Raw genomic sequence first — 72,089 nt, 5'->3', positions numbered from 1 at the left:
TTCACCGGCATAAGTGCTCACGTGCACAGCACTACGTTGGCGGGAGAGCTTCTCCCGCCAACATAGCTTCTGCTGCTCGCGGAGGTGGTTTTAGGATGCCGATGGGAGAGCTGCATTGGTATAGCTGCACCACTGCAGCACTGTATGTGTAGTCATGGCCTAATTCACTCAGTGCTGAAAAAAATACATCTTCCTTTCACCCCAACCCTTGAGTAATCTCTAAAGAAGAGATCAAATGGTATATAATTTACCTACAACTCTGCCTTGAAATATCCATGCAATGCTCCTTCTTTATAAGGCTATCCTAGGTATAAAACCACTGTATCCTGGTTAGTAATGCTACTGAAATGAATTAGACACTCCCTCTGCATAACATGAACCTGGCTTTAATGTGCAAACTATTTGGTTCCCCAAAACCCGATAGGATGGCTAGAGTAACCGTTCACCAGATGTGCTGGAATGCCTGAAAGAGTCCAAGATTAGTCGTCTGGCATGGATCCTGGGGAAAATGTAAGTTTTACACATCCAACTTCTGGACAAAAATGTTTACAGCTTTGGGGCTACTGGCAAGCCCCTCTCCTCTCACAAAGCACAGTATGAACTATAGCAATAGTGACTACTCCAGCTAAGGTTGGAAGGCAGTTTCCATTTTAACCTCACTTATTCAATTACTCGTATTTGTCTCAATCATATTCTTTTTGGACTGAAATTTTCCATGCTTGGTCTCTGCCCAGAGGTGAATTTTTCTGGACAAGTTTCAGCAATATCCATTCAGCCACGTTTGAGCTCTTGCATGTATCAAATTATAATAATGTGCATCTCCTGTATACACTGATCAAAAATGTGATCGGTGTGTGAATCTTGTATAAGGGATCAAAGGCTGAATATATTTGGTTCCAACTAAAGATGTACAAAACAAGATTATGTAGCAGAAGTGTGTATGCGATGAAGATATACAAATCAAGGCAACTGTAATGTCAAAATACAATCCTGCAAAGCTGACAGGAATAAAAAGCAGTAAAATTCTATTTGGCCTTGGTGAGGCCACACCTGGAGTATTGTGTCCAGTTTTGGTCCCCACCCCACTACAGAAGGGATGTGGACAAATTGGAGAGAGTCCAGCGGAGGGCAACGAAAATGATTAGGGGGCTGGGGCACATGACTTACGAGGAGAGGCTGAGGGAACTGGGGTGATTTAGTCTGCAGAAGAGAAGAGTGAGGGGGGATTTGATAGCTGCTTTCAACTACCTGAAGGGGGGTTCCAAAGAGGATGGAGCTAGGCTGTTCTCAGTGGTGGCAGATGACAGAACAAGAAGCAGTGGTCTCAAGTTGCAGTGGGGGAGGTCTAGGTTGGATATTAGGAAAAACAATTTAACTAGAAGGGTGGTGAAGCACTGGAATGGGTTACCTAGGGAGGTGGTGGAATCTCCATCCATAGAGGTTTTTAAGGCCTGGCTTGACAAAGCCCTGGCTGGGATGATTTAGTTGGTGTTGGTCCTGCTTGGAGCAGGGGATTGGACTAGATGACCTCCTGAGGTCTCTTCCAACCCTAATCTTTTATGAATCTATGATTCTATGAAAACTTATTTTTGTCACTAAAATGCTAGGACTCCGAATAGACACTAGGAGCAGATCCGGTGAGGAAGGTACCATTTTAACATAGTCACCCTGCACTTTAAATGAGTTAATTTGGCAACCTAAGCTTACGTTAATTTAAACAAAACAAAACAAAAATCTTAGTGTTTAGTAGTAGCAGCTATAGACAAACATATTGAAAGGATGTGGAGATTGGCAGTTACCATCCAGTTTTCCTATACTAAATTGCCTTGTGCTGGTTTGGTACAACACACTTCACAACACAGGAGACTGCAGATGACAGAGTTCCTTCAATATATGACATTCATAAAGCAATCTGTCAGGGAAATAAAGACATCAGGGGTAGGAGAAAATGGATGAATGGAAGAATAAATTGCTTCAAGTGGAGGTAAAGAAGATAAACAGTCACACACGGGAAGGAGAAGAGAGAGCAGGTGACAAAAAACAGAACAAAGCAGTTGGAAACCATTGCTGTTTTAATTAAAGAGAGATTAATTTTATGAGGTGAGAATATTTGAAAACTTCGAGAACTAGTGGCGGCACAATAATGTGAGAATGTTGGATCTCCCAAACAGTCCCAAAACACAATGTGCTCAGATATATTCTTAGGATCAGGTTTGCAAAGAGCTCTACTCCATTTCTGCACCTCAATGAAGTGGCTGGAGCACTTATGAATGAGAGGGCCAGATTTTCAGGTGCCTAGTTAGCGGCTGAGCTCTCTGGAAGATCTGGCCCCGAGTTAGGCCCTATTTGTATCAATTATAAGAAAAAAAGAAAAACTTTGATGGAGAATCTCCAAAATAAAGTGGGATGGGTTTTGTTTTTGTTTTTTAAGAAACATTGTTTTTATGCTCTTCCAACAAGGCCAAAGCAAACAAGGAGTCAGCTGCGCTGTGGAGCATGAGCAGATTTTGATTTTTACGTCAGTGCACTCAAAGTGGCTAGAAGTAAAACCATTGCTCAAGCCAGTCTGTAGGGCCTCAGAGTCATAAACTTATCAAAACCAATTTTACTGCCCATGTCATATTTAGTAATACAAAGAGTTGATGTGCAAATAATGCCAGTTACCATAAAAAATAAGTATGTTTGGTAACTAGCAGCACGGACATTAAAACCGCCTTCTAGTGAGAGTGTATTGCAGTACAAACCACATACTGCACAATGACGAGCTTGTCTGGGTCACCACTGAGTCTACTTTCCCAATGCAGCCTTTTTAATTAAAACATCCATGGCATAAACCTCTAGGCACATCCAAGCCTGAAACCAGAGAGATCCCAGTAATTAATGTTTGTTGGTCGCCAGCTGCTCTACATCTCACATCAGAATTTTTTACTCAGCCAAAAAAGTTAGTATGTAAATGACAGATTCACTATCTCATCCCTTTAGCAAATTATTGGCAGACATAAGACAACTATCCTGTTATTTAGGAAAGCAAGTTGGAAGCCAAGCAGACAGCATATTCCCAGTTTCCATAACAAACATTGCGTTATTACCTCCATGAGTGTCTAAAATTTTTCAGGTCATGGGCAAGAAATCTACAGTAACATGCAGATATAGGGCCAGAAATTTTCCTCTTGGGAGGGGCATGACTATAAAAAGGGGAAGGCAAGGTACTGGAAATTTGAGGTATCTACAATGGGGGAGCTGAGACAGTAGTGATGAAGCCACCCTAGCAGGGAGAGGATGAGGGACTCCCAACCTGTGGATGTTCTTCGCTCCACAAGGGAAACATTGCACAGACTTTGAACTGCCTATGGTGCTGGCCCATCCCATCCCATCCCCATGCCAACACGGCTCCTTTGGGAGGTTTGAAGGGCCAGAGGTTGAGTCCATGCAAATAAAACTTATAGGATCAACACTGGTGTGACAAGAAAATCCTTTCACTAGGGAATGACACCCCAGAGAGCAACTCCCCCTCAGCCACATCCTCCTCCCCATCCAAATCTGCCTAAGACTCAAAACACATGGAGTCGATTCTCAGAAGTTGGGAAAAGGTGCTCAATAGCTCAGATATGCCCTCTCGAACAGATTTGGTGCCAAAAAAGTGGGTTTTCTGCTCCTTCTTTTCCCTCCATTTCACTGTGTCTTTGTGGCCAGTTCTCAGCTACTTATTCATAATCCTGTATGATCGTTGCTATGATCCCAGTACAAAGTCGACGTAACATGGCATACATCATGCCCGATTCATCAGCAGCCAGGACCCGGGACGAAGTTAATGGCTCAGTGCTGCTGTTGAGCAAAGGCGGCTCTCATACACTTGTAAAGAGACCTTGAATTAATGGCCCATTCCCTCGGTGGATACTGGCCCAGTGTTCTATTGTACATGTCACTGGCAGAGCACACATCCCAGGGAATAACTAGAATCCATTTAAAATAGGTAAGAAACTCCAGTCTGAAATGCACTTGCGACCACCACTGGCAAAAATGATTCCTTAATCAATCCTGCGAGAGGTATAAGCAGATACCGGGGATACTCCAATTCTTTTTCAAACTGTTCCCAAAAACTTTCACCTGCAACCATCATAGGCAAATAACAGATCTGATTTACTCACCACCTGCATGAATGGAAGGGAAGTTAGCTGAGTAGTTAATCATCAGTGCCTGGGCTTTATAACACTGGCCTATTGCTAGTTTGCTACATGAAGCCTGTAAGTCAAACCCTTCCCTCTGTTCTTGTGGCATTGCCAGTGGTAAGATCAAAGGCTGGAAGTTCAGAGAGAAATAATGCTCTTCTGCCTGGAGTAGTGGTTAGGAGAAGAACATGAACACACACAGGTTCTGCGCAACTAGATTTGTGTTGCCAAACTTCTATGCACTTAGACAACATGGGTCCATCCAGGCCATTGTGTTCTGAGGTCCTCTCCAGGTTAACACCTGTAGTATCTGGAAATAGTATGATGTATCCACTGCAATAAAGAGTGTGGGGACGGGCAGATAAATCTGTCATATTACACACACACATACATTTGGGATCATGGAAATGCAAGTTCCAGTGTTGCCCAAAGATTCACTTCTTTAAAACTTCTTAAATAAGGATGATTCCAGGAGCCCTGAGAAAGACTCTGAAATGGTCTCTCACTGATCGCCATATTTGGGGTCAGGAAGGAATTTTCCTCCAGGGAAGATTGGCAGAGGCCCTGGAGGTTTTTCACCTTCTTCTGCAGCATGGGGCACAGGTCACTTGCTGGAGGATTCTCTGCACCTTGAGGTCTTTAAACCACGATTTAAGGACTTCAATAACTCAGACATAGGTTAGGGGTTTGTTCCAGGAGTGGGTGGGTGAGATTCTGTGGCCTGCATTGTGCAGGAGGTCAGACTAGATGACCATAATGGTCCCCTCTGACCTTAAGTCTATGAATCTATGAATCTGTGAATCAATCAGCACAAACTTCTCTCAAGGTAAAGCTCCACCTCCATGCCAGATTTCTCTCAAAGGTAAGCAGATGTGGAATGCAGGTTTGCAAGTTCAGGTATTTAAAGCCCTAGGATACAGTGCCTCTGGAGTTGCTAGCTTGGGTCCTCAGCCTGCCCTTGCCATCAGGGGTGCTAGAACAATTTTTATGGGGGGGGGAGGGGGACAGTGCTAAGAGCCATTGAACCAAACTGTAAACCATGTATATAATGGAAACCACTTCAAGCCAGGGGGTGTGGCAGCACCCCCAGTACCCCTAGTTCAAGCACCTATGCTTGCCATTTCAATCACTTGCAACTAGAACTGGTCAAAATATTTTCATCCAGCCATTTGGTCGATTAAAAAAAAAGAGTTTTTTTCCCCAATCAAAATGGACATTTTTGCAAGAAATTTTCCATTTTGTCAAAAAAATCATGTTCAAAGAAAATTTCAAACTCAAAAATTCTCATTTTGTTTTGGTGAGAAAAATCCCACTCACTTAAGAAACAAAAACAAAAACAAAAAAAACCCCACTCCCTTCCTTTCCCAGGGGGGAAATAAATGGAGGGAAGAGGTTAAAAAGTGAAGGTGTTTTATCTCCCCCTCCAAAATTATTTTATTTGAGAAATTCTGAAAAAAAGAATAAAAAATAATTTCACATTTTTGGCAAAATATACTGCACGCGCCTCTCGAAGACATGGGCGCCTTTTTAGTTCAACTGCATGGCACTCCATAGATGGACATCAATTAGGCATGTGTTATCTGTAACACAATCAAAGTGACTTTAATGGGGGGCATAGAGGAGTTATTCTCCCAGTTAAAATCTAAAACTGCTGAATTAGTTAATAGGTGCCCAGCTGTTCCACATGGACATTCTGACAAGCAGGTAACAGAGGGGTCCTTCTGGTGAAACAGAGTTTAGCAAAATGTTTCCTCAGTATCCAAACTACATACCTTTCCTAAGGTACAGATTGCTACATACCTTTCCTGGAACAGATTGCTGCGACATTGGAGGGCATGATGTTTGGTCTGCGTGTTGCCCCAAGAGCAATGAAACCAGTTCAATGCCTAAAGCTTCTGGAAATAAGAATACTAGATGACTTATGGCCTGTGTATGCTACAAAGAGAACCAAGCTGGTACATGGCAATCTGCTGCCAGTAGAGGCAATGGGAAAACATTTCTGCTTGCCTGTGTGATCAACCCAAATTGAGATGCCCCAATCCTTATTGACCATCTTAACCAGAATATGACTAATGTCCAGTCCCAGTTTCCAGGGCTGATTTCCATCAGGATTCTCAGGATATAACCTGTAAATTCTTCAGCAAAAAGGTCCTCCAATCCTTCAGCTTGTTCAATTACCTGCTGGCATTAAAACGTGTTTGATGTATACTTGCATGATACTACTACCACCACCACCACCACCAATTGACTGCTACAGCTTCTATCTAATGATCTCAAAAAACTTAAACTTCACAATAACCCTGTGAGGTAGGTCAGCAATCTCATCATCCAATGGGGAAAACAGGATAGAGAGAAAGCGTCCTGCCCAAAGTAATAATACACAGCAACTCTGTGGCAGAGCAGAGAATAGAACTGGGGTTCCGCTATTAATCCTTGTTTACTCCCAGATCAAAATTCAAGGAAAAGAGACTAAACTTCCACTCTAATCAGACTTTTTTGGACTGTACTACTGTATATTAATTCCTATTGCCTGACACAAGGCACTGTACATTTTCATCATCTCAGTTAATCAAGTAGTCTTGCAGCAATATGTGACGCAGTTTCAGTAAGCCTGGTTAAGTACTTACGTACACAAGGAAGCTATTGTAAGTAAGAGGATGATGAAATTATATTTTGCAAGAACTAATCAAAGATTTGAGTGTCAGGTGTGTTTTGGAAAATTTTACTGCATTTGTAACATTGATCATTGCTGTTTGTGCAGTAGGACATGTTATTGTCTAGCTAGCATGGACCTGTTTAGCTTGAAAGTCAAGATTACCCATGCGGTACTGAAGAATCAAAGACTCTGGAAAAAATATCTTCTTGCTTCTAAGCTCAGACTGTTCTCAGATCTACAGTTTCATGGGAGCATTTTTAACTGGTTTTATTGGTTATTCGTTGGTTTTTAGTGCTGGATCAAGTTTAAAGACCAGTCTTTGTATACATCGTTTGAGGTCATTATTTAGATCCACAACTCTTGCAACAAGAGAGTCAGCTGACTGAAGCTTGCAGGGCTTGGGCTGCAGAACTAAATACAGCACTGTAGACGTTCAGGCTTGGGCTGGAGCCTGGACTCTGAGACCCACTCCCCTCATAGGGTCTCAGAGCTTAGACTCCAGCCTGAGCCCAAACATCTACGCAGCAATTTTATACCCCTGCAGCCTGAGCCCCACGAGCCTGAGTCAGCTGACCTGGGCCAGCCGTGGCCATGCCATGGGTCTTTTATTGCAGTGCAGATGTATCCTTAGGATTACATTATGGCGGCTCCTCGAGGCGCTCAAGAGAAAGGAGAGTGCAGCGAGATCTTTCCTTCCCAGAACACAAAGGTAGGAGGCCACTAGAACACTGGTGACTGCACTCAGGAGCACAGGAGCAAGGTGGTTAGCTGCCAACATTGTTATCTGGCCCCAAAGAGCGTGGGGCAAGTATCGGTTACACCATTTCTATGGTACAGCAAGTCTCCCTGCACAGCTGAGCTTCTGACAGCCTTTTGCCTTACAAAGGCACCATCGCTCTGATTTCAGAAGAGCTGAACGAGCCCAGCTCCTATTGACTTCGACGGGCGCTGTGTGAGCACTTAGTAACTTTGGGGGGGAAAATCATCAGGGCAATAACGCTTCCAGCCACTGCTGCCTTGGCATTGTATTTGCTTCCCTCTTACTGGTGTGGCTCAGGCAATGTCTACACAGCTATTTCTAGCACGCAAGTGCAAGCTCTGCTACACAAGTCCGTCCACCTGGGCTGGAAGGCTGGCGCCCAGCTGTGTGTAGTACCCTTAGGGGCCATAACCAAGTCTTTATTGAGCCTTTTAGATTAGTTTTACTCCAACACACAAAGCTATGAGTTAACATACACATTACACCATGACAATAGCCTAAACTTAACAATGGCTTCCGGTAATTGTCTGAGGCCGCTTGTCATGCAGAAAGTCATCTCATGATAAAATCTTGTTGACCATTTACCATCATTAATCTATGCTCTCACAATGAATTAGGTGCAGAGGCGCATTAATTACAACATTGATGACACTCTAGCTTTAATTATCATGACCTCAAAGTAAACAGTGTCAGATAATCAACTTTAATCACCACACATGGCTATTGGAGGAAAGTGCTATTGAACTGACAGCATGAACTGACATGCAGCTAGCAGGCTCTGCAGTTACAAGCATGACATTATATCATTACGTCCCCAAATTACTCTCGGTTTCCATCCACATCAGTCAGATCTATGGGCCGCTTATTCCTTTGCCTAGGACATGGCTTAAATTACGGGTGACCAGTTTTGTCAATATCTAGCAACCTAATTTTATTTATAGAACACTTTAGACTAAAAGCAAAAGTCTTCCACTGTCCTTTTATACCTTTTCACTTTGCATTTAACAGCTACTTATTCATTTTACTTCCCAGCCAGGGGTATGTTTTTGTAGCTTGTGGTTCCCATTTCAATATTATTTTATGTTATTTTCTTGAAGACTGGGGTTTTGGAATAAACTCAAACACCTGGGCCACATGGTTTGTTAAGACCTGGGGAAAATGGCTATCAGCATAGTACAGACCTTGAAATGCCCATACAACCTTTTCTATGGGTCTTACTATAGAAGTGCTGAGTGCTAGTAGCTCCAAAACCCACCAGATTCTTTTTGAGATTTTCAAAATGAGTCTCTAGTAGACAGTTTGACTGTCTGCCTTTACCATTATTATTCATGCTGTGGTAGTGCACAGGGACTCTGATCAGGGTCCCATTCTGCTGGGCACTCTATGAATTCAATAAAAAGGCAGTCGCTACTTTGAGGTGCTTACAATCTAGATAGTATAAATCTATAACCTTTGCCAGTGGACACCACCATTGCCCTGGAGGTGGAAAAGGCTCCTGAGACCCCCAGCTACAAAAATCAGACAATGATGGTAGCCTAATGGATCGATTGTCCTATCAAGGGACAGTCTTCTCCCACAGCCCTAGGATCCTGTTCTCCTCCCCTTCTAAGGTCACAGATTCCTGCAGTGTCAAAATGGCAGTTGGGGCTATTAGTGTAGCTTACTGTAGGATTGGGTCTGGGGGTTTTGTTTTGAGTAAGGACAGATTCACCCTTCAGAGATGGGGCTGCTCCTGGAGGATTAAGTTCTGGCCCCATGAACAAAGCCCAAGTAAAATAAAAAGGAGCATTGACCATGGGAACTATGCAGTGGGGACTCAGTTCCAAGAATCCCATTGTAAGCTCAAGTGGCTCACATGGCTCTCGGGCATGTCATCTCTCAGACTCATGTGCTGTTCAGCACACCATTTTTTAAAAAAAAGTGAATCTTTTTGAGGATTGACTATTCAAAATGCCGATGCATTGAACTACACATGCAAGCTAGTGAAATACATGGCTTTACTCTTTACTCATTCTATAAAAACAAGGAAATAAGAAAAAAGATGAATGCAAAATTAAGGTCGGCGTTTTAATCATGCAAGAGTTAGAAAATTCAGAGTTATGAGTTCCACAGCAACCATTACTTAGCCATACTGCAGGTGAGCATTAAACTTAAATCCATCTGCAAACACAGAAGTTATTTTATAAAATATATTTTACATCTATATACAATATAGGTGCATAAACAGACACACATATGGTGCCAAGTTAAGACCACTGTGGAAACCATAACTCAGAATGTACTGACTTTTCAGCAGTTAAGATTCCAGCCATAAACATAGTTTTGCCTAGACATTAGTTAATGTCACAAGACAGAGATCTAGGCTGACATTCAGATTATGAATCCCACACATCCCAGAGCTCAGAGTGTTCAATTCAAGGTTCCACTTTGGCCTGTTAGCATCTAGGACCTAATCACAAAATTTTGATCCGACTTCCAGTCTCGATTCTGAAAAGCCTTTACCCCATAATCCAGGGATTTTCAGATTTGGATTTCAATTTTGCTCATTGTAGAGCCATCCCTTAATTGTCAAATTCAGATGCAGACTTGAGAATGTTCAGATTTGGAGTTCCAGTTCAGGGCTATTGCTAGGTTTTGCATGGAACGTTACTAGGAATCAAGTAGAACTCTTTGTCTAACTACAGCAATCAAGACTGGTGCAATAGCAAGTGATAATTGGGACATCCTGTGGCTGTCTTTGACTGTGAAACCACCACTGAGTGCTGAAGTCGTCAGACTGCCTTATGCTCCATTTTCTGTTAAATGTGCTGCTTGTGCTACTTTACACATCTTCAGCAATACACAGCCATACCATTCACAGATGCTGCACAGTCGGATTCCCCACAAAACAGAAGAGCTGTGATATCCTGGTGCCCATATTCTCACAGAAAGACTTGTGTGCTACTGTAGAGTGGAATGGAATGGGCAGGCTAATAGCTGGATGTTTAGAAGTTCCCCATATCTTGCAAGGCCAGTTCAGAATACGTCAGTTTATTGGTTTGGGTCAACAGGAATCTTGCATTTTTGAAATGTTTTTCCCTTAAGTGATGACAGCAACATCCCACAGCTCAAACACGGCAGCAGTCCAGCTCCCTCTGGGTGATCAGTTTATCTTAAACATGAGAACCGGATTATTGCAGAGTTACACAGAGCAACAAGTTTCATGAAGCACAATTTCCAACCTCAAAAGGCTATTGGATGGGATTTGGGGGTGGGGTTTTCAGAAGTGCTCGGACGAGTTAGGTGCTCAATTTGAGCTGAATTTCAGTACGGGATGGGTGCCTTGAATAGGCACAGTTTTACTACAGAGGATAACTTTAAAATAAATTATATTAACCCCCCTAAATTATGATCAAACATTTGAAAGATCTGAATATACATAAACAATTACAGGTAATCCAGAGCATCTGGGAAACCACAGGCACAGATCTAACCAGTCATGGATATAAACATTCCTCCTTGCAGGTGGATGGGTAACGGTCTGTATATGTAACTAGGGCCTAGGCTGAATGATCCTAATTCCTTTTTCTAGCAGTTATGACTGTGAGCCGTCGTCTCTACCCCAAATTACATAAACACCCACGTGCTAGTACTATCCCCACCACCTCCGTGAGCCAGGTAACCCTTTCCCAGAACTATGGCTCAGAACCACAAACAAGATTTAGCTGCCTCTGGCATTCTGGCTGCTATCTAAGCCCATAAGTGCCCCATCATCCAAATGCACCAGGTCAGCTGATTAGGCACCTGAGCACCCCCTCCTTCCCCTCAGCATTTCGTTCCTGGCTAGTTTAGGTGGCTCCCTGCTCAGCTTGCTGGCTTCTGAAAAATCCCTGCCTTAGGTTCTGAACTGTCCCCATGTACTGTAGGGGAACCTGGCCGCCTCCCTCTCTCCGGGCTGAGGCTTCCACTGGGCATCAGCCTATTTGGGTTAGGTGTTGCAGCACTGAGCAGGGCAACACTGATGTATCTTTGAGGCTCTGGGCCTAACTATGATCAGAAAGAAGGATTTACTCCCTGGAGACTTTGATTTTTAATTTAAAAAAAAAAAATTATGACAGGCCTGGCAGCAATTCAACCACTTCATACACTGAATGCAGACAGAGAGAGAGAAAGAGAGAGAGAGAGAGAGAGAATCTGAACAGAACTTTTCAGCTGGATTCTCACTGTATTTCTTCCTCCCCCTCCCCATGCCGTACCCCTCACTTCTTCCCTAGCTCTTCTGTTGATCTGTTACTTAGCTCTAGTCTTTTCCCACTTCTGTTAGGCTCTATTGGCACTACAGAAATATCCTGATCCTCCAAAACCATATCAGGTAATGTGCCAGTCTGCACCCACAGAGGATGAAGGCACTATTTAAGTAAGAAAGAAAAGAAAAGAAAAGAAAAGAAAAGAAAAGAAAAGAAAAGAAAAGAAAAGAAAAGAAAAGAAAAGAAAAGAAAAGAAAAGAAAAGAAAAGAAAAGAGACTGGTATGATGGACTGCCAGCATGGTCAGATCTTAAATTACATTGCTGGCCTGTTCAACAGGTGTCTGTGGAGAGATTACTGACCAAGTCAGCCAAGACTGGAAGTCAGCAAGATAGATAGTGACTCCATGGAGCTTTAGTCTTTTTAAAAGTTCAGTTTAACATGTTCTTGGCTCATTTCTCAATGGTTATATCTATTTTTACTAAAATTTGGCAGATACAAATTTGTGAACACAGTAGCCAATGGCAGAAATATGACCGTGCAGGAGATTAATTGCAGTCTGGGTTTTATCTGAAGCTATTAAGTGCATTTTGTTTAGTAATGACTATTTCTGTCTCAAGTCACATCTCTGGGATATTGAAGCAGTGGAAGAAATACTGCTCAGATACAGACCACCTTGTTATAAATGAAGCTTCTATTCCTTTCTATGCCTTTGCATAAACACCCGGCATAAAGTGATGAACGTTTTATCTGTCAAATCTGGTAAGAGATGCATTAAAAGTATACAGCTGTGAAACCCTGCCTGGCTTTATGAAACAAGAGTAATTGTAAAAGGGTTCCTTGCTTATTTTCAAGGAGAAAACCAGTGGCTGCTATCAAAAAAGGGAATGAAACCAGCTACTTTTGGACCCTCCTAGCCTAGTTGCTGATTAGGGAAGACTTTCATGTGAGTCAGTCTCCCAGCCGGATGTCGACAGTCAGCAGTGCAGAAGCCCCTCCTGTAGTGAATGTGGTGGAATTACAAGGGATAAGACAAATGCAGATACTGTAAGAAAGACCTTGACAAGCAGGAAGAGTTATTTACACTAGGTTCTATCATTCATTTAGACAGCCCTGTCTTGCCTGTGAGATTAATAGCTCTCCACGGTTGTGCGTAATATGGTCTGACTTTAAGTGCACAGTTTCTGCTGTAATATTTTTAATTGGATGAGGTCACGTAGTTGCATATTTTGAATTTATAAGAATGCTCTTTTTAAGTCTTTCTTATTTTACTGCTAAGCCCTTTTCCCCAAAGGCTGCTGGAGAGAGAGAGAGATTTCAATGGGTGGGAAAAGAAGATCTCATGACACCGAAGGGCTAACGCAGCTGAAGTTCACATTAAAATCTAAATATTAAGAATCCCCAACTCTAATATAGCACTTTTCATCTGTAGATCTCAAAGAGCTTTACAAAGCAGGCAAGCCTCATTATGCCTATTGTACAGACAAGGAAACTGAGGCACGGGGCAATGAAGTGACAAGTGGCCACAGATTTTGGGTGCTCGATCGGAGACAACTTGTGCCTGGTTTTCAGAGTGCTGCATACCAGCTCCTATTGACTTCAGAGATGAAATACAGGGGAGAAGAGAGAGAGCATTTTCTCCGCCTACTCAGAAGATGCATTACTCAGGTAAAGAAACATCTCATTCTGTGGTACTGCTTTCTTGATAGGGGGCCCAATCCTGCATTTCTTGCTCAGGCAAAAATCCCTTGGCTGTCTCTGAGAACTTTACCAGAATATAGACCTCTGGATAGGGCCTGGGCTTATGTGTTTGTCAAATACTAGTGTGTTGGGAAGATTTTATGGCATACACAACAGTGCAGATAAATGCATCGAGGGATGCACAGCCTGGAGAGATGGGCCCAACCCAGAGCTCAGGATCCAGACTCACCAAAGCTTCGGGAAAGTTCAAATCCAAATTTTATAGCTCAGGCCCATCTCTGCTAGTAAGGGAATTTAAAGTGGCCTCAGCGCTGATGAGATTACATCAGGGCTGTCACTATTGCTTATGGGTGGATAGAACCAGACCCCAGTCCAGAAAAGAATGTAAGCACATGAGTCGGCCCATTGACTTCAACGGAAGTACTCACATGCATCAATCTAGGCACACATGGAAGAGCTTTGCTAGGGCCCAGCACAGAGGCAGGCATGTTCTGGGTAATATATATTTTGCTCCCTTCTCTCACAGTCTAAAGAACTAGCTTCCGTATACCTGGAGCTGTATTCTACCGTTAGAGTCGACTGGGGTGGGCAAACTACGGCCCGTGAGCCGGATCCAGCCCGTGAGCCATTTTAAGCTGGCCCACGAGCTCCCACTGGGGAGCGGGATCTGGGGCTTGCCCTACTCCGGCGCTCCAGCCAGGGCACCAGGTCAGGGGCTGCTCCGGCGCCGCACCATGCAGCTCGGCCCCGCTCCGGTGCTCCAACCGGGGCACCGGGTTGGGGGCCGCTCTGGCGCTCCAGCTGAGGCATCAGGTCAGGGGCCACATCATGTGGCTCCTGGAAGCAGCTGCAAGGCCCCGCTCTGGCGTTAGCAGGGTCGGGGGCCGCTCCACCCATAGGAGCTGGAGAAGGGACATACCACTGCTTCTGGGAGCCACTTGAGGTAAGCGCTGCTCGGAGCCTGCACCCCTGAGCCTCTCCCCATACCCCAACCCCCTGCCCCAGCCCTGATCCCCCTCCCACTCTCCAAACCCCTCGATCCCAGCATGGAGCACCCTCCTGCACCCCAAACCTCTCATCCCCAGAGCCCTCACCCCCAACCAGAGCCCTCACTCCATCCTGTACCCTAACCCCAATTTTGTGAGCATTCATGGCCCACCATACAATTTCTATTCCCCGATGTAGCCCTCGGGCCAAAAGGTTTGCCCACCCCTGGAGTAGACACTTGGCCAGACTCCACCAACTTCTCTGCATATGGCTATGTATGTTTAATGCACATGTGTACATTGGAAGTTGCCTGTCCTTCCACGGAGGATTCAGGGCAAGAGCCTGAGCTGTAAAGTTAGACTCTTGTGCAGGGCTTCAGTGTTTCTGCCGGTAGTTTTGGATAAACCTAAATGTGTCATGCCACGCTTATCTACCAACTGTTTGAAGGGAGGAGCTGTCTCTCTTCAGAAGGGATGCGGTTTCACTTGCTCTCATTTTAAAATTAAAGCTATTACATGAACAACTGAAAGGACCATAAGGAACATCTGTGCTGTGGCCGCTGACGAGTGAGGAAAGGCAAGTGGCTATGCTGCAGATGATACTGTAACTTCCAGGTTAAACTTCTTTTATATAGTGGCAAAAATTGGGATGCGGGGAGAGAAGTATGGCACTTTTCCAAACTCCACCTACAAAATAAGCCCCACCCATGAGACCATCCTCAGCAGATTGTGGAGATTTCAAAATATAATCACACCTGCTGTCTGGGCTCAGCTCAGAGGCATGGGAACTAGGGATGCAGGGGGTGCTGCAGCACCCCCTGGTTTTACTGTGAAAAAAGTTTGCTGGTGCTGTCAGAACAAAACTAGCATTATTTTGCGACTCTTGAGAATCTGGGAGCTGTGCTGCACTCGTGTGGGGTGAGTGGGAATTGCGCTTTTTCACACTGCTTTTGAACACAGCTGGTTTACAGCTTCATTAGCTGGCTTTCAGAACCCCCTCCCCCCAACTATAAAAAGTGTTCCAGGGCCATTGGCTCAGCTCCTCCTCCAGCTTCAAATGCACCCAGGGGCTCTGCTGAGCTCCTGGAGTTTGGCTTTTCGAACTTGGCTCCCCTTTGGGAGGGGAGGGGCCTCAGGTGACCTGATGGACTCTGATAGGCTCATTGGGTTTGGCTCCTTCCTGATTGGGCATGTGGTGTGTGTGTGTGTGTGTGTGTGTGTGTGTGTGAGCGAGCGCAGTACTGTCCTAAGCGTCCTCACCCCGGGGCTGAAATGAGCTGTCACTCACAGCATAGCATGTAGATCTTCACAATATGATCCTCCTGAGATATGAAATAATTAACTACCCCATGTTGAGATGTAATGTATTGAGTTCACAGCCACTAGATGAATGGGGCAGTTCAGACCTCAGGTTCTACAAATACAGGCAGATGTCGCTGCACCAGTTCCATTCAGTGCATGCTTTCAAGGCTCTCTCAACAACGCAAACAGCTAGAGGCTTTCATTGAAAAGAGTGAGCTTTTTGATTCTGGAGAACAAGCCAGCTCCTCTCTCAGGTGGCTTCTTGATGGCACAACCTGTATGAGCTCAATGCACGCCCTAGTTGCAAGACCAGAGTCCTGTATATGACCGACCATCCCCATCTCCAATGGAGTTGGCAATTCTCAACAGTTGACAAGAAGGGAGGAAAAATCACTTTTGTAGTGCTAATGAGTTTGAGACTAGCCCATTTCCACCTTAATTGAATTGGCTCGTTAGCACTGACCCCCCACTTGGTAAGGCAACTCCCATCTTTTCATATGCTGTGTATTTATACCCTACTATATTTTTCACTCCATGCATCTGATGAAGTGGGTTTTAGCCCACGAAAGCTTATGCCCAAATAAATGTTAGTCTCTAAGGTACCACAAGGACTCCTTGTTGTTTTTGCTGATACAGACTAACATGGCTACCACTCTGTAACGTTACTATGCACATTTATTCTCAATTAACACCACCAGGGAGGGAGAACAGTCATTTCCACTACAAAGTTTTTTCTACTATACCAGTTTCATATGGAAGATATTCTGTGAAGCAGCTAACACAGTAGGTGCAATTGCTTCCATCTGAGCTGAGACAGAACAGCAAAGTGTAAGTATTTAATTAAGCGTCAGAGCTCGTGTTTGAAGAGTTTCCTCAAGAGCATGTGCAAGGTGTTTAGCAAGCTAATCTTTCCAGCCTGCAGCTATGTTGCCAAGACCATTGTGTACTTGTGTCAAATTAACACTTACTAATACATTTGCCCCAAAGAATTAATGTGCATTTGAAGTATTTAAAGGTGGGGAAAAAATTAAGTGAACTATGGCCCAAACACCCTGCAATGAGATGTAACAAGCAAGTTAGCTATGCATGAAAACAAGTTTGCTGTTCACCCTTGAGTAGACTGAAAATCCAGTTTGTTTTGTAACCTGCTGTTCCCTAAAAATCAGATATTTCAGTGAGTTAATAAATGGCCAGCTTCTTTTTATTTAAAAATCTGCAAGCGCATTTAGTATTTATGAAATCGAGGTACTAACAACACTGGCTTGAGCCAGATATTGTGTACGCTTCTCCATGCATGCGTTCCAAATCACAGCAATTCAAGCTTGCAAAAACTCTTCCCCTAAACCTCTCTGGAGCAGAGATTGACAGTTTACCTGATTATCTGATGATCTTACAATAAGCACAAATAAAGGACCAGTATGAGACCAACACACTGATTTTCACTTGTGAGTTGAAACAGGATTTGAACTCTTGTCTCCAAAGCCAAAAGGCCAGTTCATGAAAACCTCATGATCTTTACCTCTCTGATCATATCTAGCTCCATGAAATGTATCCACTGGCAATATTAAAGTGTGTGCTGTACTATCCTTGCCTGATCAGACCACAGCACTCCCTTCCTTAGAATAGGGTTACCATATTTCAACAATCAAAAAAGAGGACACGGGGTGCCGCCCTAGCCCCGCCCCCTCCCACTTCCCACCCCCCTCAGAATCCCCCTACTCCCTACCTGTCGTCCCCCCCACCCTAACTGCCCCCAGGACCCCACCCCCTATCTAAGTCCCCTGCCTGCCCCAACCGCTCTCTACACCCCTTTCTCCCGACAGCCCCCCCAGAACCCCCGACCAATCTAACCCCCCGTTCCCTGTCCCTTGCCTGCCCCAACCACTCTCTACACCCCCTTCTCCTGACAGCCCCCCCAGAACCCCCGACCAATCTAACCCGCCATTCCCTGTCCCTTGCCTGCCCCCCCCACCAGGCCGAGGGAGAGCTGCGGGCTCCACGTGCAGCCAAACAAATAAGGTGCTGCTCTGCGGGAGAGGAGGGAGCGGGGGAGGGGGAGGGACTCTGGCTGCTAGAGGCCCCAGTGGCTGCGAGCGGCTTTCAATCAGGCACAGCCATCCAATCAGCCGCACCGCACTCTGCATGAGGGGAAGGGAGAAATCCCGGACATTTCTACCTTATTAGAAATCCCCCCCGGACGGCCATTTAAAGCTAAAAAAGCCGGACATGTCCGGGGAAACCCGGACGGATGGTAACCCTACCTTAGAATCACTTCACTGGTTTCCCCAGGCCCATCTTAAACTTCTCAACCTACATGTCAGATTATCATCTTCTTTCATCCGCCTTGTAATGCCAGACTCAATAGCTCCTCCATACCATGAAACAACTTTCCAGTCCGAGTGTGCCAGGGCTTTGTCATTCAAATTACCCCTCAAGACTCATTTCTGTGCAAGGCCCACAAACAGGAATAAAAATGGGCTCCCTGCACTAACAGTATAAAAATTGTGAGGAAGGGGAATATGCAATGTCTCCCAGTGCATCTTGTCCAATCAGTGTTTTAGACTGTAAGCTCCTGAGAGCATCTTTGGGAGCATCTTATACATTGATGAGCACACTGGCAGATATAGGGGCATGTTTTCAACTGGGCTATAACCCATCCTCCAGTTTCCAGGGTGCAATTTTGTGCCTATAAATACTTGTATTCATTTTTGAAACCATAATGAATTGTGGGTGCAAATTTAGTAGACACATCTCCAACTACTTGATTTTAGGTTACAAACAAGTAGATATCTAACTAGTAACAATTTGCAGACAATTATTTGCAGGTGCAAAATTGCACCTACAAGTAAAGGTTAGAACTGAAAACCTGGTCTTAAAGAGTTAGTAAGGTCAATGTTTAGTTAGAAAATGCACTGCAACATTGATGAAAAATTAATAAGACTACAGTACATCTTAAATAGAATTGAAAACATCATCTAGGTTTTTCTCGTTTGTTTTTCATGGAAATGTATAAAAAGACATAACTTTTAGAGGGGAATGTCATATTTTAAAGGTCACAAATAGGAGTATGTAAAACTTTACCTGCTTTCCAAACTTGCGGACCTGTAAAGAATTCTATTACTATTCAATATGTTCACTCCTACTGCAATCTTGCATCTAGCTGAGGTTCCCAGGAACTCAAGTTTTCCCTCCTAAAAAGGCTCCTGATAATCACGTAAGAGTGTAGGCGAAAAAAAATCTTACTGAGAAAGGGGGACAGGTGCAGAATGACTTGTTAGGTTGTCTTCAAAATAGTTAATTCATTTATAACCCTAAGATTTTCTTTAGATATCAGGAGTGCTGGTGAATAAGTTATCCACTGAATACAGACTTTTTTCTGTTTGCAAACTGATCCCGCTTTCTGTGAACATATTTTTATCTGTAACCGCTTGCCAAATAGTTTGGATGAACAATTTTCAGCTGTGTGTTTGAATATTGCTCACTTTGATTAGTCCCCATTCTCGGTTTGTAGTTTGTGATTTGTCTCCTAAATCACAGTTTTGTTTCTGCTCCCTTTTTGGATATCAAGCTGTTTAAACAGGAAAGTAAGGAATAATGAGCAGTAAATGGCAACAACAACGAATACTCGTTTGCATGTAAATATGGGGATTCTCCTGGAGAGCAGTCATTCCTTAAAAACTCATGAGAACAAAAACCTGAAGAGTGCATAGACACACACAAGATGATCAAATCAAACAGCTGTTCAGAATGGGAATGAATGTATGTGAATACTGTTTCTTAACTATTTGACCAGGTGTAGAAGTGAAACCTTTCCTTTTAAAATGTCAGCTTCTGTTTTCAATACGAACATTTTGAAGGCAGCATCAAATACCAAAATACTCTTTGGGGTGCAAGCTTCCCAGATACATTCTCTCAAAATCTCTAATACTACTACCACCAGGAAAAGGACCTTGACGCCATTTTGAACTGGAGTCAAAACTAGATATAGGACTATGCAAGAATGTATGCAAGAATGAGTGTAACACTACTTAATATTTGCTCAAAAAATAGCAGCAATACTACCTATCCCCACCATCTCACACCCAGTGCATGCATTGGGTTGTGACTTCCTAACAAGTCAATACACATGCTAATATTTTCCCCTGCACAACCATGAGTCACTCCAAGGATATTTAGCCCCCCTGAAGAATCTTAAAGGATGACGACAACAACAAAATCAATATTTTACAGGAAACCAAAAGTCAAGATTGAATGCCCAGTGCCTGAAGCCTTAATCTTTGAATCTCATGTAACAGGATGAGATTAATATAAACACATTCACCTGTCCAAATTGGAAATCTGTCAAATTTCAAACACAGGAAACAAGCCTTTATACTAAAAAAAAAAAAAAAAAAAAAAGGGCAGCAAAGCAGGATGTCAACATTACTACTATGGTTATATGTGAACTGAGGACAATGTTGTTACAGGCTATCAAATTACAAATACAACCAAACACAACACAATCTCAAAATGTCTTTGTACAAGATTTGACAAGAAGCACAGCTGTTCTCATCAGTAAAGTTAATTGTGTCTAGGGAGCTTTGGTAGAATATTAGAAGTTTGCCCTCAGACGTGAAGTTAAGTAGTCGACTTGTTTGCATTAGTTAATGCATACGTTACTTTATACTCTCTGGGATTTTACTTAACATAGTTGACCTGCAAATGCCAAACAGCAGCTTTGCTAAAATTATGAGAGCTTTCTGGAGTTTGGACACCTGTGAAAAACAGTTTCATTCATTTCTGTAGCACAAAAACAGTTACTCAGATATTTGAAGCTTCCAGTGTAACAAATTTGTATTTTTAAAGTTTAGCATAGCCTTGCTCCAAGGAATTTTTCCCCCCAGTTGTTTAGAATGGCTGGTACAGAGGTTGTGTGTGCAGTTTAATTTAAAAGATATTGGTCTGCTGAAGTCACTTGTAAACACCACAAGGATAGAATATTTTCTTTAATTAAACAAATAAGTTATTTTCCTCACCTTGCACCAAGGACCGTTAGAGACAGGGCTGCTTTCAAAAGTACCCACTCCTCCTTTCTCTTCCATGTCTTCTTAGTTGAAAAGCTTTGATTTCCACTGAAAACACTTCAAATAACCCTCTGCACAAAACCAAACCATGCCATCCAGACTATGGTGTTCCAGTCTGGGAAAGCATTTCAGTAAGTAGCACACAAGCTTTTTATCTTCACTTGGTCTAATCCAAGATTTCAGATCACGGTTCCTTACCGGTTTTCACAGGTTTGCTAAGGGGCACAGAAGCACGACCTTTTCTTTCTCAGGACTTGACAGCTCCTGTTGTCAGGTATTTATCTCCCTCAACCTTGATCTGCAAGTAAGATCTTTCTCATAACAAATGGAAAATGCCTTTTATCAGATTATTGCTCCTCTGGTACAATCACAGCACTGACACTGAACCTCTGATCACTTCAAGAGAAACTTAACAACTCAGTGCTAATTCAATACTGTAGCCACACCCCTCTGCTCTAAGAACTAGTCTAGATCATAAAATCAGAAGCAAGGTCACCCAGCAACCGATCATTTCACGTCACTAAAGGTAATAAAGTCAACTTACATTCAACTTATTGCCTGGGTTGGTAAATATTTTTGTTAGATTAAAGTAACTTGAGGGGAGAGTGGGAAATGACCCTCTATTCTTATCTGTGATCAATTTATAAAAAATTAGTCTGCCCAACAGCACTGAGCCCTCACAATAGGGTGACCAGATAAGCAAGTGTGAAAAATCGGGACGGGGGTTGGAGGCAATTGGCACCTATATAAGAAAAAACCTCAAATATTGGGACTGTCCCTATAAAATCGGGACATCTAGTCACCCTACCTCACAATCTCAGGCAAAAAAAAAAAAAATCCAATATTCACCTCCTGGCAATAAGGTGAGGCCCAGACTCCAGAAACACTAAGGTCCGAATCCTGCAAGAGTTATGCACATGCTTAATTTTACTCAAGTGAGTAGTCCTATTCTACTGAATGGGACTGTGCACCGGAGCAAATGTATGCACATGCACAAGTGTTTGCAGGATCAGACCTAAGAAAGACAATCCCTCTTTAACCCACTCCCCTCCACAAAAGCCTGGATAAATAGAAGGGCTTTGCAGCACAACCCGATGGTCAACAGATTTGGACTCTGTCAAGAGGTGGTGGAGTAAGTGAGCTTTCGTAAGCAATATATTTATTTCTTTATATGGAGGAAAGACAGCCTTGTTGTCAAAGGACACTGTCAACTTGAAATGTCACATTTCGGTGTGAAAATGTTGTACCTGCTGTTAAGTAACAGCCAACACAACTAACGGAAAGCAGTTCGCAAAAGACTGAATGGAGAAACAGTCTGTTTATTTGTGCATTTGGCAGCACATTGTGAATAGTCAGGGCCCTAAAATTTCAGAGGTGACTAGTGATATTGGGTGCCCAACAGGAGACACCTAAAGAGGGGACTGATTTTCACGTTTTCTGAAAATCAGGTCTCTTTTTGAGTGTCTCAGGTTGGGCACCCAAAACCGAAGGCATTCAAGATCACTTGTCACTTTTGAAAATTAAGGCCACTGTTTCCTCTCTGTAATTAGTTACTTTTATCAGTTTGTCCCTCACTGAACAGATCCTTATAAACATTTACAGGGAAGCAATAAAGTCCTTACATAGGTTGGTTTGTTTTCTTAATTGCCAGACCATACTATTTATATAGTGCTTGCTCAAAACATGGAGTATGAAAAAAAATAGTCAATTTCAAAATATTCACATTGAGAGTGTCCCTTTAAAGCACAGGAGTAAGAGTCAGGAGATCCAGGTTTAATTCCTGCCTGTCCCATGCAGGCTCTCTGAAGCCAAGAGAGCTTAGGTGCCTTGCCCGAGATCTCACAATAGATTAGATGTTCTTACTTTCATTAACCAAGTTTGTTTTCCTGAGCAATTTCAATTTCCTGGCAGTTTAGTTTCATTTTAAACCATTCTTTAGGGTTTTAAGTTTAAACTTTACAAGATGATCGGTTGCTGAAAGTGTCAATCTGGATTATGAAAGAGACTTGTAAAATCACTTTAATGAAGCTGTCTTAATACTGCAAATGGTGTATATTTAACAGTATGATGTAACTTTTAAAATTGGTTATCCATTTGTTTCAAAGAAATGCAGTCAAACTCTTCAAATAATTAACGAAATCCAGGAAGAAAAACCAGAAGTGTAAGGTTACAAGAAGAAGGAAAAAAAAAAATCCATAGAGGAAGCAAATCTAAGGGTTATGATGTGATCTTGGGAGAAAGGAACTCCTGAATTCTAGCACTGTCTTTGCCACTGACTCTGTGTGACTTTGGGTAGATAACTTCTCTGTACCTTTGGTTTCCCCATCTGTACAATGGGGCTAGTGGTGCTCAGTTATCTCACCAGGGTGAAACAAGGCTTAGTTAACTGCACAACACTTTGAAGATGTTAATTGCTTCTCATCAAACCTGCTGCCTCTGTCCACGGGCAGGCAGGCTACTCAGCCCATCGCCCTACACAAATTCAAGGTGAGCGTGCACCATCTCAGCTAGTCATGTGCGCACAATGTGTTGGAACCAGGGTTCTGTGCTCTGTACCATTCATAAGGAACACAGGATTTGACAACTTAGTTGAGATGAATGATCCATCTGACCTGGTGTCCTGCCTCCTGCAGCCAGCTATATGCCTGAAACTTCAGAGTATCATTGTACCTCAGAGGCAGGCAACCAACAAAACAAAATACCATGATAAACTTGGAGATGAGACGAGGAGTGGGCTCCAGCAGCCGCTGGGCTGCAGAAGTCCCCTCACTGCACTGCACTGGCTGCTTTGGAGGTGAAGGAAGCAGAGACCTTGTAACTTCCCACAAACAGCATTCCACCCTAGCAACAGCTGGGACTCCCCTGACTGCTTTACCTCTGGGCACTCCTTTAATCACTTCTGCTCCCAGATGTCATCAGAGCTGCATTCACAGCCCTTGCCTGCAAAGCAGGGTTACAGGGAAAACGGAGTCAGTATGTGGGAGTTTTCCATATCTGAAAAAGGGAGGGAGAGGGAGGACAGCAATAGCCAGCCTTTCAATCCAGCTACAGTATCTGACTCAACCTCCTGCAGTGGGCCAACTACACATTCTGAAGGGTGGTTCCTTCTGAATGACTGAGTTCCTCTTTCTAGGTTCTTACATTGCTCCTACCCACCTATTTGAGCAGCTCTCATTAGCTTCACCCAGTGAGGACTTGTTCAAGCTATGGGACAGTGTAAGTGGAGGTGCCGATCAATTTCCAATATCCTCTTGTGATGCACGGCCAGAAAGGGTTAAACATCCTGCAAAATAAATGGCTGAAATTCAACCCTTAAAGACATGTGGGGAGATAATGTTTGTGTTTTTGTGTATTTACGTATATATGGGTAGTGGTCAACAATGTAATCAACAGTCCCTGTCTATGCTGTATTCTGATAATTCAGAGATGAAAAGAAAATCCTAGCATTTAAATGAATCGTAAACATGGGATCTCTCTGTATTCACCTCTCTTTGAAATGTATAATATATCATCAGTGAATGGTGGAGGAACAGGCAATTGTCTTATGTTAATTCGTATCGCTAAGTATCAGCGATGGACCCACTCCAAAGACGCCCTCATTACTTATTGTTCCCTGAGGAACTCCAACTTGTCAAAGACAACCTGAAATTGTATAAAAGATCCTTGGGTCCTGGTCCTGTTTTATTTCAGATCTATTTGAGCTTTCATGGAGGGGAAGCCTAAGCCACAAGGACTGAGATCCCAGTTCTGACTGGACAGCCCTGAAATATAAACATTGGACTCTAACCTCTGGCCTATTTCTGAAAGAACACTTTGCAACTACAAAGCTCACCATCTCTGCTGTGTATCTGAACCTCAAGAATTGAACTCGTGTCTGTATGTATATTGATCTTTTAACCATACTCTCTCCTTTTTAAATAAATTTTAGTTTAATAAATAAGAATTGGCCATAGTGTATATTTGGGTAAGATCTGGAATATTGATTAACCTGGGAGATAAGAGGTTCTACCAATCCCAAAGGATCAAACACATTCTTTTATATGATGAAATAAGATTTTCAGAAATCATCATATTTGACTTGGGTACCTGGATGGAGGCCTGAGGCTGGGTTACTTCAAGGGAACTGTGTTGTTGGCAACCAGTGAGGTAATAAAGAAGCTGTTTTATGCTGACTTGGTAAATCGAAGTATTGAAAATATCCACCGTTTTGGGGATTATCTGCCCCATTCTTTGCAGTTCACCCTAATTGAGTGACCTCAGCTGGCCCCCACTGGGACTCCGGTCAAACCTCTTCATAATCTTAATTACCTAGTTAAGTCCAGTTTGCCTCTTGCTTTCAGGAAAAAAGGAGAGAATTAAAGGGCAGCAAGAAGGGGAAAATGTGCTAAATCTACTGAAAATTCTCCTCTATTTGATCGTCCTTCCATCCCAACCTGATGTAGAAAAACTGGAGTGTAGTGTGAACTTCAGACAGACCAACACTGGCACCCAAATAGCTTTAGCTATCAGCCATGTGTAGGGTGACCAGAGGAGAGGAAGAAAATATCGGGACACCGGGGGGTGGGGAGAAAGAGAGTGGGGAGCAAAAAAAAAGCCAGCAGAGCGAAATATCGGGACGGTCCCCGGAACATCTGGTCACTCTAGCCATGTGCATGGGTCTTCATTTTTGCATTTGCCAGTTAGTCACCAGCAGACAAATCTTTTGGAGGAATGAATTGTCACAGGCTCTCTCTCCACTGCAGAGAGAACGCAAGTTACCTGTATTTGTGTTACTCCTCTTGCGTTAGCCTAGCTCGATGGAGAGCAGCCACACTGTGAAACCACCCATGAGCTGCTGTGCTTACGTGAGCTCTGCACTCACTTGTGTGTTGGTCGAAGATTTCTGAGGGGTACCTTCCATGGTTCTTTACCCTGCAGTAACCAAAGCAGCACTGTGAATTCTTTCCCTGTGAATTGCGTTAGAATTTCGTCAGTCCTTTCTGGGCACATAACGGGAATTGTGGGAAGGCATTGGAGGACTATTGGCACCAGGGGCAGCTCCAGGCAGCAGCACAGCAAGCGCGTGCCTGGGGCGGCATGCTGGTCGCCGTGAGGGCGGCAGTCAGGCAGCTTTTGGCGGCATGCCTGTGGGAGGTCTGCCGGACCTGCGGCTTCGGTGGTGGGTATGCCGAAGCCGCGGGACCGGCAGATCACCCGCAGAAACGCCAACAAATCCGCGTGACCAGCGGACCGAAGGCCGCCTGACTGCCGTGCTTGGGGCGGCAAAAAACTTAGAGCCGCCCCTGATTGGCACTCAAGTGACCCTAGCCTACCTCCACACTACAGAGTGGTCATATTAGCAGCTGACTAGTTGTGTTCACTTGAGTTTTAGCCAGCTAACTGAAGTTATTAGCACGACTGTAGTGGAATTAAGGGTTTGTGAGGGTGGACAGGACTCAAGTTAAGGGCAACACTTAAGTTAAGGGCAACACTTAAGTTAAGGGCAACACTTAAGTTAAGGGCAACACTTAAGTTAAGGGCAACACTTAAGTTAAGGGCAACACTTAAGTTATAACTCAAGTTGACTTTGCAGTGAAGGCAAGTCCCCAGTGGCCCAAAAAAAGAGCTATCCACTAGCCTAGCCCACGGGTAGTACCTTCGCCACTTCTCTCACTGCCCCTCCATCCTTCTGAGACACTGTCAGATTCTGTAGGTCTCCCTGCAGACTACGTGGGGATTGGCAAGTCTGGAATTAGACTGGCTCAAATGCTGAAACCTCTGTCTCACTACCGACACTAACGTGCTGCAAGTTAGTTCTTGTTATCTCCACAGCTACTCTTGACCTTTCAGGAAGAGAGAGGGCCCTTTGTTTAATTCAACTGTATCGCTGTATTTCAAGTTGGCAACAAGCAGGGACATGGAGCTACAATTTTGGAGGCACTGTTCTCTTTTGTAAGTGGCCCAGTCACACAGGTTATACAAGAAAGAAAAGCAGAGGCACTGAGCATGGAAAGTATGACCTCTACCACAAGTTCAATTGATATTAAGGGTCAGGTAGAGCATGTGGCAGTGGAAGCCAAATCAAAAGGTCAACTTTACAGCCACATTGTTATTGACCTATGCAGGAGTGTCAACAAAACCAGTGTGAATGACTGTGATGGCCGCCATCTTGGCCAACACACCAGAGATTGAAGTGGTGACCTCTACAGCTAAAAGCATGAGCTGCCACAGCTTGAAACGAAGAGCCAAGACTCTGAAGCTGGGCTGTAAAAGATTCACATCCTCTACGGATCAGGCTCAGACAGGAACCTGTAACACACATTCACGAGTGTGGGTTACTGGAACATACTCCCTTCTTTCTTCCCCACTTAACAATAATGTTTTACCTCCCGAAATAAAAGTCACACACAATATATACAAGTATCTATTTTAAGAAAAATAACATGCAGTTGTGTCGGAGCACAGCAGCTTGTCACAGAGGGCCTCATCTTCATAGTCACAGCACACAATGCTACATAAAGCATTTAGCGATTAAAAGTGTTCTACAAGAGCGAAATACTTGATACGATCATCAGCACCCTCATCAGCTGACCCAGCAGCAGTGTTAACAGTAGGAGTTGAGCAAATAATTGGTAATGAACAAGTTTCACCTCTGGGATCAGCCAGCCAACAGTTTAGAACACATGTGAATTAGTTATTCTCAATTATTGTATGAAGTTACGATTGGATGGCCCCCACTTTCCATTCCCAGACTGGGAGACACAAGTCTTACAGTCAGATTACTGCTGCAGATACCCATAGAAATTATATTTTAAATTCACCTTCCACAAATATTTGCACATCCAGTCTGTAACAGAGCGGACTCACCCCTGCAGCGCCTCCTGCTGGTCATCCATGGGAATTAGTTCAATCCAGCCCGGAGCGCCCTCTAGAGGCCGGTGATCCGCCTTGTCGTTACTAGCCCCCGTGTCCCTCCCAGGACCCCGGTGCCCCTTGCTCTGGGTGCTGCCCCCTGGCAGTACCCACACACGCTGGGTCTCCCCTCCCAGGGGAACCCCCACCCACTAACCCCACCTCGCCTCAGTGTAAGGCTACTGCCAGTCACCATCTAGCCCCACTCCCTGGGGCAGACTGCAGTATCAGCCACTCATCATAGGCAAGGTTGGGTTTGGACCTGCTGCCTTGGCCTACCTCTGGGCTGCCCTTTGCAACCCCCAGTACCTTTGGCCCAATGCTAGGCTGCAGCCTGGGGCTTTCCAGGCTGGAGCTCCCCAGCTCCTCTGCCTTTCCCCAGCCCTGCTCCACTCAGGTACTCTGTCTTAGATAGCTAGCGCCCACCCTCTCTCCCTCCCTCTGAATGCAGAGAGTGAGTGTCTCCTTGCTCCTGGCTCAAGCCTTTATAGGGCCAGCTGGGCTCTGATTGGGGCATGGCCCAGCTGCAGCTGCTTCCCCCAATCAACCCAGGTCTTTCCTTCCACAGCCCCAGCCCTCTGCAGGGCTGGCTTTAACCCTTCCCAGGCAGGAGCGGGTGATCACCCCGCTACACAGTCACTTTTGGGGAGCATTTACACTTGTGAAATTTGCATGCTGAAGCCAATTGAACTGAATATTCATCAAAACTTTTTAGCACGATTCCCCAGCCCCCCAGCTCTAGCTCAGATGCTTGAGAGAGGATTGTGTTAATTCAGCCCATTTTAGCCAGACAGATCAGCCTGATGCAGAGCCTGCAAAGAGGGGTTGGGTCGGGACTCGGGTGTGAGAAAAAAGGACATCTCCACAAAAATATTATAAATAATATATATAAGTGATAATACCTTATAAATTAGTCCTTGTCCAGACATTCATACTTGCTGTTCACTGCAATTCACTCCTTTGGCATATTCCCTCTGTTTTCTTCCACTCCTTATAAAGAGCTTGGTGTCTGTGGGGTGGGAGGGGTGGAGGAAGGTCTTCCCTCTTGATCACAAATTCCCTACTGAATTCATTCATTCTAAAAACAAAGGAGGCAGCGAGCCAGCCTGAAATTCCAAATTGCTTTGTTTCTGTTGTTGTGTTTATTTGGTTTCTCTTTAAAGGTCATTTGCAGTGCAAGATTCTCACTTGATGAATCAGTCCACAAACTTTTCAGCCTTTCTGCTGTGCAAGAAATTAATTAGATTTGGCTGCATTATTTGGTTCATGGTAATGTTTTGATATTTGAACGGCACCTTTACACTGAGTGCAGGGAACAAAAGGGTAATTATAATGATGACACAATTAATGGGTGTATTGGCCATAAAGACGCCAGGTTATTTTTAACAGAATAATTATGTACAGAATCCTGGACCATTTCAGTGTTTCTTAGAAAACTAAGCCCATCCATTCGTGGCACTGGGTCGGTCTGCCTTAATAATGTCCAATTGTGAAATGTGTTGCTTGTAACACTCGATGGCAGAGGCCAAAAATAAGCTGCAGGTGAATTCCCTGTTTCACACATGAGAATGATGATATCAGGTTTATCACATAGTAGGGGGAAGTGAATAACTGCCTGCTTAGGAAAGTGTACTGTACTACCTAACAGGCAGCACTAGCAAGTAAATGGGCTGGATTTTCCCTCTCTGACCTCTTCGGAAGATCTCTTTGATTTTGCTACATAATCCAGTGGGTGGGCCCTATAAATTAAAAGATCTGAGAGCTATCCCTCGCTGTGACATTGGTTTTTTGTTTGATCTAGGGAAAGTCACTTCCCCATTCTGTGCCACACTTCCCTGGGGATACAGATAGACAATTTTGCAAAGAGCTTTGAGATCTACCTATGAAGAGTTTCATCATTACCCTGGAGCACTGATCTCAAAACAACTGCTTAGTGTTCATGGAATAAGCCCCATAGCACTCCTGAGAGACAGGGAAGTATCAATAGCACATTTTATAAACAGAGACAAGAAAAGATTAAGTAATTTGCCCAATGCCATGCAGCAAATCAGAACTGGGAGTGGTAATAGACCCCAGGTTTCCAAATTGCTAATCCCATGCACTAAGCACCAGACTTCTGTGATGCAAGGAGACAGGTAAGGAAGGGGACAGAGCTCTCCTGTTGCTGATTGGTTATTAAAGAAAGTGGAATTAAAACCAAGTTGGGCTGATTCATTTCACGTCTTGTTACTGTGTAAGATACTGATGCAATGAGCCATACAATGGGGTTGAATTGCTTTTTATTCTTTCTAACTGATGCATGAAACCAGTCTGCTCAGCTGCCAAACCCTCACCTTCTACCTTGCGCACACTCAGATGTGCTGCACAAGCTACAGAAATCTGTTTGAAGCACCATACATCTGACTCAGTCCATCAATGGCTATTAGCCAGGATTGGCAGGGATGGTGTCCCTAGCCTCTGTTTGCCAGAAGCTGGGAATAGGCGACAGGGGACGGATCACTTGATGATTACCTGTTCTGTTCATTCCCTCTGGGGCACCTGGTATTGGCCACTGTCGGAAGACAGCATACTGGGCTAGATGGACTTTTGGTCTGACTCAGTATGAGCTAATTAATTAAGTTGAGTCATTACACAGATTGAATCTATTTCCCCATGTTAAGTATCCTCACACCTCTTGTCAACTGTCTGAAATGGGCCATCTTGATTATCACTTCAAGAGATTTTTTTCTGCTGCTGATAATAGCTCATCTTAATTAATTAGCCTCTTAGAGTTGATATGGCTACTTCCACCTTTTCATGTTCTGTATGTATACATATCTCCTTACTATATGTTCCATTCTATGCATCTGAAGAAGTGGGCTGTAGCCCACGAAAGCTTATGCTCAAATAAATTTGTTAGTCTCTAAGGTGCCACAAGTACTCCTGTTCTTTCTACTTGTTATAGTTTATTAGAGGACTAGTTTAGGAACTGGGGGCTTTATTCTTGGCTTTGTCACAGACTTCCTGGGGGACCACGGGCAAGTCACATTACTCTCTGGGTGTCATTTTTTCCCCCATCTGTAGAACAGGGATGACAATGCTTCCCCACCTCACTGTGGATGCCAGTACTGAATATCAGATCCAAATTCTCTTTTTCTGGAGGACTGAGGCAGTCTTTGAAGGGCCTGCCATGTGCTATAAATCTGCAGATTGAGACCTTAGCCCCAGCTGCTTCTACCTCTTGCTGCAGTGACACATTCCAGATCCTCCAAGATTGCCAAAGTCCTCCAGAAAAAACAAACAAACAGTCAGCATGGAAGGATACCCCCTTGCGGCAAGGCACAGGATTGGCAATCAGGAGACTCGGATTCCATTCCCAGCTCTGCCCCAAGCTTCCTGTGTTACCTTGGGCAAATCAGTGTCTCTTTGGGGGCAGAGTTCCCATTCTGTAGATTGGGAATGGTAATATTCACCTCACAGGGGCATTGGAAAGCACTTGCAGAGCCTCAGCTGGAAGGGGCTCTAGAAGTGCAGAGAGGGATTTGATTTCTAATCTAAAAAACAAGCAGAAAAACCTCCTGCATTTTTCTGAAGCTGTCATTATCCATCACAAAGGAGCAGAGAAGGGGCAAATGATTCTTTTCTTTTGCTTTGCGTTTGACTTTTCAAGTTCTTTCCAGTTATGAATTTCTAAACATCTTCTTTTTAGACAGACAGTCAAGTCACTGGAATTTAACCCCAATCTTACAATCCGCCACCATAATCAGCAAGACTTCACAGGACTATGTTTCCATTAAAATGATTTGGGGTTGATAGAGTGCCCTGATGGGAACTGTGCACTATCACAAGGGCAACCTTACTTTGAAACCCCTGTACAGACACTCAGGGTATGTCTGCATTGCAATCAGAGGTGTGACTGCAGCTTACATAGACGGACCCAAGCTACCTTTGATCTAACTAGCTTGAATAACAATAGCAAGGAATCTGCAGCAGCACAGGCTGTACAACCCCACCTGGGTATATAGTCGAGTGGCTAGCCTGTGTGTCGCATATGCTGCTGCAGCTTCACGCCTATTGCTATTCAAGCTCGCTAGGTCAGAGCTAGCTCGGGGAAGAACATTGAGCTTCAAGGCTGGGAGGGAAGAAATTGCTTCAAGCTTGCCCAATGCCATGCAGTGCTGGCTGGTCAATGACATTAACAGCACTCCAGACCAAGGAGAAAACTCCTGCAACAAAGGGTAGTAGAAGAAGAGCAAGATCAGCCCACTAGATAGACACATGCATGAGGTTTGGACCCCTGGCTGTAAAGCCTTTAATTCCAGGTCCTGATCAGATTCCCCGTTTATCTAAGAGGCCCTCACCTTTTGGGAGCAAGCTGTTACCATAAGTACACACATGTATCAGAACAGGTTAGTCTACATCCAGCTATAACTTTAATGCCATTAGTCAACACTAACCAAGATTTGATTTTTTTTTCCCTCTCCCAAGATAAGCTGCAGCAGGAACACACTGTCTCCTGATACGTAATGTAAACCTGTTTGTTGATTATAAAAGTGTTGCAAGCTGAACTCAAGGGATAAATATTAAGCTACAGCAGAAATCACTATGTCTCTAGGGTTTAAGTATTTGCTGCGCCACCTGCCTTGATTTCTAAAGCATTTTGATGGCTTTGGCATTAATGAATTTCTTCTTGTTTAGAAAAGAAATCTGATTTTGTGCTTTACCATACTTGTCTTTGGGTAAAAAGGCACAGCCCGGTAACTGGAATATGCTGATATTTGTAAATAGCACAGTGCAATTAGCTACTTAGCTTTACAATGAAAATATGATGTATAATTTTGAAAATTGACAGATAATCATTGTATTCCAGGCTACCTGGCCCTTCATGCCCAGTGTCCATTTACCATATTTTCAGGGGAGGAAGGATGGTTTTGTGGTTGAAGGCATAAGGCTGGGACCCAGACAATCTGGATTCTTTTCCTGGTGGTGGCACAGACTTCCTGGGTGAACTTGGGCAAGTCTCTTAACTAAGTATCTTTAAAAATCTGCCCCTTAGCCTTTTGTGCCTCAATTTCCCCTTTTGTAAAATAAGGATAATATTTCCCCATCATTCTGAAGTGCTTTGATCTCCTCTGATGAATTGTACTTTATAAACAGGTTTGGAAGGAAGGCACTGGAAGCATTATGGACATTTTGGGCTTTCAGAAAAGTCACTCTGCAACAGGTGTGTGTGTAGTGCTGATGTGTCATTTTAACAGTCTGTTGCTCTGCAGAAAAATGCCAGGTCTTGCAATTGAGACCCTCACTCTCATCTTTACTCAAACTGGAGGGACAATAGCCATCTTTCACTGTCCTTTTAAGGTATGCCCAGTAGGCCAGGAACCATATAAACCAAACCCTGGGCAGTTAGATACCCAATGCCTGATAAGTCAGTCATCTGACGCAAGGCCAGCCTGCCACGCGGACAAAGAAGAGTCCACTGCAGCAGTGAATGGCAGATCAGCGGAGGGAGGAGACGAGCTTATGCAAATGAACGCCCTGCACAACTCCTGAACCTTAGGACTGTGTAGGCCCCTCTCCTGAGCCACAAAGTTTGCAATGGTTATAACAGCACTAGGAGTGAAGTAATCCCCTCCACTTCCCCCTACCCCCCCAAAAAAGGATCACCAGCCTCCAAACTACAGCTGGGATTTTCAAAGGAGCCTCAGGGTGTTCTCCAACCTCCTTTAAAAAAAAAAAAAAAAAAAAAAAAAAAGGCAGATCCTAGTCAAACTGCCCTGCTGGGCACTCACTAGCTGCTGTGTTTAGATCCAAACCCTGGATCCTGCAATCTTCTAAGCCCACTGAGACTGAGTAGTGTCCAGGCACTGTCCCGGTTTCTGGCCTCTCAGGCCCACTCCCGAGATGCAGACTCTCTGTCTGGTACCATTTCTAGGGAATGGGGCTCTGGGCCTCAGGACCGGTACTGAACCCAGTAGTTGAACAGAGCTCCCTGCAGGGATACTCCGGTTTAGGGATATCTACACCAAAACACACTTTACTCACAGACAAACCACAAGAGAGTTACAGATCCATGCAAAACTAACTGCCTGCAAAAACCCTGCCTCAGTTTTCAATTTGGGATTTGATCAGTGTCTTTTCAGGGTCCCAGGAGACTCCTCTCTTCCTTTTTCCCTCCTACCCCATCTGGTCTCATTCATAGAATCATAGAATATCAGGGTTGGAAGGGACCTCAGGAGGTCATCTAGTCCAACCCCCTGCTCAAAGCAGGACCAATTCCCAACTAAATCATCTCAGCCAGGGCTTTGTCAAGCCTGACCTTAAAAACCTCTAAGGAAGGAGATTCCACCACCTCCCTAGGTAACCCATTCCAGTGCTTCACCACCCTCCTAGTAAAAAAGTTTTTCCTAATATCCAACATAAACCTCCCCCACTGCAACTTGAGACCATTACTCCTTGTTCTGTCATCAGGTATCACTGAGAACAGTCTAGATCCATCCTCTTTGGAAGCCCCTTTCAGGTAGTTGAAAGCAGCTATCAAATCCCCCCTCATTCTTCTCTTCTGCAGACTAAACAATCCCAGTTCCCTCAGCCTCTCGTCATAAGTCATGTGCTCCAGCCCCCTAATCATTTTTGTTGCCCTCCACTGGACTCTTTCCAATTTTTCCACATCCTTCTTGTAGTGTGGGGCACAAAACTGGACACAGTACTCCAGATGAGGCCTCACCAATGTTGAATAGAGGGAAATGATCACGTCCCTCGATCTGCTGGCAATGCCCCTACTTATACAGCCCAAAATGCCGTTAGCCTTCTTGGCAACAAGAGCACACTGTTGACTCATATCCAGCTTCTCGTCCACTGTGACCCCTAGGTCCTTTTCTGCAGAACTGCTACCTAGCCATTCGGTCCCTAGTCTGTAGCAGTGCATGGGATTCTTCCATCCTAAGTGCAGGACTCTGCACTTGTCCTTGTTGAACCTCATCAGGCTTCTTTTGGCCCAATCCTCTGATTTGTCTAGGTCCCTCTGTATCCTATCCCTACCCTCCAGCGTATCTACCACTCCTCCCAGTTTAGTGTCATCTGCAAACTTGCTGAGGGCGCAGTCCATGCCATCCTCCAGATCATTGCTTTGGTAGGAGAGCTAGCTACCAAGAGCAGGTCTTATTCTTTTATATCTTCCAGTCACCTATGTTGTCTGACCCTCCTGGTCAGCCTCAAAGCCTCCCCCCCACATCAGGTGACCTATTGCGTGGTTACCACACACCTGGAATCCAGGCTGGAAAAACTGATTTCTTGCAGCTTTGGCTGCACTCTTTAGCATACCCATTGTACTGCCAAGGCAAAGTCTTGCAATAGTAACAACCGTTCATTGGTCAGCACTGGTTGCTCTGTGTTAACAACCCTTGAAATTTCAGTCCCAGATGGAGGTAAAAAAGACAATGGGGAAGGCACAGGTTCGTGTTACAAGCAAATGGATGCTCACAAAAAACATCTGTATGTATCTGTATCAAACTCCATATACTAAATTGTCACAGAGTCTAAGCTGGACTTTTCAGATTAGTCACCTTGATGTTCCACCCTGGTCTACTCTTGTGGCGAGGGTCTGGGGGAAGAGCAGGGCAGGAGATGAGAAGGTGTTTGTTCTGCAAAGTGTCTGCCTCCTCTTGAACTCACCTTCTTTTGGGTCTGAGGAGAAGAGTTGCAGGTCACATGGCCTCTCTCTCGCCCTCTCTGGCCAACTCACTCTCGCTTCCTGTAGATTTGAGATGGAACTGCCAATGGGTTACCTCTTCCTGATGGTTTGGTCTGAAGAGAGGTCTCTCGCGCTCTCTCTCTCTCTCTCCCCATTTTCTGAGTATATCAGAGAATACCTTAAGACCACCACAGGCGGCGGATGTTCCAAGTGACATTTGGACATTTTCATTTAATCAGATTAAAATGTCAAAGGAGTAAGACAAAAACAAAATCACAGCAGATATTTTTGGGGAAAGTTAATGGTATCACCACAGCGCCCTCTAGTGTTGCTGTCACTGAGCGTTTGTCAGCATTCCCATTATAAAACCATATATTTTTCTGCCCTACCCCAGCTTCATCCACTTTAGAGATCAAGAGCCCCACCTGTTTCCAGCTTGTATCTCTACATTAGTTTCTGAGGCTGGGTACAGACCGATGTGCGAATATCCAGACCTCGGTAGGCCATGATCCCATTGGACATAAGCCAAAGGTTGGGTTAGGTCAGTAAAACAAATGGGAAATCCTGCCAAGGGGCACCCCAGTGCTCCAGGAAGTGGTTTGGTGACTCAGAAGGTGCCACTCTTCCTTGTGCACCAGTACTAAACGAGTTCTCCAGCAGGCGATGTGTTGTTCGGGGTCGGGGGAACCTTTCAGGGAAGACATCAAACTAATGTACTGACCACGTGTCTTCATTCAGTCCCTTAACAGTAGAGATGTTAGCCTCACAGGCCTGGACTTATGTACTTCCTACAGTTTTAGTTGTACAATGTGTTTGTCACTTCCTGTCTCAAACGGTAGTTTGAGTTGTTGTAGTGGGTTTTTTTACGCTGCTGCTTTCCACTCTAGAGGTACTGCATTTTGGTGGTAGGTAAAGAACCCCTTTTATATCCAGTACTTATCTCATAGGGGAGTAGGTGATAAACATTATTAATTCATCTGTCAGCATATTGGATACAAGGGGACACAGACAATATTGGGTGCAGTGTAATGGTGTGAGTGTCAGGTCAGTGTGGAATGCAGTGCTGTACTTTACACCCAGGATGTGAAGTATGTCTCCTTCAGCCTGCTCTCTTTACCCCCCCAAAAGCTTGGGGAATGCCCTCCACATGGCTACATGCTGGGTGAGTTCCATTGGTTCTTGGGGGAGGACCCACTGGGCTGGAGAATAGCTACTCTACAACCCAGTCCCCTCCAGACACCTTCCATACAGCTGCCAAGGCCAACCTCTGCTCAAGACAGCATGGGTTGCCTTACTCCATGGACGTGCTGCAGCAACTGCAGAGAGAACCCATGAGGAGTTAATGTAGTTCCAAGCACATGAACTCCTGCATGCCTAACCTACTGGACATCCACGGTGCGATGCGTGCAGGGGAGCATGCCTCTAAGAACAGCTGCTCCCTAGCTCCAGGACATCCTAGCCCAAGCTGCACCTTCTACTCACATACAACCCAAGTGGCACAGAGCTCTCAGGAAGAGGCTTCTGAGGGAGGGGGTAGTATGTTGCAGGGCCAGCCTGTCCCCCTTCCATATTCACTCCCGATCCTCAAGGCAGGTTCCAATAGTCTTAGTTCCACTCCCACAGCTTCAAATAGAGCTAACACCACGCTTACAATATTAATAAAAAAGGGAGTATATACACCTCTCTTCCCTGCAGTAACTGAACTAGTTCCCCGAAGACACTAGGGATGGGTAATAACTCTGTACCAGGAGATTCCAAACCTACCATGAGCAGATAGCTCCAAGTGTGGTGCATGCAGCTATGCAAGTGAAGGGAGTTGGTATTCTGCATCTGCACCTTTAAATATCGAGGCGTTTCCCTGCTGCTGCGGGCCAGCTATCGTTCGGAGGTTCAGTTCAGAGGCAGAACGTTACAGAGCAAGTCATTTGTACTCTAACGCACAGAAACCACTTGCTTTTTTGCCATCTGAAATAGTCTGAAAAATATGTTTTTAGTGCGTGGGTATGGGAGGAAAGAATATACACAATGATATGTAGCTTATAGTTGTGCTCTCAAAGTGGTGGGCTCAGGCAGAAACATTATGCGCTTGATTCTCCACTGCTTTGTGCCATCTGATTCGGTAGCATTTAACATCCAGCAAGGTGGAGGACCATGGGAATCATGGCCTATAACTTGACCTTAAACTTTTGCTGCAGTGCCTGTTTGTTTCCCCCAAAGTTTGCCTGAACTACCCAATCACTTACTGGGAAGTTGTTTGGGAATTTATCTTAAACAACAAACCTTACTTTCTATTATTTATCGTCATTTTACAGAATAATGTTAGGTTAGCCCATATAGAATAATGCAGGTTACACGTCTAAATTGAATCCCAGCACTTTACCAATTACCACATACAACCATTACAACCCATAGCTAGAAATCCTCTTAAGTCTTTTTGCTTTGTTTAAAGCAAAGAAAACACAGCCTAAGTCTAAATCCTGGGTTCTCTGGAACAGTGTACAATGCAATGGTTTAGCTTTCTCGGTGCATTTCTTTTTTAAGATGGATGGCAGCTACTTGCACTGTTCAAAATTCCCTTCTGGATTCCTAGAAGGCTTCTCATTGTTGCCTTAGTCCTTGAAAAACCCTAGACCATGTTTGACTCACATGTCCTAACTGTATTCAAAGCCACAAGCCAAAGCTGCCCAAAGCTTTAACTCTAAAGCTCCTTAACTGGAAACTAACACATTTTCTTCCTTCCTTCTGGCAGTGCCATAACCCAGATCTCAAGCCCTTTGCCAAATTGTTATACAGAGTCTATTCACTTTCTGAGTTTAATTAACAGCAAACTGTCACTCATCTCTGACTTAACTGACATAATTGATACAACTCACCCCAATACCATGAGAATCTTATTTTGTTACCGATTCTCCTCAGAAATATTGAGTCATTCAGCTGAAACTGTAACCAGGGACTGATTGTCTGATTCATATCCCTCATAGCATATTTTCCTCAACAGTAAATGCCAGAGGTGAGTGCCCACCACTGAAAATGCCGAAAATGCTCAATTCAACCGAAGCAATCCCCGTGGGTTTAGGGGACATTCTGGGGCATTGTGAATTCTGAAATAACTCTGACACTAGGACTAGACTTTAAAAGGTAGCTAGGCATCTAAAGATGCAGGAAGGTGACTAGTGGGATTTTCAAAGGCACCTCTGTGCCTAACTCCCATTGACAATCCCACTAGGCACCTAAATCCCTCTTAAAGAGACACTAACCTGTACATTGAGTTTCATTTGGCAATTGGAAGTGGACTGGCAACCTGTCCAGAGCACAAGTGTAAGGTGCTTACTCAAAGGGGGAGCAGTGCTTTCTGCACTGTCTGAAGCTACCATGGGGCCTTCAAAGTTAGCCCCAGGGCATGCAATCCTCTGCCCTTCATTCTTTATCTTTGAGGTGGCTAACTGTAAGTAAGGACCACGTCTGAAAAGAAAAGCAACTACTTGGCCAGCTAGAGATGGCTTTTTAGCCACTGCTGCTATCCAGGAATCTGAAGAAATAGAAGGGAGTTTAATAAAATCTTGAGATTATGAACCACTTAGCTAATAGACAGGCAGATCCCCACAGTAGAAAGCAGCCATGATTCCTGCAAGTTCCTCCAACTGCTTCTCCTCACCAGAAAGAATTACCTTAATCCTAAACAGCTTCCATCCATCTCCCTATTACTGCTAGATATTGGGACAGCAGGGAAACAGTTTACCTGTTATACAGTGGGTATTTACTTCACCAGACTGAGCTGGTTCTTCTGTGGCAACGGGATTTGTCACACTGACGAGTTACTGGTATTTTCACTAAGAGGTCTGTTTGAAAATGATGTCATCCAGCCACATATCCGACATTATTAACCAATAAGCCACAGACCGCTTTATAATGAATGGGTCTGGTAAATACACATCATTAGTTTCATAAAGGCTTTTCCTGTCCATCAGATTCAGTCCTAGTCATTTTCTGTCAGAGACAAAGCAGGAAAAGATTGTCCCAAATGAAGATACTTTTGAGAAGTAATGAGTGCAACAGAACAGGGGTTCTGCTAGAAACGGGTTAGCAGATGATACCAGATTCTTTCTATAAACACACTGAAAGAGTCTCGTCTGCTCCAAAAGATTCTACTGGCCTGGGAGAGACTAGGACAGACAATGCAATACAGTGATGATCTCTCTCAATGTAGAGAAACGTCTTGTGCACCCTACTGGGTCACTCCCCACCAGCACAGTGTAGAACAAGAGAGGAATTTATTTCCATAGCTGGCCCAGTTTTCAACTTGGGCACCTAGGTTAGGATGGCTGAGTTCACACTTGGGCACTTAGCTACTCAAGTACCCATTGTAAGCACCTAGTCAGCATTTTGAAGTTTGGGACGAAATAGTAATGATGCCCAAAGACACAAAATTGAGGAACAATACCTAAACCAAACAGGAAAAACATACCCACAAGGGCACCTAAATCAAAAGGCAAACTTCCTCTACTACTGCTCAGCCTAAAACGATCTGCAAATGCGTTATCTTCCTTCTGCTAATACACCAACACACTGAGCATACTCCAGACAATCCAGTCTTTTCAACTGTTACCCATTCTTCATATCTGTATTACATTAGTGCCTAGAGGTCCCCTCCCAAACATGTAGTAAGAGAATCTCTGCCCTGAAGAGATTACCTTCGCTCCATGTGCTCTCTTTGGTGGAGATTAAGGTGTTTTTACACCTTTGGGGTGTATACCATCAGTATTATCCAAGTGTGAAGAATATCCAACTTCTTTAAGCACCAGCACAAATACAACAAGCTTCCTACAGCTAAAGTCCAAGGAAAAGGGTTAAAATGAAGCTTGCTTCAGACTTTTGCTTCCAGAATAAAAGTGGGAGAAAAACACTGGCTCTCTGGATTAATTGATTCTCTGCAGCTGAGCTGGCTGGCTCAGCCCATCCCACCCCTGCTATGCTATAAAACCCTGTACTCAGGGCAGGTAGCTATGATCCTTCCTTTAACTAGAGGAAGTGGATTCGTTTCTTCCTTAACACCCCTCCTACAGTTTAATTTGGGGGGCGGGGGGGGAAGTGGAGAATGTGTATTACACAATGCATTAAAAGCAAAATAGTAAAGTAGAAGATAAAAGCACAAAACTAGTCTGTGTTGAAACCCTTCCATCTAATTCACTTCCCATCCATGTTCCTTAATATTGTTACTCTTTCTTCTGACATCACTGTCCAGTTTTGACACCTATGTTGCCCCTCTGTTGAGCAGTAGCAGTAGCCTTGCAGGTCAGCTTCCCAAAGGAGGAGAAATCAATTACATGGAATCTGGGGATAATCAAAGTGAAACTTGTTTTATTTATACTACATCCATTAGTCCTGGAACAGAGGTGGGTCTAACAGCATCCAGGTAATATTTTCTTTTAGCAACCTCAACCCAATGCCAGTGCCCAGGTCTCAGAGACAACTCTGCCTCAAGAAATAACTGTAATCAGACACCAAACCTGGGAGCAAACTCCCTTGAACAATCAAAATGTAAAGCAACACAGCTTGATTTCTCAAGAGTAAACAGTTGCTTGCACACCAAGAAAAAGAACTTGGAAGATTATTTGTAACAGTGCCACCTGGTGACATCTGCCATAACAATAACATACATTATGCCTCTCCAGTCAGTTTGCGTGCTCTCTCTCTCTTTCATTTTCTGCATTACTGTTTCAGCCTCCAAGAATCAGTTGATTTTCTTTTTTTTTAAGTAACCTGAAGTGCTAATTCTCATTTTTGGCTCAAAAAAATGTTACCAGCCCTTCATGGAGAGATCCTGCACACTTGAAAAACTGAACAGGCTAGTCTAGAATAGATGCCAGAGCTCTAAAACGTGTCGTCGGCGGTTTCCCCTCCACCCCACTCCATTAAAACTCTCTTTCTATAAAGATTTATGCTAGGGAGCTCTACAGAGCAAGGTTCTGTATCTGATATAGGCATTTATTGAAGGAAAGAAATGATTCCGTGGTGCTGGAACAATTTTTATAGTGGGGGTGCTGAAGACGGAAACCATGTATTTAGGTTGTTATTACTACTTCAAGCCCGGGGAGGGGGCAGGGGTGGCAGCCCCCCCAGCAGCCTTAGTTCCAGCACCTTTGAAATGATTGAGAGAATAAGTGTGGTTTTACACTGGTAACAGTGTGATACAGAAATGTGTATTTATACCAGTGTTTGCAGTGTTGTTGTAGCTGTGTTGGTCTCAGGCTATTAGAAAGGCAAGGTGGGTGAGGTAATATCTTTTATTGGACCAGCTTCTGTCTGTGAAAGAGACACAGACTTTCCAGCTATATAGCACTCTGACCTGAAGAGCAGCTCTGTGCAGCTCAAAACTGTCTCTCTCACCAACAGAAGTTGGTGCAATAAAATACATGACCTGCTCTCTCTCTCCATTTACACTATTTACATTTCTAAACAGATTTCGAAACAAGGTCATTTGGTGGGGAAACATTGTGGTATAAGTTACAAAATAGACTACGTAGAGCAAGAGTTCTCAATCTTGTGTTCCTCTGACCCATGATATGCTCCTGAATTCTCGTACAGGTTTCCACAGTGCTTCCAAACAACATGGTGCACTTATAGACTAGCGAGCACTGCACAGCATTCATTATTTAATCCTCACCACAGCCTCTGGTGTGTTATTGCCATTTTGCACTTGAGGGGACAGACACATTAAGTGACTAGTTCAAGGCCACTCTGGAAGCCAGGGTCAGAGAGGGGATTAGGACTGAGAAGTGGCCGGGGGCTCTGTTTCATGTTTATGCCACCAAACCACATTCCTCTTGAAATAGATGGCAATGACCCCTCTGCATGTGGATCTCCATTCTTCACCCTGGCATCACTGCTAGGATTGAAGGGAAAGCTCCTGCTGATATGGAGGTAGAACTCCACTTTCTTCCATCTCCTGGCTGAGAGGAGTGTAGGTGAGGCGATCCTAAAACCAGCGAGAACCACCAGGGTTAGGACCCTATAGTGCTCCTGCCGGGTAACAGCCTCACAATTCCACTGAAATATACTGATGGCTCAGAGGGTAGGAAGCCTGGGCTTATATGGGAAGCTGCACGTAATATATGAATACAGAGGATGCAGGATTCATAGCTGAAAAAAGTTGAAATGTCTGGCAAAGTTAGAAATTTTGCATCTGACATTAGTGCTTAAATAATATCTGTTAATTGGGTGTGGGCATTTACCCTATTATATAAAGACCCTCGCAAACATAATCATGGGAACTACAAATTGAGACAGATAACTGTTCCCTTTTATAGCATATGGTGACTCCTAAATATTTACATGCTGTTCAACTTATCCAAAAGGACCCAGGAAAGCATAAATCTCAGTTTCATGAAAAGCCAATCTGTACATTCTCTCTCTTGAACAAAAGCAAGGCATGAAGCGAAGGCTACAAGATTCCTGATTTAAAAAAAGAAAAGAAAACCTGTCTAATTCCTGAAGTTGCCCTTCAAACTAGAAGTAGGCAATCAAAGCCAAAGGTCAAACCATTGCATCAGAAATCTTGAAATATGCTTTTGCCAAGGTCAAAAATGAAAGCATGGTGAAAACATTTTTAATATTAAGAAAGGAAGCCTGAAAAACCCAGACAGCACTTTCACTCCTGATGTGTGAGTCGTTTCAGCCTCCTCATTTGAGCAGAAAAATCAATAAGGAGCTTTTACAAGCCTACCGTAGAGACAGGATTGAACCAGCATTAGCGCTCACGTATTTGTCTTCAGGGAAATATGTGCCCTGCTATTTCTTTAAAACTCAGCAAAGCTTAGTTGAGGTTGCTTATCTGGCTAGGACCAAATAGGAGCATGAGGTTTCATGGCGATAGATCATGTCTACAGAGAAACAGCCTGCAAGCAAGGGAGTATGTGAAACAGTTATTACAGTCCAGACGAACACAGAAGGTGAAAGTTAGTCTAGAGCTTTCCCTCCAATGGCTAGAAAGTAAAAAAAAATTGCAAAATGAACACAAAGGTTAATTTTTTTAGGCCTTTCCTCATTGGCTTTATACTCAACACCATTTCGGTTTCTCTGTCTGCAATGCAGTAACTGTCACATCTGATCAACTCCAAAATTACATGGAATGCTCTAGGTGTCAATAAGCCAAACTCTACTGATTTGGGGGACAATCAGAAAGCCAAGAGGGGAAACTGGGGACACACGGAGTTCCTGCAATCCATTTAGCAAAGCCACAGCTTCAAGCACATCCTTAATTGTCTGTAGATCAAAAGACTGATGGGAGACCCATATTAAGAAGGTGAGATTGTATGGGATGGGATGAATAGGTATTGGGTGTATTCACTGCTGGCCCATCGGTGGGATGTGTTGGAGGATAGTCTCTGATCAAGTAGGTGGCAATACTCATGCCTATAGTATGTTGTAATGTGAACATGTACAGAAGATCACGCAGTGTTGCAGGCATAAGATATACACATGTACAGCTGCCCCACCTTTATTCACCTGGAGCTTACGGTGTCCTCAGCCGTATCTTATGATCATATGAAGCTCTGTAGACAATGCACAATGCAGACGTGTAATTTCAGTACTGGGCCATGCACAGTGATTTTAAAGAAGAGTGGTTGTTACCCTCTCCCTCCACCCACCTACCTCAATTGACTAAAAGTCCAATCCTGCTTCCACTGAAGTCAATAGCAAAACTCTTGGGGGCTACCAAACAAGTACGGTCAAGCCCCAGGAGAATCCAGAGATCCCTGTTACTAGAGCACATTTCTAAGCAGCACTGGCTTGCCAAGAAAAATAGTCTCATTTAACTTTGCCTACTTTCCCCTTATCCTGTGCTAGATGATACTATTAATTTAGTAAACTCCCTGATAAAGAAACATGACTACAGCTGCGAAGGAGAGGACAAAATGCACTGTCTGTGTAAGGTACAAGTTGCAATACAGTTCTTAATAAATTGGCTTTGCTTCATAGCTCAAATCAGCTGTGAGTTTATCATACATACAGAAGCCTATCCTGTCTTGGCTAGGGAATAAGCACATCATATTTACTCATCTCTGTGTAAAACGTGCAACAAGAGCTTAAATTGTGAATGCAAAAAAGTTTATTAGCATAAAAAATACATGTCCAGTAATCAACATTAAAACTGTCTCTCAGCATCATGTGTGCTCTCATTACAGATCCAGCATTTGTTTATCAGCTTTTGTTTATTGAGAAACCATACATTTTATGTAAACACATTCACAAGATGAAACTTGCAGACACAGCATCTCAGGTATCACATTGCACACGTGAAGAGTTAAATAAGAGAACCAGTTACAGCAATATAAAAGTGGTCAGTGAAGCATTATACGTTTGATAAAATACTCTAGAAGAGGAAAACATAGTAGAAACTTTTGGAACAAGGGAGGTAAGTAAAAAAAACAGATTTTTTCAAAGTATAACTGAGGGGATTAATATAATTCTGAAGAATTTCCCTTAATGCTTGTATAATCCAACTAATCTAAAGAGTGTTATACATAATGATGTAATTATCTGGCTCCATGTAAGCTCTGGGTGGTTAAGTCTGTTTTAATAGTATTAAAAATTGTGATATATACACACACACACACACAACACTGAATGGAAAGAAAAATGAATGTTAAACTCGGGTCTAACATTTCTAGCTGCCTTTTTGATAGAATATTAGATAGAGGTAGATGTCTAATATTAGTGGTCAAGCTATTCTAGCAAGAGCCTTAGGTGTATTGTCAAGTTTTTACTTTTGAAGCCATGCTGAAGTGGCTTCACAAACAGAGGAAAATCTTTCAAAAAGCCAGCCAGAAGACCTGTGGTGCTGATGGGAGTAGTTTCAAATGCAGCTGCCTACTATGTATTTAATAAAATCACTTTTTACTTATTAATTTAAAAAAATGAAGAGTGGAGTATCTGTTCAGACCACTGTAAGGGACACCATTGCTTAAGCACTACAGCTCATGCATTTGTTTTAGCAGAAAAGTGGAAGTAAGTTTGTTCATTTCCTATGCTTATTTCACACAAGCTGAACCATGGTTGCTCATCTGGCTGAAGACTAGTCTAAATAAGACTGTAGGGTACCACGGCGGCGAATGTCACATGTCCAGCAATGGAAACCACCTCCCAAGGAATTGGCATGGCGAATATTCACTTTAATTGTCGAAATGCCTGTAAGTGAAAAATATCCATTGGAGAACATAAGAAGAAAAGAAAAAAGATTGACATTAGGCACTGGTTAGAATTTTAAACAATGCTCAGAGGTCGCACACGGCTGCACGTGTCTCGTACAAAATATTTCATACCCATTTGTAAAGAATTCCTCTGCTCAGTACTGACAACTTCTAGCCAAAGTATAGAAAGCTAGGAACATAGTCTGTTTATTCCAGCCACACCCTCAGGCATATACAGTGCTGGGAGCTGAGACATTGTGTGATATGTGTTATAATGTCCTGGTCAAAAAACAAAAAATCAGCCTTTGTTGTAGGAATGTGAAGAATCAGAAAAGCCAGTATACATTTAGGGCTGTTTTCTACAGGTGTCTCAGCATGAGCAATTGGAGTTTAGTAGATACAGAATATGCTCTTTTAAAATAGTGACTTCCTAAAAATCTGATATTCAAAATGTGCTCAGAGCTTACAACACATTTCCTTGGTCCACTGCAAGAGAAAGAGGCAGTTAAACTCATTTCCTGGGAACAAGTCGAGCTTCATTTCATCCCTCATGTCTGAGCTATGGTTCTGCTCACACAAAACACCAAAAGGCAGACTGAGATCAGAGCACAGAAAACTTCTACAGTGTGCATTCTCACACCAGGGATTTCATTAGCTCATGAGTTTGCAGCACTCCGGAGTACTGGCTGCTCAGAAGAGCCGGTTAGGTTGGGTTTTTTCACTGCACCACTATAAAGTAACTGATAGTGAGTTTGTGAACTGGAAATTATTTGTTCTGAGTCCAGCAACTCAGTCAGTAAAGCTTAAGTCTGAAGGATGTATCATTGTTACATCACTGATCTACTAGAGAACATACTCATTTAAAGTGGCACGACGTTTGCTTATAATGTTGTTTGACCATGGGGGCTTGGAACCAGGGTGGGCCGGCAGTCCCCCATCAGCTCCCCTTCACCCTCCCCCAGTGCCTCCTGCCCGTCGGCGGCCCCACGGATCAGCAACTCCCCCCTACCTCCCTGCGCCTCCCGCCTGCAGCAATCAGCTGTTTCCTGATTCTCATACTGAGTCCTGCTCATATGATCTTTGCTAGCATAACTTCATAGAATCATAGGGCTGGAAGGAAACCTGAGAGGTCAGCAAATCCAGCCTCCTTCACCGAGGCAGGACCAAGCAAATCTAGACGATGCCTGATAGTTGCATGTCCAACCTGTTCTTAAAAACAATGATGGGGATTCTGCAACCACCTTTGCAAGCCTATTCCAGGTTTAGCTACCCTTATAGTTAGAAAGTTTTTCCTAAAAACTGACCTAAATTATCCTTGCTGTAGATTAAGCCCATTACTTCTTGTCCTACCTTCAGTGGACATGGAGAACAATTGATCCCTGTCCTCTTTATAACAGCCCTTAACATATCTGAAGACTTATCAGGTCCCCCTTCAGTCGTTTTTTCCCCAAGACTAAATGTGCCTAATTTTTTTAACTTTTTCTCACAGGTTTTCTAAGGGCTAGTCTACACTTACCGGGTAGTTCGACGGCTGCGGATCGAAGTTCCGAGTTCGATTTATCGCGTCTGGTGTGGACGCGATAAATCAAACCAGGAAGTGATCCCCGTCGACTGCGGTACTCCAGCTAGACGAGAGGAGTACCGCGAAGTCGACGGGGGAGCCTGCCTGCCGCGTGTGGACCGCGTCTGAACCGCGGTAAGTTCGAAGTAAGGTATGTCGAATTCAGCTACGTTATTCACGTAGCTGAATTTGCGTACCTTACTTCGACTTGGGGGGTAAGTGTAGACCAAGCCTAAGCCTTTTATCATGTTTGTTGCTCTCCTCTGGACTCTCCAGTTGTAGTGGGGTCAGAATTCACTGATCAAATTGAAGCCTTATTTTCCAGCCCGTTTAACAGAAATTAAACAAAAATACAACATACTGAGAGATGAAAAGACACCCTGACAGCTTAAGTCAAAATGCTGTAGTTTTGTCACAATTAAGAAACCGTGAATGCTACTGCAAGTGCTTTGGGGGATAGGATTAAAATTTAAAATGATCTGGACAAACTGGAGAAATGGTCTGAAGTAAATAAGATGAAATTCAAGGACAAATGCAAAGTACTCCTCTTAGGAAGGAACAATCAGTTGCACACATACAAAATGGGAAATGACTGCCTAGGAAGGAGTACTGCAGAAAGGGTCTGGGGGGTCATAGTGGACCACAAGCTAAATATGAGTCAACAGTGTAACAATGTTGCAAAAAAAGCAAACATCATTCTTGGATGTATTAGCAGCAGTGTTGTAAGCAAGATATGAGAAGTAATTCTTCCGCTCTACTCCGCGCTGATTAGGCCTCAACTGGAGTATTGTGTCCAGTTCTTGGCGCCACATTTCAGGAAAGATGTGAACACACTGGAGAAAGTCCAGAGAAGAACAAAAATTATTAAAAGTCTATAAAATATGACCTATGAGGGAAGATTAAACAAACCCAATTTTTTTCAGTCTGGAGAAGAGAAGACAGAGGGGATATGATAACAATTTTTAAGTACCTAAAAGGTTTTTACAAGGAAGAGGGAGAAAAATTGTTCTCTAACCTCTGAGGATAGGACAAGAAGCAATGGGCTTGAATTTCAGCAAGGGCGGTTTAGCTTGGACATTAGGAAAAACTTCCTGTCAGGGTGGTTAACCACTGGAATAAACTGCCTAGGGAGGTTGTGGAATCTCCATGGTTGGGGATTTTTAAGAGCAGGTTAGACAAACACCTGTCAGGGATGGTCTAGACAATACTTAGTCCTGCCATGAGTGCAGGTGACTGGACTAGATGACCTCTCGAGGTCCCTTCCGGTCCTATGATTCCATGATTAGTTGCCAGCCATCTTCTCACAAGTATAGAATGTGTCTCCAGTGCTTATTGCTAAGATTTAAGTTTCTGCATACCCTTTTTCTATCATGACTGAAGTACTTGGATTCATTGAATCCATCTCTTCTCTGGCAGCAAATTTTCACAGGCTGTTCCCCATCCCCTTCCTAATAAGCAGTATGCAATAAAATTCATTTTAGGTAATTAGTTTGAGTTCTCTTCTCTTCCACGTGCCAGTAGTTGGAGGAATGAACTTTGCCCTGCTACAGAGTTATTCCCAGAAACTGTCACTCCTGTGACAGCTAACGGAGCTGAAATACCTTTGTCAAGTATTCTCAGCTTGTCTGAAAAGAATTCAAAGTATACAGAATGTTTCAAACTGAAACTCTAAAATTTTTAACGGAGTTTGGCTAGAAAGGATAAATAAGGCTATCGAAATGCATTAATGTCAGTTGTGTGCTCATGTTTTTTACAAAAATCTCTTTAACCATATTCATGTAAGTAAGTGGTGTATCGTAAGTAATTAAATGACCAGTTCTCACTCGTGAATTCAGCAGTTAAGAGAGTTCTTTCATTTAAAGGTACAGTGCTATCTATACTGCCTGTTAAGAGTGCAGCCTTCATTCATAGGTACAAACATAACTGACATCTTAAGATAATCCATTTCAACCTTAGAGTGTAAACAAAATCAGGACATACCTAGATTTTCAAACATCTTCTGAATTGGAGTCTCATTGGCATCCACCATCACTCGTTTTTCATCCAGCATTAAGACGTTCATGGAGAGCCATTTCGAAGACATCCATAATGGGTGGTCTAAAAGCATTAAAATGGTTCTCTCAATACTGCAGTTATACATTTTGTATCATTTTTGCCTTACACTCTGAAAACCAGCGTGTCTTTAAAAAGCAGCAGCAGCAGCGTGAACTCAACATACCATCCGGGATAAGTGGCAACGGTGGATAAATCACTGTCCAGCCTGCTTTCTTGAAGAATTCAATCTGAAAGATATTCAATTTAAACACTCAGTATTTTATCACTGCCTCCATGCTCTTTTTCATAGCACACCCTCCCTCACCCCAGTTTACCAAGCCACGACCCTCTCCTCATTCAAGTTCCTTCTACAAATCCACTTTTCATGTAAGCACAATTACGAATTCTTTCAAAGTTTCATCACTAAAGTACGAGCATTCGTTTTTGTGGATTTTGCATACTACAGATATACAGCTTGAGAGAAGAGATTTCATGTAAAAACAATTAGGCCCCACAGATTAAAATGGATTTATGAACGGTGAACGGTATTTCATTGCATATTTTTAGTAGTATTTCTTTTGTGTGTTACTGCACAAAGGACTAGTTATATCAATGAGACTTCTATTTAAGGACATGGAATTTTGCAGAAGAATATACTGCTATTCTTCCTATGAATCATGCTCCACAGAAAACATGGAGCAGGAATAAATTGGTTCCTGGTGCAGCTTATTTAACAAACAGCACCAGTCTATGGGCATCCTAGGGAATAGTTTATTTTTACTACATAATATTTACTCTAACTACACAATGTCTTCCCAAAACAAATGGGACAATTTGGCTAAAGAAAACTCTTGAGATTTGACAGATATTTATTAGTCCAGGACACAGAACGGTGCATGCTGGAGGGTGCTTTGGCAGGATCTCCTTGCTAAAAAGGAGCTCTGCTTCTGTACTACATGGGACTGTGTTATACCATCAATATACTCAGCAGAGTTTTCAGAAACAAAGGACAGACATTCCCAGCAAGTGTACTTACATAAACTGACCAAGCCGCACTGCCTCCTCTTGTGGTCAGCATTATGAGTGAAAAAATCCTGCTCCTTCACCTTCCAGTCTTTGTGTGCACATTCATCTCTAGTACATAGGCTTGGCAGTCTACGCTGCAGGAGACTTTGGGGGTGGGGGGCAGGTGGGGGCCTTCAAATATTGGCAACACATCCTGGTTGTTACTGAGTTTACAGAAGCATTCTAGATTGTAACTCTTTGGGACAGGGGCAGTCTTATCTTTGTTATGTGCCTGTACAGTACCTGGCACAATGGAGTTCTGACTGCAGTCCCCAGGTACTAGCACATTACAAATACGTATGTTATTAAACTGAAGTGTGCCCTCCTTCCCTCTGCCCTTGCACTGGTTAGAAGTATTAACCCCCAATCCCATAAAGTATGTGCTGGGTTTCTACATGTGTTCTGGCTCCTTCCCTTCAAAGTCTTTCTCAGAGTTATTTCACAGCTGAATGGGGAAGAGGTTTCTGAGCTCTCTTCCTACTGGTACAGCTTCAGGAACAGTTGACAGACAAGAGGGCTTTTAGAATAAATACAAAGAAAAAATACTCAGCTGAAGAGCGAAGGGGTCCTTAGCCTCTCTCTCTCTGGACCCAGAAGATGATATAATTAACATGCAAATGCTACAGAAGTAGAATAGCTATTTTAAATATTTGCCTTGAGATTCCATGCTGCCTAATATGCAAGGGGCCACTTTCCTATATTTACAGTCTACCCACATAATAAAAGGGTGACGTTACATGTATCCCACATGTCCTTTCTAAAGGGGGAGGAAGGAGCGGTGCGGGGAGTGAAGAGCTGAACTGGATCATTTTTGTTGTGCTCAGAGGTGGAGTTCCAATGGTAGAGCCAATCAGAATTCAGATTTAAAGTCATACTTCACAGCCACCCAATCACTCTGCAAATCCCTGCTCTCAGATTGACTGAGGGCCTCTAGCAGCTAGAGCACAAGAATTTACATGACTGAAAAAGAACACCACAGTTATGAATCAGCAATTGCACAACAGCCAATTACTCCAGGCAAGCTGACTGCAATATAGTTTTGTTTCTTTTCCGCCCCCACACTTTGTTACTGTCTTACCTGGTGGCACGGGCGATCTGGGTTGGACAGCACAAGACCAGGCCCAATGATGTTAAGCGTGGCATCAATGTGCATAGGGTTAGGATCTTTAAAGGATAAAGTATGAACTCTATATTCTGGTGCAAGATGTCTCCGCATCCACTCAATGCCTGAATTGTTGGTAACCTGGAAATGTGACCGATTGTAGATTTGGTTTTAGCTTTATAAGCTACAACATACCGAACATTTGGTCTTGCTTACTTAAAAAATGCTAATTATTTGATATAGTTATTATAAAAACAGTTTGTGCACTCATTAACAACCTATTGTGTCAGCTATGCTGCGTTCTCATCTTGCACGTCAGACATCCCGTTTATGTAGGATAACTTTCACTGTCAACTATACTGTTTTACATTTAGAGAAATTCAGTAACTAAAATATCGAGAAATTATAGGAAGCAGACTGTCTACCTGGCTTCTCTGCACAAAAATATCTCTTCCAGCTCTAATGAAGTCAGCAGCATCAAAGCATGGCTCAAATTCAGTTGTCACAAATTTTCCCTGAGCAGCCAGTTTATGTCGGTCTTGTACGGAGCAGATGGGGTAATCCTGGTTGTAAGAGAGAAAACAAAGCAAAGCATACATAACAAATTTAGCCTGGTTGAATTACTAGTGGGAAAGCTTTGATGCTATAAGTATGTTGGAGTTCAGAAAATAGCTGTGTTTATATTGATATCTGGCATGTTCCTTGAAGTTAATGTGGTTTTCTTGTTTTTGGAGTGAAAACAAAGTAAGCATGAGTGAAGCTCATTGGCATACAGGTTCAAGTAGCTGGAGTAATCAGCAGTGTATCAAGTGCATTCAGGAACAGGTAGTGCTTTAAATAAAGAAATACAGTCAATTGTTGTATACAAAAAATGGACTGCCCTTGACGGTGATTCTCTCTGGACTGACATTACCAAACTTTGACATAGGATGTGGCTCAGTTAACAAAAAGCTCTTGTGTAACTGTCAGCCTAACAAATTGTTGCATACACTGTGTGAGTAAATACCTTGCAGGCTTAAAAGTCTAACGAAGCTGCACTTTGTGCTTTTGTCACATTTTAGAATGGAGAAGCCACAACTCCCCAGCCCCAAACACACAGTTCTTTAACCTAGAAGGTAAGACCTTCCAAGATTTTTATAACACTTATAGCATCAAAGAGATATGGTACAATTAAAAACAAATGATGTGAAACTACCCAGAATGGGCATCAAAGGGCCAATGCCTTTACTGAAAGATAGAATATACCGCAAGGAACAAAAGAAGCTGAATAAATATGCCTTGAAATATGCTGTAAGGGCTGTCTAACCCTGCTCTGGCAGGCCACTAGCACTGAGAAAGCTCCACCCCACAACCAATCGTACCTACTACAATGAGGCATAAGGTAAAAGATTTCTCTTCTGTAGTCAGCCCCAGAATATTCAGGGCTTTAGATAGCTACCAACACTGAGAGCCAGTATGTAAAACTGACTAGAAATTGGCCTTTGGTGGGGTTTAAGGTAGAAAGAGTCATTGCAGAAAACTTTGAAGGAAAGCAGCTGCACGCTACATTAGCAATTTATAAATAATCTTCACAACATCTCTGCAAGGTAGGGGTCATGTTGTCCTCTTTTTACAGATGAGCAAATCATATAACCATTTGGCTTCTATTCCTCAAAACTACAGGAAGAAAGTCAGAATTGGAAGATGAGGCCACTCAAAATACTTCAAGTTCATTTAAAAAAAATAAAGACAGCTGTAGCAAAATGCCTTCAATGGTCTTTTCTTAATGATTTATAGAGTTATAGCCATTAACCGAATCTGCTAATATGGACACTTTCCACTGACTTCTGCTGTATTGTAACTGCAGTAAAGGAGGGCTTAATTACATCCTAAATTAAGACAGAATTCCTTGAATGTGAGATTTAAGTCATTACACAAAACTCAAAAAGCAAATTATTTCAAAAGTACCAACCAATTTCTTCAGCAAAGAATATTTCGATAAGCTTTTTAATTTTGAACATCTTTCACCTTAATGAACAGAGAAGGGGCCAACGAGTCTTCAGTAAGAGAAAATACAACGGATTATTCTAGCTGGTAAGTGTTAAGGACAAGGCCTGATTCTTTACTCATATCATGCCATATTGTTGTGATTTTAATCAGGTCTGCAGATTTTAGAAGTCTAGATTACTTTTCACCACTTAGGCTATTTTTTACATTTCTCTCCCTTTGGATAATAAAAATACACTGGTTCATTTATTTAGCTATAACCACTGTCAGTTTCACCTCTAGTTCTCACTTAGGGCAGCTCTTGCTACGGAGTTTGGGCTAGGAACACTGCGTGAGAACATTTAAGCCCCATTTAAGCCTCACCAAACCTCCCCACACACCCAACCCAACCCAACAACACTGATTTCTTTTTATTTTCAACATTAAAAGAAATATGTTAATAGTTTTGTAAAGTTTCCCAAACCTAAACTGGAGGCTGAAACTAGCCAACAGAAAATTCTGTGAAAACATCCCCTGATGTTATGAAGACAAGGTGAGAGTGATACCTGGTCATACAGTTCATCAGCCATTGTGGGTTTGGGTGCAGTTGTCCACTTGGCACCCCGGTGGAAGTAGTCTTTGATGACTGGCCTGTATGCTCTGTATTCGAAGAAACGAGCACGCCAAGCCATTGGTGCTTCGATAATTTCATTTCCAACTACCAACAAGATGTCTCTTGGCATGGCAGCATACATACCTACAAGAAAAACAAACAAACACACATTAGAACTAATTAGGCTATTTGGACAGTTATTCCATCCTAGGGATGCATGCCTACAATTAAGACAATCACTGCACTCTTGAATGAACTCACACAGGAAAATGATAAAAGACTGTGGATGGTCGCTTTGTGAAAAGTGTTTACTCTATGTCTGACCTATCAGTCCTCATACTCAAAGGAAACCGGCACAACACTTTCAAAAGACAAGCCTGGAGCTTAAATTCATAACTTTGCTGGACATTAAAATCATGGACTGAACAGAGACAATGGATTTATGGTTTATTACAACAATCTGCAACCCACCAACCCCCTCTTTTTGTCCTATGACTGCAAAGGTGTTAATGGGCCACTCTACCTTGAGTGATCCCTTAGAATACAAGCTAACTACTTACTAAACAATCCTTTCCCAGCAGGGGCGGCTCTAGGCACCAGCAAAGCAAGCAGGTGCTTGGAGTAGCCTATTTGCAGGGGCGGCAGGGATCCAGCATGGGAGCTGAGAACCAACAGGGGGCCCTGGGAGCTGTAGTTCCTTGGTTAGCTCCCTGCCTATAGAGCCAGCCCTGGAGCAGGGAAAGAACTACATTTCCCAGCATTCCCTTGGCCACTACCAACAGGAAAGAGGGGGAGGGAGTGAGGAAGCTAAGACCTCATGCTGCAGCCTGCTGTGAATGGAGAGCTGCACTGTGAGTAGGGATACCATATTTTAACATTCAAAAAATAGGACACTTCACGGGGAAGGAGGGTAGCCCCACCCTGCCACCATCCACTTCCTCTGACTGCCCCCCACAGAAACCCCAACCCATCCAACCCCCCCTGCTCCCTGTCCCCTGATCACCTCCTCCCAGGACCCCTGCCCCAACTGCCGCCCAGGACCCCACCCCCTATCTAAGCCCCACTGATCTTTGTCCCCAACTGCCCCCTCCTGAGACCCCCCCCCCAACTTCTCCCCTAGGACCCCACCCCCTACCCGTCCCCTGACAAACCCCTGGGACTCCCATGCCTATCCAACTGCTGCCTGTCCCCTGACTGCCCCCCCCGAACCCCTGACCCATCTAACCCCTGACCCATCTAACCTCCCCTTCTCCCCACCCCTGACTGCCCCCCCGAACCTCCGCCCCATCCAACCCCCCCTGCTCTCTGTCCCTTGACTGCCCCCCTGGAACTCCCTACCCCTTCTCCAACCCCCTTACTGTGCCACTCAGACCAGCGTGTCGGGGGGGGGGGGGGGACAGCCCAGGGCTGGGGTGGCAGGGGGGGGCAGCGAGGAGCCCAGGGCTGGGACAGGGGGCAGCCAAAATTTGTTTTGCTTGGGGTGGCAAAAAACCTAGAGCCGGCCCTGTTTCCCAGCCCTGAAGCAGAGCTCCGTGTGGCTTGAAAGCATGTCTCTCCTCAACAGAAGTTGGTTGGATAAAAGATATTACCTTACTGCTCTGGGACTGACACAACTACACTGCATGCTACAAACAAGAATGTCTATCATTTGAAAAAAGACAAGATCGTTTAAAAAATAAAAACACTTTTTTTTTAAATTTACTGTTACCACACCTAAAATTACTAGAATTGAAAGATTAGAGTAACATTTCTCTAATCTTTCAGTGTGTTCACTTTCTCCACTGGATGACACTGTGGGCCGTCATTTTTTACTGTTGCCCCTATTTGTGTGGGCTTTCAAACAGCCACAAAGAATTTTTTTTTAAACTATAAAAATTGGAAGGGCAACTCCTGATTATTTTTCCCCGGGGATCTCTCAAAAGCCTGCTATCCCATCCCGCAGTAAAATGGAAAGGATCTACCTCCTTGGACTAGGTGCCCAACAGATACATTGTAAGTACCTCAGCTGGAGAATGCTATTTACCTGTAGACTCAAAGTCAGGTGTTTTATATTTGACTGACCAGTCAATTGGCTCAGGCCTCTTGACAATTACTCCTTCCATTTTCAGAATATTGCACATTTCTTCAATTTCAGCAATAGCCTTTTTTAAGTGATCTCTGGGGAAGCTCTGTCCTCCAAACTTCTGATAGAATTCCCAGTTCTTTTCATACGTGTTGGCCTGAAAATAAAAGACGACAGAGAAGTGGCCATAATAACACTGTGATATCTGGTTATACTTTATACCAGGGGTGAACAAATTTTTTGGCCCGAGGGCCACACTGGGGTTGCAAAACTGTATGGAGGGCTGGGTAGGGAAGGCTGTGCCTCCCCAAACAGCCTGGCCCCCGCCCACTATCTGACCCCTCCCACTTCCTGTCCCCTGACTGCCCCCCTCAGAACCCCTGACCCATCCCCACACCCCCGCTCCTCGTCTCCTAACCGCCCCCTCCCGGGACTCCTTGTCCCCTAACCGTCCCCAGGACCCCACCCCCTATCCAACCCCTCCTGCTCCCAGTCCCCTGACTGCTCTGACCCCTATCCACACCCCCACCCCCTGACAGGCCCCCCGGGACTCCCACGCTTATTCAACCACCCCGTCCCCTGACTGTCCCCCAGCCCCCTTACCATGCTGCTCAGAGCAGCATGTCTGGCAGCCGCGCCGCCCGGCCAGAGGCAGACACACTGCCATGCTGCTTGGCGGGAGCGCGCAACCCCACCGCCCATAGCGCTACCCGCGCGGTGGCATGGCTGCAGGGGAGGGGGGCAGCGGGAGAGGCGCCGGGGGCTAGCCTCCCCGGCTGGGAGCTCAAGGGCCAGGCAGGATGGTCCCGCGGGCCAGATGTGGCCTGTGGGTCATAGTTTGCCCACCTCTGCTTTATACAGTGCAGTTGATTGTGGTATTTACACATTACTGTTCTTGTGAAAGGTTTCTCAACCTTGTTCCTCTATTGACTCCACATTCGCCAACTCGTATCCCTCATCTGTGCCTCAAAATGCTTTGCAGCTATTTCTGCAATACTTCAGAGGAGGCACAGAAATAATTGTCAGTGGTTTACAGGACCCTCTAGCATCTAGGGACTCGAGACAAGGGAATAGGAGAAGGCTCATGACTGCAGATAATGCCACTAGGGCAAGAGTTGGCAGCGCTTAAGACGTGTATAATATTTTAAATACTATTCGTGTGTACAATTGATGTGGTTTGTGCATCTATGTTCTATGGCCTGCCATTTGCAGACGTCCGTTCTTGAAAAGCATGTGTGCTTCAGTGAAGACCACTTTTTGGCAATCTGCCTCTGAATGGTCAGTGAGGCGCGTGTCTCAGCCAACAGTTACATCTGTGTCTGGAGTTAAATTTCAGTAGTACATATTGAGAAGGTTCAGACATGCAGAAGATAAATAGCTCCAACACCAGTTACAGTCTGCATGTACCGTCTGCTGCCAAGATTGAGAGATCTACAAATAGCAGAAAGAGACCTGAGAATAAGAGTGGCCTGGAATGTGACAAGAGCACAAATTTCTTCACAACCTGCAAGTTCAGCGTTTATCTTTCAGAGAGAATTTTCGAACTATTTCATCCATTCATCTTACAGCTCTTTATACAGATGTGTCCGTTCCATGTGACCTTATTACTTGTCGCCATAAAAAGAGACCAGTAATCTAAGTAGAGAAATACTTCCCTCTACTCAGAAAGCGTTCCCCTCAGAGTGACCTCCAGAACCAGCAGACTAAGCAATTGCTTAGGGCCTGAGCAGCTCAAGGGACCCACTACTTGCTTTTTATTATAAGAACTTGCCTGTTTGGGGAGAGGAGGGAGGGCAAAAATATTCAGCACCGCACTGGCCTACCTCACTGGTTGTCCTGACTAAAGCCAGATACCAAAGAATAAATAACTCCATCTGTGTGTTATGGCAATCTGAGTTCAGTCCTGACGCTTTCATCCACACCATCTGTTACCATTTTTCATTTTACAAACATCTCTCAACCACATGTCTGAAATCTAAGATTCTCTCAGAGTAGGAGCACCAAGACTGAGGGTTTTGAAAAAATATTCACTCCACTGAAAGAAAGAACATCGTACTGGGGTTCACTTTTCTTTCACATATGCAAACACCTGTGTCTGCCACAGATAGGGGCACTCTGTACAGGTGCAAAAACCAAAGAACTGATTTGAAAAGCTGTAGTGGCAGTTGTGTGTCTGAACAAAGACTTGAACCCTACGTGAGTGCAAAATGAAGTGACTAAGAGCAGACATCCTTCTAAATTGCTTTTTTATGATTACTTAACATTTATTCTCCAGCATTGCCCAAATGCCCATGCCAAGACAGGGGCCTCATTATGCTAGACACTGTGCCAACACACAAGACATGAAACTCCACCCTGACGAGTTTACAGTTTAAGAAGGCCCAACAGACAAACAGTCATACAATGACCTGGAGGGGAAATGCCAGTAGTACAGGTTTTGTTACTTGTTCAACTGACTTACTGTACTTCCCTGTACCCTGTTCACCCCACAGAAATTTTTACTTTAAATTTTCTTTTATTCCATTCAGCCACCCCATCTCATAGTCTCTCACTTCAATACTGAGTGTTATAGACTAGTTCTGTTGATGTTGGGGATTCCAAAAGCGTCCTGAGGGCTGATAGTCGGCTCCTCCAGTGGGGCAGAAGGGGATTTATGCCGATACTTTGGGGAAAGAAAACTGTTCTGGAGGGGGAAGAAGCAGAAGGTTAATTCACTTCCACTTGTCAGACCCAGATTAAGACAGACACTATAGCCATGTGCCTGGAGCCCCTGAGTCTGTGATGATTTTGAAGTCTCTCAGCTTTCATTTTAGAAGGATTGTGTTTCTAGCCCTCATGATGGTGAAGAAAAGATAGAACAGTGATCCTCTGGTCATGTTGTGCAGTGGTGTCTGCGTCAGTCTGCAGACAGCCTGAAACAACAGCTATGAGGTGTGTGAACTGCCCTATTGATCTAACAAGGCTGTTAACTCTGAAACCCACTGCTTGGAGAGGACTCTGCCTATGCAGTAAGGGACTGTATGTATGGGGCCCTCACAGCTGCCAATCCGCTGTGGCTCTTCTGGAGTGGTGTCAGGAGAGGTCGCGCAGAGAGGAGTAGGTGGGCGCTGGGACCTCCCTCCTCTGCACAAGGCTCCAGCTCCCCTGCACACAGGGAACAATGTTCATAGGATACAGGAGCTCCAGTCTACCTGAACAGGAGTGACAGTGAGCCCGCCCTCCTCAACAGTCCCTACCACTGCCTCCCCCAAGGAGCAGCAGGGCCACAGTGGGCAGGGTACAGACTTGAGATGGGGCTGTGACCACACTGCGGGGAATAGGCAATGGTGCCCATTGGAGGCTTGCCAGACTGACTTTAGCCAAGAACGCTCTGCCTGCCTACTTACTCCTGCAATGGACCTATGGCAGTGAAGGAAAAATCCAGCCACTCACAAGGAAGTGTTAAAATTGTATGTGTCCAAACACACCACCCAATTCCCGGGTACGGAAGGGACAGAGGCCTCTGCAGGGCCACCCTGCCCACTGGTTCAAGCAGCTCCTCTTGCTTCCTTTTGTGAGCAAAGCTATTTTCTTCTCCAGGCAAGGTCTGGGTAATCTGATCACCTCTCAGGCTTTACCAGCTGTTCAGAAGACACGTGTTGATCATGTGAAGTGCTCAGCATTCCAATGGAATCCAGTTCAGTTAACAAGACAAGTTTGTCATACAGGATACATGCAAGTTATTTCCAGAGCCACCAAGAATATATCTGGGCACAATGAAGACTAGCCCCTTTCCCCTTTTCCCCTGCTATACATTCAGTCTCACTCTGTTTCCCTCTCTCCCCTTCCCTTGCCAAGAAATAACAGAACAGATCTATGATCGTGGATCACCACACTGATAGCATAATCTGGTTGCAAAACTGGCTTAACCAGCCTAGGAAAGATCACCCAAGTGTAAAGATGATCCTGCAGTGACACACACACCATCCCTGCTGTCAGCGTAGCTGGGGAAAATGGTGCATGGCAGGGATGTCCCTATACCACAGGGACTCTGGGCTGAGATTTCAGTCTCCTATGAAAACTTAGAGCAGTCTGAGGGCTGCTCTGATTGCACAGGGAGAACAGCCAGCAGGGCAGCACCAGAATCAGAGACGAGCAAAGAGCTTTAGACGGTCTTTGCACACCACCCCGACTTGTGCTCTGTGCGTTCTGTTGTACCTGAGAAATTGACCGAGTGCTTTTAGAATGTTTAGGTGCACTTTGCACACTTTTGCATAGTCCTCTGCCTTCTCCCAAAGCTGGCCACAACACTGAGTCCTCTGATACCATCAGGCAGTGCCTGTTCTAGGGATGGGTGATCAGGGCAGCTGTCGTGGGCACCAGCTTCCAGAGGATGCCATCACACCACTGTGCTTTTTCTCCCTCTGCTCTGATTGGCCAGCCATTTTTTCTCAGCTCTGATTGGCCAGCTTCCCCCCTTCCCTCCCCAGCCTCCTTCCTTCTTCCTCCTCCACTGATTGGCCAGCTGAGTGTGGGTTTTGGGAGGCAGGGTGGGTTGGCTCACCCACTAGGTGGCGGGGGGCCCACAAACACATTTTCTGCTCTAGTCAGCAAGCAACACAGCTAGAGCCACTCCTGCCTTCCAGTCCAGTCAGACATTGTTTCCTGTGAGCTACACTGATCTTTATGCTTCTCACAATACAGCCCAAGAAGCAAGAAGTATGGTACCCAGGCAGGACAATCTTAGTAACCATATCAGAGGAACCTGAATAGCTTCTGCCTCCTGAGCTCCTCTGCATCTCCCCTCTTTCACACTCACCCTGGTACTGACAAAGGGTTCACTATTGGACACAACGCATCCCATGAAGTTTTGAATCTTATCCTTCCTGGGAGACTGCGGCCATCTTAAGCACATAGGACCCAGGATTCTGCCTTCCATCAGCAGCCTTGCCTGTTTAAATTTCCCTTCCCTGCTACCAAGTTTGAAATGGAAGAGTAATACTTATGCTAACCATATTACGAGGCAAGTGACATGCAGATGAAGCAGCTATATCTTCTTACTTCTGGCTACGTACATATAAGCTAGGATACTTCAGTAGAGCCTGAAAGAGTCACTGCTATAATGTTAAAAATGTTCCTTGTTGTAGTTTACCAAAATTCTATTAAACTGCCCTATATTTTCTTCACACTGTCAGAACCTGTTTAAAGAGAAGCTCTATCCTTTCTAAGCATCTTGCTACCAGATTTAGTGCTGTCAGAGCCAACATTTGACATCACTTCCTGTGTAGCAAACTGTGGTTTCTAAACGTGGTATTGTGACCTCGCTAATGACTCCAGCTGGAGAAATTTATATTTACTTACTTACCTGATAAGCAGGGGCGGCTCTAGCTTTTTTGCCGCCCCAAGCACAGCAGGCAGGCTGCCTTCAGGAGGTCCCCAGTCCCGCGGATTCGGCGGCATGCCTGCGGGAGGTCCGCCGGTCCTGCGGCTTCGGCGTACCCGCCGCCGAATCCGTGGGACCGGCAAACCTCCCACAGGCATGCCGCCAAAGGCAGCCTGACTGCCGCCCTCGCAGGGACCAGCAGGGCGCCCCCTGTGGCTTGCCGCCCCAAGCACACACTTGGAGTGCTGGTGCCTGGAGCTGCCACTGCTGATAAGCAATAAACGGGGAAGTACATTACTGGTGAAAGTCTATTTTAAATATTCATATTGAGTAAAAAAAGGAATATAATTTAATACGTTTACATCAAATACGTAACTAGATATGAAAGGTAATGTTCTCCAGTTATATGTTCAAACTAGCAATGAAGATTGGAGAGAGAGAGAGAGAGAGAGAGAGAGAGAGAGAGAGAGAGACATTCCATAAAGAGGAAAGAGACTCATGTCAAAATAATGCAGAAGCTTGTTAATACAATATTTTATAATTAGCACAAAGTGAAATCTTTCTTCTCTACTTAATAAAGATATATCAGAGAGCTGTAACAAGGCCTCTTTACTAAGAATTCATTTTTTTCACAAAATATTTACTAGCATATGCTGAAGTACAAAATACTTGTATAGTTCAAATATTAGTTTAAAACTGAATTACCACACACCACCACATTCAGGATGTGAGGGTTTTTTGTTTTGTTTTGTTTTTTTAAGTTCACAAAGGATCTCCCTGTCATTAGTGTGAATTAGCAAATCTGTCGGATTACACTTCTAACGCTATCCCAAATGTGGCACTGATGCTTATGGAGATCCTTCCACATGCTTTATACCACCCAGACGCTCAGTCAGTGCCAACTCTAATTATATTCATCTCAGACATGTAATGGTACCATGCTTCTATTCATTCTTTCCTCCTTCTTATGCCATGCACATCATTTACAGATTACAGCCAAAAGACTGGCGTGAGTGCCAAAAGCAAGCCTCACGAATTGCAATAGGATACAGTGACTGCAGCCATGGTTTATTGCATAACTATTTCAAATAAGTAGTTTGCATGAATATTTGAGACACAATATATCATCAGCTGAACTGCAGTGAGGAAAGAGAAACTATAGAAGCAAAATACATGTGCGTAAATGTGTCTTACTTGGAGTTCTGTATTCGCTCACTAGACGTGTTCCAGATACTCTTGCAGTTTTCCCAAGTGGGTTATTGTCTTCCCTTTGCAGAGTAGTCTTATTACACTATACTGTAAATTTATTGAAGGTAGCAGTGTTATGAAAGTTGCCTATGTTCTATGAGAACTTGTTTAAATACACGGAACTATGAGGCTTTTCAGAATATCAGGCCAATGAATGCTTCCAACAACATACAGTATGTATGTCTGCACTTCCTCCAGAGAATTTAGTACTTTAACCAAAGATGTGACATTTTTGAGTTAAGGGTGAAATTCTATACTTGAGATACCTCACTATGCTATAGATATTGCAGCTGACACAGGGAGCAAATTGTTAACTAAAACTAAATGCTCAAGCAAACACTAGAACTGGGTTAAAATGTAGTAGTAACAATAGCACGTTTTTAATATTTACCAGCCTTAGAAATACAGTAGTTTTAATGAAGTTAAGGGGATTTGGCAAGTGTTGAGAGGGTAGAATTTTGCCCATAATATCAGAAGTCAGCAACAAAAGGGCACAAAGAAAAGTTTCTTTTACATTATAAATAGCATGTTCTGATTTCCTTCTTTTCCTGGAAGACTGGTAATCTTTTGGAGAGCCAGAAATGGGATATCGAAGCTGAAGAGCTGGAAGCTGCTGCTCTCCGTGGATGAAATCCAGGCCCCATTCAAGCCAATGGCAACATTTCCATTAACCAGTCAGTGGCGCCAGGGTTTTACCCCAAGCGTCTAAATGATAGGAGGCAGGGGCAGCGAATGAATCTTATGTTTGGAGGTGTGGGAGGAGCATTCTTTACAGTTCTCCTGAAACCTGATGATCTAATCTCTAAACTCCATTTCTGGAAGATTAAAAACCTTTTCATTCCACTTTTAAAATAAGTAAGTGAGCAGAAATCCTGTTAAAAATTTGGCATCTGCAGTAGTTTAATTCCTCTTTTAAAAACATTTCAGTTCATTTGTAATTAATGGAAGATTTTAAACATATACACCAAAAAATAAGTTGAAATAAAGCACCTGAAAAATAGAACTAAATTTGAGAGCCAGGAGTTGGATCAGGTTTGTTCTGCAACCTTAATTCAAAATACACTTGGAAAACAGACGTTTCCATACATTGTTGTATCTACTGTCTGGGATTTCCAGTGATGAGCTTTCTATTCAAATAAAACAATCCTCCTAACTTGCAGCTAGAACTTTATACTCTGTCTCAAAGCCTAGAGTGTCAGTGGCCAGATTGGCTAGGTCTATAAGCCATGCACTCAGCCAGAAGGAGCAGAAGGCAGATGCACCTGCCCAGAAGAACCTTCCTCATCTATGCTTTCCTCTGGCCTAACTTATACTGCAGAAACTACCTTACTAATTCTACTAGGGAGTATGTCAGAACAGAAGTAGGATCAAAACCCAAACCCATACAGCCACAATACTGAACTTTTATGTACACAGTTCTGGATGCTGCCTGAATCCTTATCACATGGCTGTTTTGAAGACAGTACATATAACTCCAGTATGATGCCCTGACTAGTCCAGAATCAGGAAGTAAATGAGAACCTAATTACACTGGGTTATGGTAACAAGCAAGTGGCAATACAGGTGTTTATTCTTAGCACATGCCTTTGGCCAAAGAGCAAATGAGGGTCATCGGTAGAAGAGAAGAAAAAGGTAGCTTTCGAACTTTCTACAACCTTAGTTCATTTCCAGACTGTGCACAAGAGACTTGAATAATGCACATAATAATCAAGCTAATAACTGTCACAATTTTTATCAACTCTAGAATTTGAGTTAAAAAATATGTAGTCGTTCTAGTAGCAGCACTTTGGTTAAACATTGGTATTAAGGTATTTTGAACTCTACTTTTAAACTTATTGTTGTAAACTCTCTATGTATTCATGTACCTGCAAACTAAAAGAAATTTTATACGTAAAAAGGCATTTTGTTTTTTTTCCCCCAATATAAGAATTTTACCTTAACCTCCACAGAAAAAGGAGGGACACAGGCATTTTCAGCTCTCCCCACAATTACTTCCTCCAGGGGGTCCCATTCATTGTATGAGCTGACAGGGCAGTCCTCTGGAACAGGGGCAGTGGCCTTATTGTCATCAACAGCACAGGAATTCTGGGAGGCAGCAGCTGCCTGGGTGCTCTGGAAAGTTCGCTGCACCCATCCTGTAAAGGATCTTCCAAGCTTAAAGGGGGAGGGAGAGGGAAAAAAAATAAACTCTAACACACAACTCTATCACAAAAAGAAGAGGAGAATTAAGTACCCAGTGTATTTTACAGAATATTTTCACTGTACTGTGCTTTACCCAAAAGGCTTTTTACACCATAAAGGCTCTTTATTACAGCTACTCCACTGTAATCTTAAAGGACATTTCACCTTTAAAGAAAAAAAAACACCCATGTTAGACAATGGTTAACTGTTTAATGGTCCAGCTTCAACAGTTACAGCTAATTTGGTTCATAAAGGCAGGAATAGGACTGATGAATGGGGCAAAGTTACCTTTTCAACAGCTGCTATAGTGCCTGTTTCACTAATTCAGATTGTATGTGCACTGCAGAACTGGGGACGACTGGGAATGTAAAGTACTGGGATTTGGGCACAATACAAATAAGGCTTTTCAAAGCTGCAAGTGAAATTGTAGCAAATTAAGCATATTCCATTAATTGTGTTAGTGCCACATCAAAACGTGGACTATTGTAGCTAGAAAACAGAAAGCAAAATTTATAATCTGAAAAACTAGCTCCCCACCCTCCAAAGTTTTACATAGAAACGTCAGTCACATTAGCCTGGACCCTGCATACTAAAATTTAGCTAGCACAATACCTGGCTCTCCTAGATTCCCACTGCCTCTCCCCCACACTCACAGTGCTCTAAGCAATTCCCTAGCCACCTAAACTCCACTAGTTGAACTAGTCCCCTGGATGGATTCCCAGAGCCCCAGCTGTTCACTTACCAGCTGCTGGGAAACACTAGCCAGCCAGCCAGACTATTCCTGCCATAGCAAACACACCAAGTGTGGCAGAGCCTGCGGGGGGCTGCTAATGTTCACACATACCCCATTACAGGGTGGGGGGTCTGGGTGGCTGCTGGATCAGCACAACCCCTCCTCCCTCCTCAGCCCAAGGCACCTTGCAGGGTGGGAATCGGGCTCCCAGCTCCATCGGGCGACAGGGTCATTGCCTTGCTGCTGGTTAAGCCAGGCTGCTCCAAACCAGGTTAGCTCAGTGTAAGGCTCTGGTCCAGGGGGTCTTCTCTCCCTAACCCGAGTAGCTCAGCCCCTGCAGGCAGTGAATGGAAACGGGGCTCTCTGCTCAAGGACCGGGAGACCCAGTGATAACCTGGGGGGCTCCGCCCGACTCCTAAGGGGAGGAAGGAGGCTTCCTCCCAGCCAGAGGGATGCGGCTGGTCTAAGAACCATGAACCGGCTGGGTTCAAGGGGAGCGCTCACTGCTCCTACTATGCGTACCACGCTAGTGCCCCCAATAGCCTGCCCAGAGCCCCCTTTTGCATCCCCCCCCCCAATAGCCCCAGGACAGCTCCATAACCCCTAGTGCATCCTTCTGCACCCCCACCAGAGTCCACAAAGTTCCCCCTTCTGCACCACCAATAACCCCCAGAGCATCCCGAGTAGCCCCCAGTGCACCCTTCTGCACCCCAATAACCCCCATAGCACCCCCAGTAACCCCTAGTGCCCCCTTCTGTACCCCCACCACAGCCCCCAAATGCCCCCTTCTGCACCCCCTATAACCCCACAGGACCCCCAATAACCCCATAGTGCCTCCTTCTACAGCACACCCCCCCCAATAACCTCCACCTATCTCTAGGGCAGCGCCCCCATAGCACCCAGTCTCCGCACACAGCCCACCCAGGGAGCCGCCTCTGCATCCCCAGCTCACACCCTGCACCGCGCTCCCCGGACTCCGCACTGCAGCAGGGGTGGGCGGGCTCGGTACCCACCTGGGACCCGATGTAATGCGCCGCCTCGGCCCCCCTGCTCCCTCCGCGCAGGCACCGCACTCGCAGCATCGCTCCGGAGCTGGCAGCAGAAACGACCCCAGCCCTTGCGCAGCACCCAGCGAGGGACCGAGCCGCTCCCCCCCGGCCCTTATATCAGCTCCCCCAGCCCCCCGCCTCCCGCTCCCTCCCTATTGGCTGCCGCAGGGCCGGCGGGCAGAGCGGCCCCCGGCTCCTTCCCTTTGTGCAGCCGGGCTGCAGAGGGGGAGCAAAATTAACCGGGGAGAGGAGGGTGCAGAAGTGGCTGTTCCAACCTTCCCTGCCAGTCCCAGTGCACATCCCTTTAGCCGAAGCACTAACAGAACCCTCTCCTTAGTCACTAGGGTTTCGGGTGCTTGGTGCTGTCCCAAGATGAAACGTAGCCCCTGTGATCAATGTTATCCAGCCCCTTTTCAATCCCTATTGTTTCTCTGGATGGTATCTTCCCCACAGCTTGATTGACAATACATTGGTTTGTTTCACTTCAACTAATATGTCCTGGCCAAATATTTTGATATGGGGGGGGGGGGGGAGGAGAGGAGGAACCTCTGGTCTGTTGTCACTCTGCTCCTCTTTGCAATTTCATACACTTTCCATAGTCTCTCATTCTAGTCTCTACCTGATCAGCTAATACCAGTGCTCTTAATTAGAGCTGTCATGGATAATGGAGGATTCTGAGATTTCAAATCTATTTGTTTTTGTTCTAATTAGGAACAAAACCGGAAAAGGCTGTAATGCTCTGCAAAAGAAAATTCGGGGGGGGGGGGGAAGAGAACTATTTTGGATTGATCTAAAGTTTTCATTTTGACAACACTGAAACATCATTTTGATTTCTACTTTACATCATACTATAAACAATACAAAAGTAAATGATTTCAAAACAAAAAGTTGTTTCAAAGGGAAAAATGGAAATGTTTCATTCCAAGAGTGTCAGGAAGTTTTGACACCATTAGAACTTTCTCTGACGGAAACAAAGTTTTGGAAAAATCAACACAATTTCACAAAGCTTTTTGATTTCAACAGAACTGCATTCTCTAACATAGAACTGTTCCCTCAAAGTTTTTCCCTCCAGCTCTCCATTTAGTCTCGTCACCTATAATTCTCACCTGACCTGATGACATTCTTTTGGAGTTCCTCACTCTTCAACTTTACACAAGACAAGTTAAATTTTAAATTAATTTGTTTTTGCCTTCCAGAAGAAAAGATCAGATATGGTAAAAATGGTTTTTCCCCCATGTTATTTTGTAAAATTACACCTCTACCCCGATATAACGCGACCCGATATAACACAAATTCAGATATAACGTGGTAAAGCAGTGCTACGGGGGGGGGGGGGAGGGGGGCTGCATGCTCCGGTGGATCAAAGCAAGTTCGATATAACACGGTTTCACCTATAATGCAGTAAGATTTTTTGGCTCCCGAGGACAGCATTATATCGGGGTAGAGGTGTAGTATGAATCTCCATCCTTCTCTCACTCTTAATCCCTTGACGGTGCCTCTTATTTACCTGGGCATGACCTAATACATGTTCCCTCCACTCTATGCCCTCATGTCTCTCCTAAGCCTCATCCACACTATAAAATGTTACCTCGTTGGGACATGGTTATGAAGAAATGAGTTTGCTGATGTGATACTCATATTTAGTCCTGCCTTGAGTCCAGGGAACTGGACTAGATGACCTCTCTAGGTCCCTTCCAGTCCTATGATTCTATGATACTGACCATGACCTAGGCCCCAATTCAGCAGAGCACTTAACCACGAGTAGTCCCTTGAAGTCAATGGCCATGTCAACACTAGGAAAAAAGTTAACATACATTAAAAATACATCTAATATGTTAAAATCCTAGCACAAATAAATCAGTTGTAGTTTTAGGATGTGCTAGCTCAGGGGTCAGCAACATTTGGCATGCAGCTCGCCAGGGTAAGCACCCTGGCGGGCCGGGCCAGTTTATTTACCTGCTGATGCAGCAGGTTCGACCGATCGTGGCCCCCACTCGCCGCGGTTCGCCGTCCTGGGCCAATGGGGGGGGGCGAGGGATGTGCTGGCCGCGGCTTCCCGCTGCCCCCATTGGCCCGGGACGGCAAACCGCGGCCAGTGGGGGCCGCGATCGACCGAACCTGCCGCGTCAGCAGGTAAATAAACTGGCCCGGCCCGCCAGGGTGCTTACCCTGGCGAGCCGCATGCCAAACGTTGCCGACCCCTGTGCTAGCTAATCAAGGTAACAATTTACCTCCACCAGATACTGTGTTAAAGCTACAATTTGCCTTGTCAGCACTAGGACTTTAACATCACATCACACCTTTTTCCTAGTGAAGAAAGGGCCAATGGGATTGCTCCCTTCACATATTTTAAGTACTGTGCTGAACTGGGGCCTTAGTGATCATTATAGACTAAAGCAAATGACATTCAGCTTTGCAACAGCTAAATAAGATCCAATACTGCTTGGACCAAGGTTTAGTCATTTTTAGCTGGCATGACACTGACCTTTTGTCCTGCCCCATACCAACTGCTAAACTGCATTCTGCATCCCATCTAATTCTATATCACAATTAATCAATAATCACCTTTTCTCAGGCTCTATCTTTTCTGCTTCCAAAAGGCTATTCTTCCCACTAGCTTCAAAAAATCCTTTTCTTGTTCTTGCTTTCTGTCCCAGTTACCAATCAATTTCCTTTCTCCAGTTCATTTCTAGAATCTAAGTTTATTCTGTGTGTTCTCAAGTTTTTAGATTTTTCATCCTTCCCAATTCAGTCTTTGCTCAGGTCATTTTACTTAGATAGCCCCTTTTAAAGGAATTAATGATTGGCTTGCGGTTAAATCCAAAGGTCTCTTTTCTTTTCATGTCTTTCCTGACTTATCAGCTACTTTTGGAACTTTGGATCACTCTTTATCAACTTGGTATAGGTAGTTTTTCTGACTCAGCACTGCAGTATTTCTTCTCCTACTTACTGTGTTTGTCTTTAATGGAAGACAATCCTGGCCAACTTCTTGAAGTGGTGCTTTTTTGAATCCTGTACACTTTCCCCTATATACTTTCCTGCTGAGTGACATTTTTCTACTCACCATCTATAGTAATGGCGCTTTCTCTTGCCCATGTCTCAGAATTCTGTCTTGCCTTCACTTCCTCTTGGATGAAAGCTAATCTTAATGTAAGTGTGGCCAAGACAGAAATCTTTTTATTTCCCCTCCTAATTGTCTCTCTTAGGTCCTAACTTTGCAACCTTACATTCACACGGAGTAGCATTTACCTGCAAAAGTAATCCCACTATCCTAAATGACACTACTCATATGAAGAAATATTAAAGATTGCAGAATTGGGCCCTCTTTGGGCCATGCACTTGTGCCTTGATACTTGTAATGCTATCTACAGTGTACTCTATTCATATCCCTACAATCTTTCCTTCACTTCACTGGCTTCCAGGACACTTCAAAAATCTCACCCTTCAACTTAATGCTATCACAGGAACCAGTCACTCTTGTATTTCTTTGCTCATCACTCCCTACATTCCTTCATACCTCCCTCCAACAGACGAGACCCGCATTAGAACATGGGCCTTTATTTAATGTTCCTTAAAGTCAATGGTAATTCTTCTATTGACTTCCAGGGGCATTGGATCAAGCTCATAGTACTCTAGAAGGCCATTCCTCCCAGTATACTCTTATGCACAGAGGAGAGATTCTACCTGTTTGTATGATTATACCCTCCTTGCCTCCCCTGCCTCTTGCACAATAAAGGCTTGATCCTACACCCTTGAAGACAATGGAAGTTTTGCCATCTACTCCATTGGGAGTAAGAAAGAGCCCTAACACACAGGGCTGGCTCCAGGCACCAGCTTGGCAAGCAGGTGCTTGGGGCGGCCACTCCAGAGAGTGGCAGCAGGTCCAGCTATTTGGCGGCAATTCGGCGGACGGTCCCTCACTCCCGCTCGGAGCGAAGGACCTCCCACCGAATTGCTGCTGCAGATCGCAATCGCGATCACGGCTTTTTTTTTTTTTGGGGGGGCTGCTTGGGGCGGCCAAAACCCTGGAGCCGGCCCTGCTAACACAGCAAAAAGCAGGACTATCCCCATATATAAAACTGGCTTTATAATCACAAAGGTAACTGGAAGCTGGATAAGACGGAAGCTCTAGAACTTTTTAATTTTAGAGAATTTGAGTGAATCAATTCTATTTACTTTTATGTTCCCTTCAGGTGCCTTAGAGACTGTTGCTCTTTAGGACAAGAAGTATTCCTTCTTTCCAGGTTGGAAAGTGCCTATTGTGGAAGCTATTATAAATTGGTATTTTTTTTAACAACTTCTATAACTATTACTAGGACTTGACAGGTTAATCCCTTTTTCCACCTCCAAATGCTGGGTCAGATGCTTGTGAGCTACAGGTGTTGTTCCTTACCTATAATTCTGCAATTTAATCCACAAAGATGTATTGAACCGTTTGCAGGAACAAGGTTCAGATTCTAAGGCTTATTTTAAAAAGACAAGAGAGGAAAGCAATTGCAGTTAAAATATAAATGAGAACAGCTCAATCCTGCTCTGACTGAAGTCAATGGCAAAACTCCCATTGACTTCCATGGGAGCAAGATTGGGTCTTCAGAGTCTGATCCAAACACTTAAATGCATACATGACTTGATTCAGGAGTAGTCCATTCAAAAAATATGCATGTGCTTAAACGTTTGCAGGCTCAGGCCCTAAATCTGTCCTGTTTTATCTCAAAGTTTTGGTTTGTTTAGTTTGTTGTATTCTAATCACTTCCCCTCCCCACACCCCAATTCTGTCAGAAATAAAAGCTTCTAAGGGCAGTTAGTAGCCACCCCTATATTTAGGTTTCCTAAAAGATTTTCAGTGCCTTCATGGTTTGCATGAACTTGAAGTTTGGCAGCAGGATAATCCTGGGGTCAGGGAGGTCACTTTTACTTTCCCCATGAAAAATCTGTTGATATTTAGACAAATTATAAGATATCAAAAATTGTCACGCCCAGGGCCAGTGCAAGGAATTTTCGCGCCCTAGGCGAAACTTCCACCTTGCGCCCCCCCCACCCCTGTGGCAGCTCCCCCCCTCCGCCCTGAGGCACACCCCCCCCCCCGTGGCAGCTCCCCCCCCCGCCCCGGGGAGCCGTGCGGCAGCTCCCCACCCCAGCTCACCTCTGCTCCGCCTCCTCCCCGAGCACGCTGCCCCCGCTCTAATTCTCCTCCCCTCCCAGGCTTGCGGCGCCAAACAGCTAATTGGCACCACAAGCCTGGGAGGCGGGAGAAGTGGAGCGGCCGCTGCGCTGGGAGAGGGAGTCTGAGCCGCACGTGTCAGCGCGCCGCCAGCAGCCCAGCCCAGGAACGCTGTAAAAAAAAATTGGGGACACCGCTTTTTGGCGCCCTCAAATCTTGGTGCCCTAGGCAACCGCCTAGTTTGCCTTAATGGTAGCACCGACCCTGGTCACGCCCCTATGTTTTGCTCAGTAGAACTTGCTAGAAGCTGACCACTAAAATCCTTGAATATTCTATCA

General features: G+C 44.3%; 1 protein-coding gene across 1 annotated transcript; it reads right to left on the bottom strand.

The window, feature by feature from the left end:
- Positions 1 to 44,563: 44,563 nt before the first annotated feature.
- Positions 44,564 to 66,623, bottom strand: GATM (glycine amidinotransferase). The gene is made up of 9 exons (XM_065412240.1): positions 66,555 to 66,623; positions 64,563 to 64,781; positions 55,979 to 56,174; positions 53,909 to 54,099; positions 51,803 to 51,940; positions 51,354 to 51,518; positions 49,395 to 49,458; positions 49,157 to 49,273; positions 44,564 to 45,613 (listed from the first exon to the last, which is right to left on the bottom strand). The coding sequence occupies exons 1-9, from the start codon at positions 66,621 to 66,623 to the stop codon at positions 45,501 to 45,503; spliced, it is 1,272 nt and encodes a 423-aa protein (XP_065268312.1). The 3' UTR covers positions 44,564 to 45,500.
- Positions 66,624 to 72,089: the final 5,466 nt, after the last annotated feature.

This window comes from Emys orbicularis, chromosome 10 (assembly GCF_028017835.1).
Source record: "Emys orbicularis isolate rEmyOrb1 chromosome 10, rEmyOrb1.hap1, whole genome shotgun sequence".
NCBI lineage: Eukaryota > Metazoa > Chordata > Testudines > Emydidae > Emys > Emys orbicularis.
The sequence above is the reverse complement of the archived record's forward strand: the minus strand, read 5'-3'. Positions and strand labels throughout refer to the sequence as shown.

Coding starts and splice junctions, on each gene's coding strand:
- GATM (XM_065412240.1), bottom strand. CDS start 66,623: ATGCTGCGAGTGCGGTGCCTGCGCGGAGGGAGCAGGGGGGCCGAGGCG. Junction 64,782..66,554: donor CGCATTACATCGGGTCCCAG/GTGGGTACCGAG, acceptor TCCCCCTTTAAG/CTTGGAAGATCCTTTACAGG. Junction 56,175..64,562: donor CTTTTTCTGTGGAGGTTAAG/GTAAAATTCTTA, acceptor TTTTATTTTCAG/GCCAACACGTATGAAAAGAA.